Source organism: Anser cygnoides, chromosome Z (assembly GCF_040182565.1).
Source record: "Anser cygnoides isolate HZ-2024a breed goose chromosome Z, Taihu_goose_T2T_genome, whole genome shotgun sequence".
Taxonomy (NCBI): Eukaryota; Metazoa; Chordata; class Aves; order Anseriformes; family Anatidae; genus Anser; species Anser cygnoides.
Genome location: NC_089912.1, coordinates 4,018,797 through 4,090,885, shown reverse-complemented (window position 1 = coordinate 4,090,885; position 72,089 = coordinate 4,018,797). Strand labels below are relative to the sequence as shown.

Here is a 72,089-nt window from a genome sequence, read left to right as displayed (position 1 = left end):
CTTAACAGTGGAGGCAGAAACCCATAATCCAAAACAGACATCTATCACATAGCTAAAAATTTACTGTAATTTTACTATAAATTTAAACTGCAAAATTCCAGTACAAATATCAGAGAAGGGCCCTGTCCAACAAACATTTTAGCTTATGTTTCACTGCATAAGACCAGTTTCACTCAGTTCAGTGGGGATCTTCTCATTCTTGGTTTTTGGGTAAAGCAGTAAGTCTCCAATTAAGGCTCATGCATGTAAACTAAGGTGTTTTAAACACAAGAGAAACACATATCCCTCAGTTATAAACACTTCCAGACACTGATCGCAATCACGATTTTTTTTTTCAAAATTAACATTTAATTAGCTAGCAAATAGTAAGCAATAATCAGCAGTACCACCACCATAGGTGGTTTTTGTTGCAGTGGAGCCATTCTGGCAACTATTACTGCTTATCATCGTTGATCGCTTGAATACATTCCAAGAGGAACTTCAATTTGTATGAGTCACTCTAAATAAGGCCGTATCCAGAGAACAGCAGGTAGACCCGAACAATGGTGTTTGTCAAATATGGGAATACTGTGATGATAGGAAAAAGCATAACACAAAAACTGAACAACAGAAAGATTAACGGGGCACTCTGGTGTGCCCTTCCATTTAAGATCAGTATTTTCAGAGCACTCCAGAGAAGTATGAAGCGTCAAGGACAGGGAAATAAAATGATGGAAAAGTTCTTTCCACTACTATCTCTCACACAGTGGCTCTAAAAGAATGAAATACACTTTAGAGAACATAATAGCAATTTAGGTAGCTATCGTTAAGGCTCTTCCAGCATTTCCAATATTGTTAGGTTTATAATTTCAAGTGAAACATCCCCTTTGGGCTCAACTGGCAAACTAGAGTACATCAGCTTTGGAACCTTCCCTTCTCTGAGAGCTTAAACAGAATAAGCGGAACTGTTCTTATATCATAAAGAAACCCAACTTTTATTTTCAAAATACTTTATTGAGATTTTTTCTCTTGGTATTATTTTATTTTATTATTATGTTCACAACTAGAAAGACTTTGAAATCTTAGAAATCCTAAACTAAAAGAAAGAAGTTTCAGGTGACATCATGGCCAAATAAATACAATAAATTCCATTTTCCCTGACACTATCAAAGAAAAAGAGAACTCAAGAGATTAAAGAAAAGATATCCTTGCCAGTAAGGAATCACAAGGAAAGATCTTATTTGGCACAAGAGTTAGAAACTCTTTCAAGGCATATCGCTGATACAATTGATGATGCAATATTTTCAGAGAAAGGTCCAAGGTATCACAATTGCCTCTTAAATTTCCCCCGGGAGGGAACAGATTTAGTACATCACAACGTTAGAAATGTTGGAGTGTAGTCTATGTCCTGCTACAATAAACACAAAATTCCCATTGGACATATGTAATCTGTGGAGCATTTTCTAAATCCTTGATCTAGGTGTCCAGCCAAGCTGTACCTACAAAGACATTAGGATGATGCTACCTCTCCTTTCCACTTTCTTATTTACTTATTTCCAGTTGGAGTAAACTAAAATGCATGGGCAGGAAAGGGATGTGCTCTTCATTGGTCCCCAAAACTGTGTACACAGAGTGCCCAAGGTTTGTTCCCAGTAAGGTCATCCAGCAAAATTACGGAAAGGCTGAATTTTGCCCTTTCTGAGGGAGAGTTTTGACAAATTTGTTTTTTTTTTTACACACTTCTTACAATGACATTCAGGCTTTCCATCATTTTGCATGTAGAAGTGACAGGTTCCTGAAGTCCTTTACAAATACCACTTTCATATCTGAAAGTTTTCATAAAGTTGCCTAACTGTACAGTGGAGTTCTCTGATGGTAGCTCATAGGCAGAAGCCACCATCCACTGAACCACTTCTAGCAACTTGTCATTGCCCTGTAATCTCATCCACAGCATTGACATGCAAGTAGAACAACCTGAAAATCCGACAATAGCTTTGATAGAACATAATTATTTGGAAAAACCAAAGTAATTTGTTGAACATGGCAAGGTTTATCAGGTTCATCATGGTTCACCAAGTCTATCCCCTCCTGCCATATTAGATTCCATTTAAAGCTTAGCATCAGAATGCTGCAACTTACGAGGAGATTTATTGACCCCCCTCCTTGTAATTGAAAGTCTCTTCCAAATCTCCACTGCTCTGATAGTTAGACACCATCTGCCACCAAAATTAATTAATGATGTACTTATACCTATTTACACATTTAACAAAATTACCTATAACTTCAATCTATCTACTATTCCTCTTGATCTTACTCCACTCTTATCTACGGAGACCAATCATGCCCTCAACTCGGATATCCACAGACTTCCACAGACTTCCACAGAACACAGTTCTGAGGAAGTGGAAGGTGATGACACCTTCTAGTAGAAACGGGGTTTGGAATTAGATGATGTTTAAGGTCCCTTCCAACCCAAACCATTCTAGGATTCTGTGAAGCCCAGCTCCTGAATCCTGAGGACATTCACCAAGTTTCCAGTGCCTCCCAGATCCTAGGTTCTTCAGTTCATTGCCAGCTCAGACTGTGGGATGCCACCAAGCAAAGTGAGCCTAATAAACATATTTTCTTTCAAAAGCATCAAATGTTTTTACTTTTTCCTATCTATCTTTAAAGGGAATACCTTGGAATTTCAATTCTGAAAATAAATAAACAAATAAATAAATAAATAATAGATTTTACTTCAATTTAAGGTGAACATTTTTTTTAATAGTAGATTTTTCTGAAATTGAAAAACAGCATTATCTCAAATATAAAAAGGATACTTATCGATCTTTAGTTTAAACTAAATGGTTTGCTAGACATAAGGACTTAAACCAAATGAGATATTCTGACATGATTAATGGACTACCATTTCTACATAGAGAAACTATTAAATACATAGCTTGCATTGTAGAGAACCAGTCTTTTTCTTCTCATGAAGTAGACAGGGATCTCTCCAATCATTTAAAATTCCTTGAAGGCCTGTACAATTCCTTTTCTTTTTGTCTTGAGCAAAATCATATCCTTTGGTTTGGCACTTTCTTAAAATAATGTTAGAAGGCAGAACAGCCTGATATTTATTGGAAAATATAACTATACATTAAGTTAAGAAGGTGCAAGGTTTGAACATTTATGGATAACTCAGCTCAGCAATTGTTCTGATGTAATTCTTGTTCTTCTGTGATTTCATATAAGAAAAGAAAATAAAAGAGCGACAGCATTTGCATTTATGTCTGGTTACAGAATTGACTGGTTTAGGCTGCATGGACACTGTATTTGGTTCATTGGGAAAAGGAATCAGGAGGGTGTGTCTTTCTGATGCTTTAAAGAGTGCACATGGTCTTCTTGCAGAGAGGGAAGGATGATGGGGAGACTTCTTCAGGAGGCCATTGTTGCCAATGTTTGTTGAGGTGGACCCTTGAATGGGGGTGGGAGGTTATGCCTATGACTCTGAGGAGGAAAAACGGTGAGGAGTATAGAAAATGAATCACCGGGCTTGTCTCTTCCTGTCCCATTAGACGCATGGAATAATTACTTTTTAATTCCATGAGGACCAGGGGTCTCCTCAAAACCCTGTGATTCACAGGTCTGGATAAATGAAGTGAAGCAAAAATAAGCTTCACATTGAAAAGGAAGCTCAAATGTTTAATGCTGAGCATGGAAAACCCAGCTTGGATGGACTATTTTTTTGAGGCAAGGTTTTGGTAGCAGAGGGGTTGCAGGGGCGGCCTTCATGAGCAGAGTCCAGCAGCTGCGCCATGGCAGAGAGGAGCCAGCTCCAGCTGCTCCAAAAGGGATCTGCCACTGGCCAGAGCTGGGCCATGAGTGACGCTGGCTGGGCCTCTGGGAGAGAAAGGGGAAAACAAAAATCTTCTGTGCTACAGCAGCTGGGAGAGACGGGTAAGAAATGAGCAAGAACCAGCCCTGCAGCCCCCCGGGTGAGTGCAGCAGGAGGGCAGGAGGTGCTCCAGGGAGGCAGCAGCAGTTCCCCTGCGGCCTGTGGAGAGGCCCCTGGTGGAGCAGGCTGTCCCCCTGCAGCCCACGGGTCCCACACGGAGCAGATCTCCACGCTGCAGCCCGTGGAGGAGCCCCCGGTGGAGCAGGTGGATGTGGCCTGGAGGAGGCTGCGGCCCATGGAGAGCCCCCGCAGGAGCAGGCCCCGGGCCGGAGCTGCAGCCCGTGGAGAGGAGCCCACGCAGGAGCAGGGGGTCTGGGGGGGAGCTGCCGCCCGTGGGGGACCCGTGCTGGAGCAGTTTGCTCCCGGGGGATGGACTTTGGGCTTTTGGATGAAAGGTAGACTTTGCACTGCAGTGGGTTCTGGGTAACTTCAGAGCTGTTTCTTATGGATATCTCAGCAATTTAGTGGGAATGGTTTTCTCAGCCTTCCTCTAAATTAAAATGACATTGATTCATAGTATGGTTTACTTTGGAAGGGGCCCTTAATTAATGATAATCCAGTCCAAATCCCCTGGCATGGGCAGGGACATCTTTTACTAGATCAGGTTGTGTAGAACCCCATCCAACCTGTATTCGAATCCTTCCAGGGAGCGGGCATCCACAACAGAAATAAACCATCCAATAAGTGGTGAATTCCAAATCAAATCGTATTCATGCATTAGTCCTGGACTGGTAATGTACTGAAAGAAAAATGGACTGGTTTTCAACTCTGCCTAAACAACATCTTTAGAAAAGGAAGAGGGAGTACACATCCTGCCCCTACTAAGGTCTAAACTCCATGCACCATTCTGACCTACTACTGATACGGGATAGATCTCAGCATCCTATTAAAACTATGGGGAAACAAAAATCCAGGGGAGCTAGATTAGCTGGAAAATCCTGAACTAGTTTTCTCAAGGAAAGAAATACCATTGTGACTGTCTGTTTTTCCTTAACCTGATCCAAGAGGAAAAACACGCTGTAGGGCTTATCAGCAGGGGTTCATGTTCATCGCAGGTGGGCCCTTCCACTTTCAGCATGCTTCTGCCTGAGGTTGACACAATGTCCTGGAAATACACTTTCTCTTCAGCCTCCTTCTAATAACACAAAGACAAATGAAAGCATGACTTGGACCATACACGTACGTGCCTGCGTGTATGTGTGTGCACATCTACAGCACACACTCTCAGTCCAAACCGATCTGAAAAGGGTGCACTAAAGACAAGAAACGATGACTGAACGGCAAACACGTGTATAAACCAGAAAGCACATTTCACAAGAAAGCAGAGAAGCTGATGCTGGTGTCTTGACATTTGAAAATGCTTCCCCCCCACCCCATTTCAAACTACTGTTGGTAGGTTTGTACCACCTGTCACTGCTTCCTGAGATATCTCTACTGCTACATAATTTAATCATTCCAGCTGATGTGTCAAGCAGTTAAATGTATTATTAGTTAAAAGCGGATAACAGTTTACTTTGAAATAGGAGATTTAGGTTTGGGTTTTTTAACTGTTGAACATGGAGAAAAAATTAAATGGTTATTCGATTTTAAATAGTCATGTTTCTTTATCTGCTATCCTAGATCTGTTCAGAAAGATGTCTAAGTAACTACCACCTCATTAGCAGTGTGCTAAGACATACAGCTGAAAACTCTGAAAGGTACATTCATGAATAAAGGTAAATAGAAAAATATGTATGATTTTTGGCAACTCAACCTCCCTGTTAAAGTCTTACTTGAAGCCTAGATGATGACTTTAAATAGAAATGGCAAAGCGCAAAACACCTGCACAAGACTTTTCAATTAATTAATCAAGTGCAGCAGTGCAAAGAATACCATTTTAGGAGTGATCTGAGTCAAATATTAGTGCTGTAAAGGCTTTTCAGAGTTGTTCTATGAAACTATTCAATGAGGTTCCTTAAGAAAGTGACTCTAGGGGTTATATTTAAAAGTGGTGTATAGTGATTTAGTGATTTATACTAATGGGAGTCGCGTGGCTAAATCACTATGCACCGCTTTGAAAATGCACCCCTACGACCTTGCTTGTCTGATCTCCTCCAGGGCTGTGTCCGCCCTAATCCAGCTGTTTCCAATACTGTGTAGAAGATTAAAAAGTATTCTAAGCTGCAATGTGATTCCTGTTGTGCTATGAAATCACATCAGCCTATGCTAATATTTAATTCCTAAAAAATAATAAAATCATTACAGGACGCGTTAGAAAGGTCAGCACATTGAGTAAGGCTATGAATTTCTCAGTCAGTGGAATAGCTCCCACATTCTGAGAGTAGAATCAATTCCTGTCAAAACAAAGGGAAATGGTACAGGGACCACTTATTTTGTTTGTTTGCTTGTTTGTTTTGTCAGGCCAAAAATTTGCTTTACCTAGGTGAAGTTTTGCCTGTGCACAATGATTTAAATCCTGCATCCATCTTTGGCGTTGCTGATTGAGTGGAAGAGCTCATTTGATACACCAGCAGAAGATGGATACTTTCCCACAAGGAGACTAAGAGGAAGGAGGTTCATTTCAGCCTCAGAGGTGCTTATACTTGGAAGGTATACCTGTTTAATGTACATTATATAATGTACATATAGTATAGAATATGTAGTACATATAGTATGTAATACATATATAATATATATAGTACATGTAGTATAGAATATATAGTACATATAGTATATAATGTATAATGTACACTATATAATGTTTGAAAGTGCAGTGTTGGGATGCATACATCTCCCTGAGGAACACCCCTGTGCAAAGGACCTTCTTCTGCTTCAGGTTACAAGCCCAAGCCTGATCAAATCACACAGCCTGGGGAAGCACAATTACACAGCTTCACACAAACAGTTTACACCTGTGCACCAATTCCCACCTCTTCTGCAGATTTGGGCTCCATCTGCCCCGATTTATGTTCCTTTGGAAGTAGCTGAAGGTCCTCTTTTTTCAGCATGAGAGCAGGCTTTATACAGAATGATGTGCAGCTAAAAACGTAGTTTTAATTGTGCCATCATGATTTGTTATACAGGGAGGCATATCCCACTGTCTGAATGTGCCGCTGCACCCAGCACTGACACACACCACTGGCTAGTGTAGCCTCAAAAGGTTTCCACTTAGTCCTTCCTTCTCACATCCTCTGGTTTTCTGAAGATAGACGTACAGTGACTTAAATTTCTGTTAACTCTAGTCCTCATCACAGCAGCTTTTAACACTCAAAAAGCATAGACTCTTGCGCACTGTTTTCACAATCATGAAAGTTTCCCAGTCATGTATTCCTGATGTAAATTGCCTCACTTTTGGATCTGAAATGTTGCATGAAGTGACTGCTTGCTGGATTCACCTCTGTATGCTGTTATTGATATCTTTCACCTAGGACACTCTTCAATGTCAAACCAGCAAAGGGCACCAGGCTACACTTTCCATTTAGCTTTGCAATCTTTGGTATCTGGTACCAAGTTTACGTTTGGTAAAAATAACCACCCGGAGGGCCAGACCTGTATGAGATGCTAAGAGCATATCAACATACAGCTCAAAGAGCATAACATCTCTGCAGAAGCTTCTCATGCTTCTGGCAGAGAGGCTGCACTGCTGGAAATAACACATGTCCACTCATTCACTGACAGCAGGCACCAAAAGCAGAGAGGCAGCTGAAGAACTGCAGAAGAAAGTGCTTTGACAACAAAAAACAAAGTGGCAGTGTGATGCAGCATCCACTGAGGTTCAGAAATAACAGTATTGACAGATGTCTGATAAGGCAGAACTGCTCTTCACTCTGAAAAGGAGAGAAGTCATGTATCTTGGTACTGGTCCAAAATGTGATCTGTGTATATGGAAATTGTGAGGCATGATCTTTAATATCTACTGACCTCCATCAAAATATTGAAATGTGATTGTGTTCTGTGCATGCTGGGTGTATTCAATTGGTGGGATACAGTTACAGGACTCTGGTGTGTTTGAAGTTTGCAATGTGTGACATACTGTAGGGAGAAAAGAACAACAACAACAGCCATAACTGTTTGTTTTCCATAGTTTTGTTGCTTATCCTGTCTCTGAGAAAAGTGTAGCAAAGTACAACACTTTGGTCCTTTAAATAATGTTGCTACAAAAGAAGAAAAGAAAATCTCTGAGGAAGCAGAGAAACCAAGTTATAACGTCCAGATGAGATCTGGTTCCTGCTGCTAGGTGTGTAGCCCATCTGTAGGTGACAGGTATGCGTTTACCATTTCACCCCATGCTCTGGTTTCCATTAAAGAAAATCTTCATCTGCATCACTGCTGGTGTGACAACACATCTGATGGGTGCTCAGGACTCATGCTATGAAAGCACCAGAGATTTGGAGAGAGCCAAAGCTCACAAGAAAATGTGCAGCAGATCATCTTAGCATGAGACCAGGCTGGGCTGCTAGATCTTCTCAGCTTTCCAAGGGCTCAGCTACATTACATGTTGACTTCATGTGAAAGGCTGGATAGAAAGTTCCCTTTCATTACCCCTCCGGAAAAGGGGCTATCTTTAACCTTAGCCATTTTAGCAATCCAGTTTACAGTGCAGAGACATAAGTAATTATACTGGCAGAGCTAAACATATGAGCAGGAACAGGGAGTGAGGGCATTGCCGTGTCTTGTCTGCTGCTGCCAGCAGCATGGGCTAGATCAGCCGGCTCTGCTACTGCCTTACAATCAAATACTTGCTTGGCCACATCCTTAGACCCAGACATTCAATAAAGATATTAGGATGACATCCCATCAGATTTCATTTGTGGCATATGCAAAGTAATTCGGCAAAAACAGAAGGTCATTGCATCAGGATTGCCTGCGTTTTCCATGGAGTATAAATAAGGACGAGTTGCTCCTGCACTGAGATATGGAGATCCATTATCTTGCACGGGGCGGGTCCCAAGAACAGGAATAGAATAGAGGTTGAAAAAAGCAAGTCAAGAAAAGTGAGGATATACTATTTCCCCGTGGCAATAACCGTGTCAAGGTGCTGTTGATGCTCAGATGGGAATGACCCAAAAATAAAAGCATTTTCTACCAGTGAAGGAAAAAGCAAGAACCAGTGCAGGTCGTATTATTAACCCTGCAGCAGGGCAAGGAACAAGCATGCTGCAGCTCTGGCTCTTGTCCGCCTGGCACCACGAAGGCTGGTGTCTTGGCAGCGCTCTGGAGGAAGGCGTGTGACCTCCGGCACATGAGCAACCTGCTGCTCGCCCCGGGGGAGCTGGGGCTGGGCTCCCTGGGGGTCCCCCAGTGCCCCAGATGCTGGGCGAGGGGAGGCTGAAGGGGCCAGCCCCATAGGGACCCCGCTGGCCTGGGAGGCGGAGATAAGTGCTGATTGAATAAGGCACAGTTCATAAGACTTTTGTCTTCGCTCCTCATTGTGGGATGGTTGGTTTTGTTATAAAACTAATTAGCATACATGTGGAAGTACTTTGTGGAAGCGGCTTAATCCTAAACAAATGTGAAAATAAGCCTGCATTGTTTCTGAGGGCTGATTTACATTAATTATCTTCTACTTTAAAAAAGCTCACAGACTTTTTTTTTTTTTTTTTTTTTAATCATTGTTTCTTTGTGGAAAAATTAAGAACAGAGCATTTCTGTAAAATGCTGTACATACGAATTTCTTGCATTTCCAGCAAAGATGTGTTCTCCAAAGGCAGAAAGCCTTGGTTTTAAGCCAAAAATGTTACTGCCCCACTGGCTAAACTCAGGCACCTCAGTTTACATCTAGCTACCTAAATTGCTAGCTTCGTTCTCAAAAAATTATGACCTTCTGAGAACCAGAAGTATTTTTGGGAAGCTATATACGGATTTAGGTGCCTAAACTTAGCCGCGCTGTGTTAAAAAAATAAATTTTACTTTGTTATCCATGGTGTTGCTCATTTGCCCACATAAAAGACCTCAGGACAGTTTGTGATCTCAGGAAAAGACTAATTTGCTCAAATTTAACCAGCAACAATGCAAGAAATTCAGCCGGGAAAGATCTGTAATGAGCGTGTTTGGGTTTTCAGGGTGTAGGTCTGCTGCGAGCACGGCCCGTTGCCAGACCCCAGAGCACTGGTCATCCTGCACATGCTAGCGCACACGCCAGCTCTGCACCAGGGCATGCACAGGGGTGTTTTGCAGAGAGACGTGAGCTCATGGAGGGGACGAGATGGGCCTCAGCTGGGTGCGGACATTTGGGGTCAGACCCAGCCACAGAGCGCTGCTTGCAGACCAGCGTGACCCTTGTCCTTCCAAAGAAAGTCTCCCTTTCCTCCAAAAACAAAATAGAGAAAAATGTTAAAGATGCACATAACCAATACCTTGTCTGCCATGGCATATCCTACACAAGTACCCCTCCATTACGCACCCAAGTCAATATTATCTCATGGCGTAATTTCCCACAAAATCCTCGCTGAGTGAACACCCCGGATTGCCCCGTCTGGGGGCACTTTCCTTGCTGGGTGCCACCCGGGACTCCCAGGAGCCCCCTGCAGCCACTGGCAGAGGGGAGGCAGGGGATCTCTGCTCCGTCTCATCCAGCTGGTGAGAAAGGACAGGGAGCCAAGGCTCCTTCCCCTCGGGCAGCCCTGACCGGAGTGCCTGCCTGTCTCCTTCAAGCTGGGGGGGGAAAAAAGCGCCTTTTGTTTCAGGACTGCTGCCAGTCTCTTTTTGAGTTGGAGGTCACGGGTTAAGGAAGAAGGTGTACGTCGGCAGCCTTGCCTTGCAGGAAGAGAAATGAAAGTAGCTGATGCTGAAGCCAGGAGGCGGGTTGGGAGGAGAAGGTGGGCTCAGCTCAGCCCCCCGCCTGGATGCAGCCCACACCAGGACCTCTGGGGACCACGAGCTCCCCTCTGGCCACCCCTGCCCCGCCGTGCCTGGGCGCTTCGTTAGGAAGCCAATTCTGCATGAACAGGCAAATAGGCGGGGGGGGGGGGATAAATAAACCATGCCATGCCCATCCTTCCCCTTTGTATCAGCGAGCTCCTAGGCAGAGCTGGGCTCTGCCTGAGCCTGGTGAGAAAAATCAAGCTCCCAGAGCTCCGCAGAGCAAACCAAGCCCGGAACGAGTCGCGTTTGCCTCTCTTCCGATCCTGCAGGAAGCCCTGGTAGCGCAGGTATTTTGTAAGGCACGGCGGTGGCGGGAGCCCAATGGCTTTCTCTGTGACACGCATTGTAGGGAAAGGCAGCGACGGGCTCGGCTGCTCCAGATCTGTGTTCTCGCCGTGCTGGGGAATTTGCCTTCCTCGCATCGCTGCTGCTACCTCTGTCAGAAAAACAGGCACACGACACCAGCAAGGCTTTCCTCTTGGAAAGGGAATATTCTGTACAATCATTTCTTCCCCTCCCCTGGGCTGCTTTTGCTAAAATACGAAATCCAGCTCTCCCTTTTACTTTCCCTAAGCCCTATTATCTCAAATCCTTTATTTGAAAACAAAGCATGGCAGCTATGCTTATAGTTTTCACTACAGAGGGCTTTGCACTTTCCTCATTTGTATTTTACCAGCCATGAGTACAGAACTGGCATTCTTACCCATTTCTAACAAAACCCCATTTGTTAATGGATTTCCTTGTTCATTTCTTTTAAAGCACCACTGTGTTTAAACACTTCAAGTACCGAATGTAAAAATAGCTGGCAATTTCAGAAGTGAACGTTTTATTTGTAATACAGGTGATTTTATCATGCGCCACAACATTTTTTTCCTCATCATTTATTAATGTTTTATATAGCTCATCAAAAATGAAGTTGAGGTCAGTAATTGCTGACACGTAAGAGAAGAATAAGGACAAGGAAGGACGAAATCCAGAGGCCTGTGCACTAGCAAAAAAAAAAAAACCAACAAAAAAAACAGATTTTGTTCGCTCACTCTGAAAAATAACACTGGCCAAAAAGGTCTGGGAGTGGGGGAAAAAAGAAAAACAAAAAACTTTATTTTTTAATAATCACCGTGCTTTCAAGCTCAATGTATATCACGTGTGCTGCAGAAAGCATCTGGCTTTTTATTAGTATCCCTTCCCACTTATCAGCTTCGCTCCGCAGCCCTTGCCTTGCCCGGGTGCTCGGGAGCCCTACGTTCCCGTCGGCGCAGATCGCTGAGCACAAGAGCTATTTTCCACTTGGCTCACAGATCCACGCTACACGTTATTGACATGACTGCGTTTAATAATAGTTCCTGCTGATTCTGTTGTGGAAAAACTTACTCTTCATAAACTGTCTAGCATGTGGTGCCAATGCATGTGTGTATAATTCTTTTTTTTTTTTTTTTAAGCGACTCAGGTCCGGGTTTAGAAAAAAAAATGCCTGAGCATGTGCTAAAAGCTAAACACACTAGTTCCCACCTTTATTCAGCAAAGCACTTAAGTACGTGTTGAGTCTGGTTGGCTTCAAAGGGGCTTACACACATGCTGAAGTGCTTGTTGATTCAGCCCCTTACAACCTGACCCTCTCAGGAATGAATGCGCCTCTCGGATGCTCTCCCCAGCCTACCTGCACCTCCATCCCCAGCAGCAGGATTTGTGCCTTACGCTACAACAGACTTATGAATTTACAATCGGTCACGTTTCCACTGGGCAAATATATTGCATATTTCAGAAAACTGCGCTAAAGGTAGGATCAAAAGTACATCTCCAGAGCAGTCGGTGATCCACTTAATCTCATTTCTGTATCACTTCATCCTGCAGTAAAGCACAAAAAGGAAAACCTTTCTGGTCTCAGGCTTGCTATTACACAAGTCCGTAATTGCTACTCGAAGAAAGCCGATGCCCACACTTCAATTGCATGTTTCCCTCTGACACATCGGCCCACCCAAAATACCAAAGGTGTTTGTACCTTTAATAAAAACAAAAGCACAGGAGCCGTATTTGTACCTGCTGTCACGCTCAACACATTTTTTAGAACCTGCATACCGATGCAATGTGTAATTAAGCTCCCCATCACACCTTTTTCAAGGGTTCCTGTTTGTAAAGATGATAAATATAAAACTTGATGCGGCCTGGGGGGGTTGGGGGAAGTGCTGGGGGGGGAGAGCAGGAGGTAGAAATGGGGATAGTTTGATGACAAGGAGGGTTTAGGATAATAGCCAAACTTAAAACGAAACAAATGTTTTCCATGGCTTGATTCCTCTCTCCAGAATAAGGAGTTATTTCAAATAACCAACAAAAGCCTCCTGCACTGCTTTTGCCTGGTTTGTAAGCTCTTAGCATCATTTTCTGGTGTCAACCTATTAGAAAGAATTTTTAAAAACTGTTCTCATTAGAGCTGGAGCTGTCGGGGCATTCAGTGAAAGTGTGCAGTTTTTTTTTACACTAGGAAATATGATTCTGTAACAAGCAATAAGCAGTACAGCAGCAAACCTATCTAATAGTTCCTTTTAAAACTGTGCTGATTTATGTGTGCATGCCTTACCAAATGATCTCTCTTTTATTTTTAAATCTATTTATTCAAAGGCTATAGCAAACACCAGATCCTTATCTTTATGGTTGGAATACCTGCGCAAATAACACTGCTGTCTCCAGATATCCGCCAGATACTACGTGGGCATCAAATATGGATTTAAATGCACAAAAGGGCACCAGGTAACCTGCAATCATGGTGGAATCTATAGGTCCATAAAGATTTCTGGGTCCTCTGTAAAACATATGAGAATAAAAGGGCATGTTGCAATTTCAGTAAGCCAGCAAGAAAGGTATCTCTCTCAATAAATAAATAAATAAATTAATAATAATAATAATAATAATAATAATAATAATAATAATAATAAATAATACATCTAACTATTCCCATGCACTAAGTAACAAGTTCAGAAACCAAATGCTGGTTTTGGCCATTGAGCTGCCCAACCATCAGGAACTTCAGCACCCAGTTGACTCCAGCTCAGGATCTTCAGGGATGGCTTGGTACCAGCACCCACCTCAAGCTGCCTCCCTGCTCTCTGGGTTAGCAAAGCCTGACCCACTGCTTTATTTTAGCAACTCCCTAGAAAATTCCTACGCTTGCTAGCAGGGAAGGTCAACAGGAAAACCTGACTGGTACAGAGCTAGCAGAATAAAAAGAAGCACGTCGGTGATGTCTCTGTGTGTACGTGTACTTGTGTGTGTACCGTTCGTAATAAGATGGTCCTGACACTAAACATTTACACATACTAAATTGATTAATTATTCATTTACTTCCAAACTACTTGCTTGAAAGGACTATTTACTTCCCACCGCCATTAATAGAAGTGACCTAATTGAAAGCTAAGCTTGTGGCCTCGTGCTTTCTAGGTTTAGAAACAAACCTCCCTTCCCCCAGTTAGATCGAGCATCACAATGTCAAATGCTCTGCAGACGTTTCCCTTGGGAATCTGAAAGGCTAATTAGGGTGAGCTTCACCATAAAGAATACAGTTGTTAAAACAGCTTTTGTACACACTAGAGTAATGATCATTCTCTTACACACGCAGTGATTTGTTGCTGCAATTTGCTGCCATATATCTCTTAGGAGCTAATTCGCGTGTTGTTATTTATTGCACGTATGATTATTAATGATATCTTAGCAACTGCTGGAAGTAACTTATTTCACCTCAGGAAGTCAAGCACTTTAGCTCAATGTTTACAGATCTAAAGAGACATCAATTTCTGTGGAAAATAAGTTCTCTATTTGGCCTCCCCCACCTCCACCCTAAAATAAGGGAGTAAGGTCTGAACTATTATCTTTAGCAGATATTGTTTCATATTGTAAAGATATTTAGTGTCATGGAATAAGAAAAATATATTGGTTCTTTCCTATTGAAAACAGCTCTTTCACAAGGGGAGATTAAAAAAAAAAAAAAAGAAAAAGAGGAAAAAAAGAAAAAAAAAAGAAAAGGAGATAGAAAGAGAGAGAGAGAAAACATTGCACTCAATACTGAGACAACTTACCTGCGTAGAATATAGGATCAACTTCTCAAATCGTTTTCAATATTTGATAGGGAAAGAACAAGGTGAGAGTACAGCTTTTCGTTTTAAACATGCTGTTGATATGTAAAAGCATACAGAAAAAAAATAAATCTTGCAAGATCACTTACTTATTTCACAATGCCCTTCCTCCCCTTTCACAATTGTTCGTGTTTTTGTGGCTTTTTGTTTCTAAGCTCCCAAAATAATCAGTTTTCAGTTTCATGATATTCTATGGAATTGTTGCTGAATCTGCACTAAAACTGAAATCTTCTCTCTTGGTGTTTGGGGAAAAAAATGGATTGTAATCAAGAAAGACAGATGAACTCATTCTGCCTAATTTTGATCCCATTTCAACCCTGCTTTTCAAAGTGTGACTATAACAGGCTATATTGGAGATGTACTCTGTTTAGAAGAAGCTGTAAAAAATCCATGCAAATGGCTCCTAATAAACAGAAGACCAGTGGGCCATCCTCTTCAGGGCTTGTCTGAAGTTGCCCTGCTTGTAGTCCAGTCTGATCCAGGGATTCTTTCTGGGTAGGTGGTGGAAAGTCCTCTAGAAAGCACAGTAAAGATAACTCTAAAGATAAAATGCTCTTCAATTTAATGAAAGTAAACTGATGTTATAAGAAAAGGGGTGACGATTATGGATTTTTCAAATAAGAGAAAAAGCCAATGAATTTTGCTGACTATACAAGATCCACCCCTTCCTAAACTCAGGTGTTAAAAGTCGAGTTGAAATATTATGTTCTACAGTTACACATTAACTTTACAATATGTAACAAATAGCTAGGTATCAGAATATCTAAAACATACGGTATTATTTCCTTTAATTGAAAACGACTCCTGATTGTTTTAGCAAAACTTTCATGACCAATATCAAATAGCAATGATAGAACAAAATAAAAATAGATATTCAGTGTCCAGAAGTGGATTATAACTTGCAGGGATATATTAATCTCATTTGTGTATTAATATGGTAATACAAAGTACAGTGATCTCTTTTTGACATATTATATAACTTCCTCAGAATAGTTAATATCAGCTTACGTTCTTCTTTTCTTCAAGGCTGAGAGCATATGAATAATTTGACATCTGCTCCCAAATGCTTTATGGCCATTTGGTGTAGCAAAATAACTACAAATATAGTATTATTGATTGTTTTTCATTTGCTCTATAAATATTATTAGCCTATGCTAACCTGAGTTATATTTCTCTAAATTGATAGTAATGTGACCTGACACCAATCTAACTGAAAAGAGAATTTGGTTTAGGTTATAAGATGGTATAAATCTGTGAGTATTTGAATTATTTTTTAAATAAAAAACAGGAGATTGATTGGATATTGTTCCAGGCCTTATCTAGTTTGTGAGCTTACGGGCTTGCAAGGATTTGCATGAACGATGGCAGCTAACTCACAAATATATATTTGCATAAATGTGCATGCTGGCAGCATCACAGAAACTCACATACATTTATGCTTGTATCATACATATGTTGATAAAAATTACTTAGCCAACCCATCCTCCTGTTCTGCAAAAAGGTACACAGGCAGGAGTAATGCCATTTGGTCAATTGTGGTGTGAGCAATGAATGAGAAAACCGTAAGCATTAGCAGTTTTAGCAAATAAGTATGTTACGGATTCATGGGGTGACACTTTTCTTCTACACACATCATGGCTGAACAGTTTTCGGTAACAAATGACAAAAAATGCAAAGTCTTTTCACGGATATGTCTCAAACAGAAAAGGCAACAGATTTGTCAAAACATTTGTTGTGAATTGTTTATCTGAATGTGATGCTTAATGCTTTACTTCTTCAGTGTAAGTTGAGAATCACTTGAGAAGAATTACCCAAAATCTCAAAGGTTTTTCTCGTTAACATTCTAATATTTGCATGCACAAATACCGTGGTTAGACATACAGCTAAAGAGAGCATCTGTGACTTGCCCAAGGTGCACAAACCTGTGTGATGTGGAAGAATCTAAAAACCCCACCTACTGTATAGTGAGAGGAAGGGGAAGAAAACATGACACTGGCTGGAATTTTCCATTGTTTGAAAGAGTCATTTTTGTTAAAATTGGTGCTGCAAGATGCACAAGCCCACCTGGTCCCAAGCACTTACATTGCAAAGGGATCATCTACAATTCCTTCTACTTTTACAATATGCCACGACATTGTCAGCTTTATGTAGCAAAACATCTTGTGTCCATACAGCTCTCAGAGGATGAGGGCAATGTATAATTTCCAGTTGGATTATAGTTTGTGTTTTTATTGGGTTTTGTTGATTTTTATTTTTTTTGGGGGGGGGGGGGGGGGGGCGGGGGAGGGAAGAAGGGGGGTAGGTTTTGTGGTTGTGAGGTTTTTTTGTTTCTTTTAAGGAAAAGTAATGTAATATTAAAATACCAATGAAGGGCATTGTTCCTAAAAGGCCCAGTAAAGATTCCAGGGCTGATGAGTAGCAACAACAAAAAACCTTGAGGACTGACTGTCCGGGTATGACTGAGCAGACAAGACTTGAAGGAAAGCAATGAATCTGCATATCTAAAGATTATGAAAACAACATCAGATGAAACAAGTGAATATCAGGACTGAAAAGGCTGCAGGAGTTTGCAAGCAGATGTCAAAAAGCATATAAAAAAATGTCAAGAAAAGTATAACAAGCACTGGTTGCAGAGATTAGGGTGCTAAATATATGCATGACGAGCACACCATGCTAGGGCTTGCTGTCCTACAAGTTGCTTTGCAAGCAACATTGAAAAAAAAATTAAAAAAAAATTCCATGCCACCACCAAAATAAAATAAAATAAAATAAAAATCAATGAACAATATCTGCAGATAATCTTGGAGTCAGAATATAAAGAGAGCTACTAGGCAAACAAAACCATGGCTGCAGCACGCCTCTGGAAAATCTCAGCTGTTGCTATATTATCAAAGCCTGGGCCAGTTGCTCTGCTCTGTAAGGAAGGAAAACAAATAGGCAGCAATTTTCAAAAGAGAAACCTGCAGAAATTATTTATGGTGAACACTGACTTTTGGAAATGGATTTCCATAAGTGAGAACATGAAAAAGGTTTTTGGTGTCGCTGAGTGGTCTTGCACAGCCAGCAGTGGCCAGTTCAAGTGTCAGGGCATTGACAGGAGAGCAAGGGAGAGCACTCGGTGTAAGGGGATGGATGCGCACACCCTGTCCCTCCTGGGACATTCTTGCTGGGGCTGGCCAGTATCTCACCCTTAGAAAATCAGCTTGATGCAGAGAGCTTTCAGTTTCAGATTTTCCGCTTAATTTGCAGTGACTCATCTTTGTTTGTTTATGGCCACTGATGTGTGCTTGCCTAACAGAAAACCAATGCCTCGTCTCATGAGCAGAGAGCTCATGCTTCATTTCAAAACTGCCGTATAATGGTCAGTCTCAGCATGCAATTTTTGTTTAACTAGTGTACTTGGCACTGTGTCCATTGCATGGAAACATTGATTCCCAGTCATCCACATAATGTAGTGCACCGCTATACAGGCTATCCATAAAATAACTGCAGACTTCCTGTTCAGCACTGTACAATCCTAATTAAGCATCTGATTATGTATGCCACTGATTTGTAAAACACAGGTATGAGATGTAAATAAATATGTACAGTCGCTGCTCAAGGAAACTACTTCCACTGAGGGAGGATATACATCAAGGCAGCACTGTATCTAGTGTTAAACGGCGAGGTTTTCTACTACAAGCAACAACTGTAGATGTGATCCAGCGAATTTCTGTAGTCACCAGGCAGTTCACACTCCTCTAGTTAGTCCTGCTGAATTCGGGGATGGCTTTGGGCAAGCTCAAATGAATTCAAAGTAGGGCCCGTTACAGCGAGCAAGCAAAACTGATTCGTGTTAAATGGCCATGGGTTACAGCACACGGATTGCTGCCACAGCTCAGCTGGTAAGTTGTCAGATGACAGCTGGGTTTTTGCCTTCAAACCTGAAATGGTGGCTATTGGAGGAAATGCCAGTTACACCCATTCAACCCCTTCAGTCTTTGGGTGAGTTTGTCATTCAAATATTTATATCTTTCCAGATGCCTACAGTAGAAAAACTCCTTGGAAACCTCAGGTCCGGGAGACACATGCAATAAGCTGGTGCTGCTGCTGCTGCATCCGCAGGCAGAGGACATCGTGCTGGAGGAGCAGCAATGGCAGAGACCTGGCTCTGAGCAACGCATCAAACCTGCCAGAGCAGTTGTGCAAGCATGAGGGCTGCTGTTAATTTCTGCTGGTATGCACAAAATGCAGTTGATTCCTCCATCCGCAGCAGTAGGAGAAATACAGTAATAGGGCTTTAGGTGAATGATGCAGCTCAGCCACCACCTCATTTGCATCAATCACGTACTAAAATGTAGTTTCCTCTCCTCCAGTTGTTTACCATAGTTAATGAAGCAGGTCTGATTTCACAATCCAGAGACCCAGCAGAAAGAAACATGATTTAAAAAATCCCTGAAATATACAACTTGGAGATAGCAACAAATAAAAAGTTGAAGAAGGCTCTGCATTACTTCCAGGAATAAGTCCTTTCATCTCTCTGGTGTGCGAGTTATACAAACCGCGATCCCCAAGAGACTGGCAAATAGCCTAAAAGAACACTAGAACTGTTTAGGGAGCCTTTGTTTGATCTCCTTGCACACTGTTTCTGATTTGGCCTCAGTGACTTCACGTGGACTTACTTCCACAACTGGGTCCTGCCTATGGCAGGGTTTGTCTCGTTCTGACAGTTTATTTTCCACGGCCTATTAAATTTCATAGTGGGAGCATTGACGGGAGCTGCCAAGCAATCCTATGGTTATAAGAGTTGGTCCATACTTCCCTTCCCTCTATGCACATTTTAAAAAATGATGCCAGAAAAATATAATATACCATAATTCATCAAAAGCAATGCAACCAAATAATTAAAATTTGAGAAAATTTTTTCCCATAAAGACAGAAAGAACAAAAGCAATAAAATTGAAACTGTCTTTTATTAAGAAATGACACTATTTCTAGAGGAATAGTACATGCTGGCAAAAGGAAAAACAAGGCTAGTTAATGATGCAATGCTTAGAATCAAAGAACATTAAGTCTAACACCAAATTAAACATACAAAAAATCGCTACGAGAAACGAGAAGCTCTGAAACAAATTGAACAGTCTGAAAACCCATCTTCCTGGCCAGGGAATGGTTAGAGGTCTCAGAAGATCTAAAATAAATTCCAAAAAGCTATAAAAACAAGAGAATGGAAACCACATGCAACATAATGGAGTCTCAAAGCACCAAAGAACTTCAGTCCAATATAGACAGATTACACGGACATATATAGGTTACATTCAGCTTGGATGAGTTTTGAACATTTCTATACAGAAAGCGTTTTTTTTTTTTTTAAGTGAACAATACAGAATGAGTGTGTTTGGGACACATCTGGCAAGCAATCACTCTTACTGACCACTTTATTTGACCTCGCTTCTCAAAACTGAAACTATCATGAAGCAGAAGATACTTCTTTTCCATTTTTTTCTTTTTTTTTTTTCTTTGTTCTTCCCACTTCATACATTATGTGCACTGCTACAGAAATGAACAGAGCCTGAGCAATCACATGCTGGTACCTGACATGGGAAGGCATTCTGTACTTTATTATTCCAGTGGCTTAGCGAGTGTGACAGAGGATGAGGATTGGTTCTAATTTTGTCATTTCATAACTCACGGTTAACAAAAACACTGTCACTGCAGTAATTAAGGTGAATACCAGTAAGGCACAGCATTAAGTATCTTTTGAGTTGGAACTAGCAACACTCCTCGAGTGTTATGAAAGGTGGCAAAATTCAAGAGTTGTTCAAGAGATAATGGATGAGATTCCACTGTGACTGTTCCGTTACCTAAGTTATTATTAAAAATATACATATATATATATATATAACTTACAATAGGAACTAAATTGACAGCCTTCCAGATGGACATTGCACAGATAACCACTTTCATGAGCAGCCACCAGCAGTGCACCTTTCCTCTCCTGGACACTCTGAGGATGCTTCAGCCCCGGATCAGGAGGAAAACTGAGGGCTGGAGAGCAGCTCACATTTTATCCTACCTTTCCTGCTGAGATGTCACATTTTATGAGGACCACAGCGCAATGCCTGTACTTGTCCACTGAGGAGTGGACTGACCCCGCTGGCCTGTCTCACATGTATTAAGCCACCAAATGGTAACACATTTCGCTCCATAACAGCATGAGCCAGATGTCAAAAGAAAGACAGCTTCGACAATCTGTTGTCTGTCTCAGATTTTGCTCACCCTAACCATGCTCTTCAACATCGCTGAAAGGCTGCATTTTATCACGCAGGTGGAGATTGTTTATTGTTATATTAGCTTCTCTCCAACTTCTTGTAGACAGTCTCTGATACAGCTCAAGCCTCAGATTTTGGATTTCCAAAGCTTCCTCCCCGTCATGTGCATAGAGGAGTGTTATTCATAAGAGGCTGTGTCTTCATGCCTTAGTCATTAGCAGAAATGGGCCATAGATCATGTCATGTTGTCTGTAACCTAGTTAGATTCTGACAGGAGAGAGCTTCTAAAATCATAGGTTCACATTAGAAACCTTTAAAAACTCATTAGCTTCTGATAATTATCCTAATATCCAAAGCACTAAAAATCACAGAGCTCATTTCTGCCTGAGAACCGACTGTGAATATGCTCAGAGAAAAAAAAGAAAAAAAAAAAGCTCAGCCTCTTCACAGAAACAAAAGAAATAGCTGTTCTGAGTGTGAGCGTTTGGGGCTGGTGCAGAAACAGCCCGCTTCCCTTCCTGAGCGTGAAGAGTGGAGTCAGTTCATTCAGCAGCAGAGGAGGAAAAAAAAATGCAGCAAAATCTTAATTCATCGCTCTGCCTTGGGACACCCTCTTTTCCGGGCCATCTCCCCCTGAACGTTTGACGTCTCTCTGCCAAGCTCATAAAACAGTGCGTTCCTCCAACCTGCATTTGTGCAGAAACTTCAGCCAGTTTTACTGCGGTCGTGCTAGACGAGGTTTCTGTGAGGCCACTGGTCCTTGAAAACATAACGCCCCGTAGGTGCACCCTCGCAATTCAAATGTTGGTGGCCAGGGACACTGTCTGTGTCCCCTGAAAACTGTGGGTGTCCAAGTGACTGCCTCACCTCGAGCCCTGTGAGGATACAGCCACGTACCTTTGTGTATTTTGAGGTACAAACCAAGTGACCCAAAGGTACCTTCTCTCGCTAGAGACTGCGCAATGGAAGCACCTCTCCTTCAGCTTAATTAGTGACCACTGTGCGTGAAAAGCCCTGGATGGCAGGGCACATTACACGCTTGAGCGCTGTTTTGTAGATCCAGCCACTCACATTTGATCCCATCATGGGTGGGAAATGGAACAAAATTTCTTTAACCTTATCTCTTATGGATTTTAGCTAAGGATGGCCGAGTCTGTTGCTAGACTTGCTTCTAGTGGCAAAATCATTTAATCTCATAATAAAGATGTTATAAAAGTATTTTATTCCATATTTATTGCTATACTAGCTCCTGAAAGTAGCCAGAACTAAATAAAAACCTGCTAGAACAACAGCACAACAGAACAATGAACGACTCTTAAAAACCACAGGCATGAATTTAAAATATACAGAAAGGTGATCGTGATATTAGCATTACCCCTGTACTCCTCTTCTGTCACACCTGATGTGATTGGGAATGCATTTTTCACAATTTTGGGGACGTTGCTCTTCTCTGTTTAGTATGGGCTGGGATTTGCCTTTAACTCCTGCACAGGGCTAGCACAGGAGGGCTGGAGTCCAGGTGAAGTTTTTTACTGATGTCCCTGGTTTAGAACAAATAACAACCACAAAATGAATTCTTGCAACATGGTTTTTACACACCTCACCTAATGGGACTTTTGGAGCTAAAAGGGAGATGATGACCTGAGGAAGCAGGGACAGTAACCATGGCTACGGGGGACATATTCACCTGTGTGGGTTAACTACAGGGGTGGATACACAAAAGACACTTATTGACAGTATCTGCTACACAATAATGAAGGTTTTGTCCCCAGAAGAATCAGTAATTGCCACACTGGCAGCATGTTGAGTACTTTTATTACAGAGATTATTAAAATGCCACTTACATTTAAAGAAACAATCACTAAGGACATTAGCTTCTATAAAATAAAAAACTCTTGAGCCGTCGCACTTGCAAGCACAGTCCTGGCTTTTGAAAAATCAAGCTTTGCTCTTTCAGTAGCTTACGCTATTACTTGAGATAGCTATGGCAGGATCAGGGCCAAGTTCTGATTTTTCCCTGGGAAGAACAGGAATATTTCCGTGCTCTTCATTGAGGTACCAGCTTCGCCAGCACTTCTGGCATCACCCGTGGCCCTGACCTGGGGAGTTACATGGATGTTTCTTCTCTCACGAGGTGAACATCATGAGCCTCAGCCACCTCCACCATCACAGGAGGCTTCTTTGGGGGTGGCCAAGTGGGGATGCTCCTGAAAGGTTCCTGGTTTTCAAAGGCCGAAGAGGTAGCTTTCTGAAGATTGGGCTCCATAACATATCTCCTGCTGCCCACCTGAAATCACAGTGACTTGTAACCCTTGAAAAGATTAGGTTAAGATGGTAGCAGACGACAGCATCAGAGATATTGTCAGTGAATTTAAGCAGAGAAAAATAAGGACAGGAAAATGTGTAACTGTACTAAAAAAGGGGAGGGGTGGGGTGTTGGGTGACAAAATGTAAGTGAAAAGGTCTGAAAAGTCTTTTCTCACCTGCAATAGCTGTGTCATATAAAGGTGTCATTGTGGAGCAGTGCTAGCACTAACAACTGAGTTTCGAGGAGTGAGTTCTGTTTCCCTTCACCTGACTGCATCTGCTTCATTCATTTCGTCCATTAGCCCTATGAAAGCCTCCATTTCAGAGCGTTTGTTGTGCACTGAGGAAAGCTGTACAGGTGGTGCTGCCTCAGCAGGAAACCTGCTCCTTGCTGAGGGACCGTCAATTATTTGCAGCGAAACTAAAACAGAGGAATAAATATTACATGCTGATGGATATTTGTCAGAAAAGATAGGAGTACTTTCAGCGGGGCTTGTCAGGCACAATGCGTTCAGCATATCCACATTTTCCATGGCAAAGGGAACAGAGCGCTCCAGCTGCTCCCCTGGCAAGCCTAAAGTTTTGTCTCGTAAATTTAAATTATAGATGACATAATGGTGGAATGGAAATGGATTGCACCTATAGAGATAAACCCATTGAAAAACCTTGCACTTGCAAGGGAAGGAGGGAAGAAGGAGGTTCCAACGTGCCGCAGATCTTCCATTTGTTGTGATATTCAGCCTCTCCAACTCAACACTTTGTTAAGTAATTTGTTTCCTTTTTTTTTTTTTTTTTCGTTTCCCCCCACCTCCATTGAATGCGATGAACAGTTCTGTGAAGCTCAAAGAGAGTGCTAGGTTGCAAATATAACAAGAAGCTTGCCAATGCCTGGGAGTCCAAACTGGCAATGATTTCTGTTGTGTCAGCATTTAAGTATTATTGTAGTGTTATCATATCGTGGCATAAAAAAATAACATGGAAGCAGCCATGCCAAAAGCTTGATGTTTGACTGAAAGCACACACTGAGTATCCATAGGTACCTTTGGGTTCTTTGCCAAAACATCATTTTAATATGAACCATTCAGTAGACCTTATACTCAGTCATGAGAAACTCTACTTTTTAATTTAAACCAATAAGGCAAAACCTGCACTGGCAGGTTTCCTGCATCTGATATTAATGAGGGGAAAAAAAGAAAATAATAAGGGAAATTATTTGATAAACTGCAGTACCTTGGGGTGACTTGACAGCCTTATAAAGTAGGCAGTCCCAGGCCTGGAGCCTGGAGAAGGCTCTGGTTTGTTGTTGCCTCTTTCCTTTTTTTTTTTTTTTTCTTTTTTTTTTTTCTATACATACTGACCTTGTCATTTAAAAAAAAAATGTGCAGAATTCCACAACAAATTTATCTGCCTGTATCAGTGCTATAGCAAAGACTTATAAGTGGAGACAGAGGACAGAGCAAGTAGAAAGAGGGAGCTTATTGCTCAAGAACAGGCAAAGCACTCTGTTTTTGGACTCAGGGAAAATGATGTCTGTGTGATCAATACAGCGAATCAGGGAAGTCCTGTTGCACACTGTATCATTGAACATCTGAAGCCATGCCGGGCTTGACAAGCAAGTGGAAACGCAACCTGAAGTTTAAAAAATGTAAGGATACACATGCTACAGACTACATTCAGATCCAGATGACTGTCTCACTGTACGAATATACTAGGTGTGCTGAAGAGGAATTTATTTCTACAACTGTTATTAGGTAGAGACTTGTCCTTTGGTTAATCCCATGTAAATTCAGCCAGCTGCACAATGACAAACACCAGCTCTTGGGCAAGAGTAGGAGGAAGGTTTGGTCATTCTTCAGCTTCCTTTGATCTTTTGCATCCTCTGAACTTTATTGCACTGCGCAGTTTGCTAACAACTGGTACGCTGCTCTCGGCAGCAGCACGCAACCGAGCAGCCAAAAGCAGGATGAAGAACCTGGGCCCAATGACTTTAACTGAAGAAGCAACTGCTGAAAGGAAATTCATTGGAAACAGAGCTGAGAGTTCACAGGAAACAAACTTTGATTTTGTCTTGGAGGAAAAACTCATCCAAGGCTACTCAACAGGGCATACGGCACAAGATCTCAAAACAAAAGGCTTGAGTATAAGTGCTACTGACACCATATGTAAAGAGTTACTGCAAAGATGGGAGCAGAAATTTGGCCTGGAAAACCTGTGCTCCATGTTCTGTGCATTTCTCTCCCCAGAATGACCATGAGCTGTTCTCAGTCATTGCTTTAGCCTCCCGGCAGGAAGATGAGGAACAGAAGCCTCTTCTCACTCTTAAGATGGAGCCAAGCCAGCAGAGAAAATGAAAATGAATAATAGGATGTGGAGACAGTGAGCTGAGATAGCCAGAGATCCCCAAAGTCTTTGCTATCTTTGCCCTTTGTTAGGTTGTCTGCAGATAGTTAAATCTTCAAAATTTGAGCAAGTTTAATTAAAGGTTACCTAGCATATTTCTGCTCCCTAAATAGATAGGATCTTCCTTTCAGCAAGGTTTATGATGAATACAAAATCTGCTTTCCACAAATATTTTTCATTCTCACTTAAAATTTTGCTGCTTCTGCAAACATTCCTGCAACCAAACTTATTTGCCAGGAGGTACGTGAAGAGCAGACAAAAAGGGAGTGCAAACACATTAAATGTGAATTCACTTAGAATTTAATAACCAAAAAAAAAAAAAAATGCACAGCAATTTCATGCAGCACTTGCCAGGCAATGGAATCAGATCCAGAAAGTTGAATACAGCTGACAGCAATGTGTCTAACACCTGATCATTCACGATAAACACCGGAAAAAGTAAAGTGAGGACCAAAAGAGACCAGATTTGAAATGCATTATGAGGCCTAATGCTGCAATTAGGTACGTGGAGTTAGGATTTAGGAATAACTTTACACACGTCTATCTGAATGGATTGAGATGGATCCCACCTGCCCCAGGAAAAGCCAGCTCCATTTGGAGAAGCCACACAACTGCAATGGCAGTGATGCCAGGAGCATTACTACGAACTCCCCCGGTGTTAATTTGGTAATCTGTTTTGCAGACCTAATTTGATTTGCATACCCCCACCATAAACTACATTGCTCATGGAAAATATACGTGTGTAGGACTTCAGGTCCCTGCAAGCCAGTGGAGATCTGAAGCTGGATTCCCTGCACCCTGGGTAAACATTGAACAATGAGCTGCCACCACCGCCTTTTGAAAAGACTGACTCCCACTCCATTTTGTGAGGAAAAACACCTCTAACTGCAGAGCTGCGAATCCTGAACAGAAATAGGATCCTCCCTCTGGCCCAAGATTCTGATCTCCGATTTGTGTTAAAACAACAGCGAGTGCTGGATATAACTACAGCAGGACTGATGCTCCCGAGGATATTAGGATTATTAAAAGGGATCAGCACCCCTTCAGCTGGCTCCGCATGCATAGCTCCCCATTGGCACCAGTGGAGTGATGCTGAAATATGATGACTGGCAGGGGAAGGAGGAGCACGCTACCCTACAAAACTGGGGGGTAACAGCTCCAAAAGCAGTTCAGAAAGTTTTCTTATAGCCTCGTTCATCTTCAGGCTTTGTCTCAAAATTCAGAGAACTTGGCACGGTAGCACCAGAAACTGGCTGTGCTTTGCTGAAAGCCCCCAGAGGACATGCCCAGCCAGCATGGTGCTGCTGAAAGAGGAATAAGTTTCTGGGCCCTCCAGAAGGGGAAAACACATTTCAACCCCCCCTAGAAAACCACAGCACATGTCAAAGAGGGAAGTGTGCTGCTGGCCTACATGAACACTCATTTGCACCTGGCAGAGGAGGAAGACCTAAAGAGCCATTAAAGCCTGATGTATGGAAGTGGTTTTTGTCTTGCAAATGGGAGCAGGGCTCACAGTTTCGGTTGTCTTTGTCATAAAGCAGTGAATCCTAGGTTCTTAGGGTGTGCATCTGCGCCTGGGTATGGCTTAGTAGCAATGTATGCACCAGCATATGTTCCTCATCTCCTGGCTGGATTGCTAGAGGAGCTGGATAAAGCTGGTTTTAAGGTCTTTCCTCTTTTTCCCACCTCCCACCATCCTCTTGTCGCTGTGCCTCCTCCCTGAGCTGTAGGGCAGCTAGGTAAAGAGAGAGAAACAAATAATCAACGGGTGGGGTAGGGTGTCTGCTTTGTAGGTTTTTTACACTATTTTCTGACTCTGTCATTTCTCCTTTGACTGTGTTCCAGTCACTGTAGCTATTAAAATCAGGGGAGTTATTACCTGCATGCTGAGCCTAAACGAAGCCTTTGGTGCTTCAGAGAATTTCCTGGCACTTCCAGCATCACAGAAGCACTGTAGTACCCAGCAAAGCTCTGGGAACAGACGTCAGGTCATTTCCAAGCCCATTTTACCTCTGATTCTTGTTATACATCACAACAACTAATTAGTTTATTCATCTACATGGAGGGTCTGTGTTTTGACAATACATGAAAATGTGAAAAGCTCAGGTACATACAGGCTGCTGTCGCCCACCTCTGATGTCCTGTGGCAGTCAGTGCATAGCGTCTCAACAGGCACATTTATAATCTCAGTTGTGCCACACTTGTCATCTATTACAAGTAACATCCCTGGTCTGTGGTCAGCTTTATCTTTGAATGAGAGCAGCAGTCTGGCTGCTGCTCCTCGTATATTGTAACTTCCTGCCTGAAGGTAGTTCTGCGGGCCAGACGAACTATTCAGTGAGAGCACTAACTTGCACGTGTTCCAGCACACCTCTCTATGGCACTGTTTAAAGACTTTATCAGCTAGATAAAGCAACATAGCATTGTGTATACCAGCAGAGATAAGCGAATAATTCTTGCTTTCTTTTATTTTTTTAAGCGAAATGATTTTGAAACCGATTGGAGATTTAAAATGGCTGATTTATTTTGCTAATAAATGGATAGTTAAAAAGCTCAAAATGGGTCACAGCATTGCATCCATTGTACAAAGCATGCCTCCTTCCGCTGGGAAATACAACCTCTTCAGTTTACTGGTGGAAATGTAGATATTTCATAGATTAAAATCATTTCTAGTGATTCTTGACACCAACTTCTTATTTCCAGGAACAATATACAAGCCTCAAGGACGTGAAGTGAAGAATAATACATCCACTTGAATCTGCAGAGATGTTCCAGATGCACATAGCAGAACTTGGACTGAGTCCAGCACTCAGGGGCTAACACCTCTACCCTCAGATAAAGTGCCACAGGATCTTTTCACAAGAGTAAATTGCAGATTGCGAAACAGTTACCTTAACTAGTTCCTGATGTGCTGTATCACACCACATTCAAATCTCCATCTGTGGTGTCTGCAACTACTGTTCGTAAAATGAAGGTTTCAGCACAGAAATAAATATGATGTAGCTCTGTGATAGTTCCATGGAGCGATTTTCATTGTTTCGTTGGCCCAGCCTTTTAATGTGCTAGGTACTTCAAGCCTGTTTAAATAACACATTGCTGAGGAACAGTCTGGAGGTCTCGGGGAGCATGCGGACATCATTTTCAATATTATCAAGTTGCACTCTAAATATATTTCTCAACATATTGTTCTTTTCCTGTCTTGTCACATCGGGTTGTCATTCATTGTTACAAAGCAGCCATGTACCATCCCAGACGTGACAGCATTTTCAAAGAATGAGACGCTTTTAATACAGCAGTATATATAGTACCCAGGCTTGGATAGCCATGTGGTGTATCTATATCATACCACGCAGCATTGTTGACCTATGAAGCAGAGAAGCATGTTTGCTTTCAAACCTCTCTCCTTGGGGCTTCTGTTTTGGTGGGCTCACAACTCATTAAGACCTTCCCCTCATTCTTGGCTGTTTGGCTAAGCTGAAGAAGAGCAGCAGCAGTGCTCCCACAAAGCCATCCCATGGTAAACCTATCATAAGCAGATCTTAACCAATGCTAAGCTACCAGAGTCACTAGCAAGAAAAAAAAAAATGTATATCAAGTTGACTGGTAGTAGTCACAGCATAAGCAGGCTGGTTTCCCAAGCACTGAGAATTGTACTGACTTATTGCCTTAGTCCAGAACAGGAAACAGATTAAGCAGTAGTAAAGCAAGACATTTTGTTCTTGAAGTAGGGAAAAAACAGAGCCCAGGAGTGAGAGATCCAACCAAGAAAGAAGAAACATCCTGACAGAAAAAGAGTAAAACATGGCAAAGAGGCAACAAGTGTTTGAGAAGAGTAAGTTGGGAAAAAAAAAAAAAAAAAAAAAGACTTCGGGGGAAGGGAGGGGAAGAAAAAATCTCTAGGAAAAAAGACAATGTGAGAGTCTTCTTGAGTGAAGCAATAATAAATTGTTCCTGGTAATTCCTCTGATGTTTGAGAAATATGCATGGTTCATTTCATGACCAAATTTCCAGTAATATCTTATTCTTTTGGAGGAATTTGATACTGGCTTCCTGACAGAACCCAGAGAAGTAACTAGAGGAAAGTATGTCTCTTCTAAAAACACAGATAATATAAGAGGAAAATAATTTCACTGGACACAATTGTTTCCTCTTATTTATTTATTTTTATTTACTTTTTAAGTAAATTTTCAAGTATATTTTCAAGTATCAAATATACAAATAACAGACCAAGGAACCACCTAAATATACAATATCAACACCTTTCACAGTGACATAACATATTTCTTCAAATGTACATTTATGTGAAATATGATTTTAAAAGGATCCTGATGATACATGGCTAAAATTATCTCTGGTATAATTCCACTGAATTAAAGAGGTTGCAGGGGGAGGGAGTAAATTTGCCTCCTGGTGTCATTGGTGAAAAAAAAAAAAAAAAAAGAAAAAAAAAAGAGTTTTATATCAAGATGTTTTTTATGAACTTGAATCCAGTTTCTAATCATCCAGATTGCCCTGTACAATAAACTCTTGATTATGACTGCTGGCGTTAACAGTAATAAGACAAGATGATGTGTAGCACAATTTTCTTCATTCAGCTTTTCATTCTCCCGCTGCTCCTAAAAAGTCTCCATATCTTTCTGTTGGTTTTGTTTAAAAGTCATGTAAAATTAGATATTATCAATCAAGTCACACATTCTCAAGTGCAAAAACATTATTTTGATGATTGCCACGTAGCTTTGTGGGACGAAGCGGCGCAGCTCCGCTCCTCGTTCGGGAAAGTTGGCACGGTGGTGCTGGTGCAACTTGCTGCTGAGCTGACAGCACAGGACAAAGCGCTGGCTTTCCCTCGGTCTGCAGCAGATCTGTGGAAACCGATTGAAAACACTTATCTGCATTCTTTCCACTGCATAGCTTCAGCCCTGTGCTGCACACTTCTCCCTACCAATGCTAATTAAACCAAGGAGGGGGAAAAAAAAAAAATTAGATGTTTGCACTCAAACAAAATTATTTGAAGAGAGAACTGCATGCTGGAAAGATAATCAACAAAAGACTTTCATTTCTAAATCATAATCTGGTGTTTCCATGTCTTTCCTGTTCAGACTCCGAGTTCAGGAGCCTTGTTCCCCTGGCTCTGGATAGTTTATCAATGCCAGGACTCAGTCGTAGGCATGAGAGCTGAAACCTTGCAGTTGCTGTGGAAATCCTAACATGAGCAGCAGGATTAATGGGGTTCCCCAGTGTCCTGGAATTACTGCTGAAAATAAGAGAAATATGTATATGTGGGATTTCAGACTTCGGGGAGTTTTTCCTCTCTGTTTCAAGCATCTCTCAAGTGTCATTGCTCTATCAGCTCAATGACATTTTTCTCTAGCTGGCTGAGATATTCATACAGATTTTTTATTTAATCCTATACAAAAAGAAAAAATAAATCAATTTCTGTAATAGCACAGACATTTATGTGGCTGAGGTGGGTGAACAGGACTAGGAGGTACCCATGCACTGTGGCATCTCTCCCAGTCACGAAGACCTGCTGTTGTCAGAGTGCTAACGACAACGTAGGGTGCCCTCAGGATGTATTCTGGAGCTAAAAAGAGGCAGGATCTGTCTGTCCCTCCAGCTGAGGCTGACTTGCAGTGTCTTGCAGCATCAGAGCATGGGTCCGGGCTGAGGAGCAAAGAGCCCTGTTGGGCTCCCCATGGGCTCAGGCAGCTGGAGCCAGCCGAGGAGCACGAGTCGCTTCCCCTGCCTCTGTGTGGCATGAAAACAGCCTGGGTCCACATCCGATGTCAGGCTAATTTCTTCTACTTCAGCCCTGAGAAAGGTATAACCAGCTAGCATTAGAGGGAATTTGTGTGTGTATGTGAAAAAAAGATGTTTATGCTACAAATGGAAAAACCAACCTTCCTTCAGCCAAAAGCACTGGCAAGATAATGAAATATCCTACTCCTGAGCAATTTCTGCCTCACAGCGGAGCCCGGAGAGGTTTAAAACAGCATGAATACCTTTCCACATTTCTGAAGGTTCTGCCCTTGCGTCTGCTGTTTTGTGGCGGAGGCAGAGATTTGATCCCCAGCCGGCCATGAACGGCGGGCTCCCTTGGAAAACCTCATCCTACACAGGGCTGTAGACAGCTCTTGCAGCACTCCCTTTCAGTAAGTGACCTCATGCACATGGCATTTTATCTCCAGAGCTCATGCCTGGTACACAGCTGGTGGCACAAGCAGCTCTCTGACAAAGGCCCACAGAGGCAGGAGCAGGCGCAGGAGCACATGGCGGTTTTGCACGAGCTGCCTTGTCTGAGCCTTCCTTCTCAAGGCTGCAGATAAAGCTCATCACTGTCTTGCCCACAGATTCTGATTGACAGTGATAAGCCCCCTCCATCTGAGAGAGGCTGAGAAGGGAAAGGAAGGTACCCACCAGCCTGTACCTACAGGCTCTGCTCAGTTCCCAAAGCCAGAGTTGGGTGCAATGATGACCCACAGTGTCTCTGGGTACCCCCTCTGACAGCTTTTGTCAGGGTTTTCTCTGCCCTTCTCCCTTAGTAACTGGCCTTTGATAAATCTCTTTTTGCTGCTTGCCACTTTTTTTTTTCTTTTTTTCTTTTTTTTTTTTTTATGGCAAGTTGCCACTTTTTAAAGATCTTACACCAGCCTCACAGAATGGAACTAACACTCACTGATTTCACACGCTTTGGCACAGAAATAAATATTTCATGCATGCAGACAGTCCCAATGAGACTTCCAACCTCACTAGAAGGGATCATTGTCAACTGCAGTCATCGCACCACCTGAATAATAATTATTGCTCCTCATTCGGCATCACCCCACAAGCCAGAGACATGGCAGTGCTTACCTCTTCTGCACAAACCAACAGAAATAGTTGTGAAGCAGAGCATATGCTGCATCTTGTTCCAACTGAGACACTCCAGAAGTTGAGGAGTGTATTTTATCCACCATACGAATAATGCTATCAGGAGTCTCTGCTTATATGATACATCACAGCACCATATCCCAGAGCAGAGCTGTAACTTAGTGTGAGCACAATGTGTGTTTAGGACACGTGCACGCATATGTACATACTTGGGTATGTGCTGGTGTGTGTGCTTATGTATTTATAAACATATATACATAAATAATTTACATATTTTGTATAAGTGCATATATAAAAAATAAATATTTATATTTATGCACATTATAATTTTATTTGGATTTTGGTTAGCCTCCTTAAGGATTTTATTTGCCTGAGTTGAGAGGTAAGATAAAATAGTCATCCAAGGAGATGACATACTTTTAAGGTTATAAAAGAAAGTTTGTTTCAGATCCAGAAATGAAGATTTGCAACCTGTGAAATGTAGGAATGAATTTCAAAGCCAGACCAATCACTTGCACACTACAGTTTGTCGCTTTGCATCCTTCCCCCTAGTCATCAAAATATTACTAATACATATAAATTCTTCAGCAAAGAAGAACGACTATAATCCTGAACTTTCCAGAAATGCCTCGGTGAAGTGACAGCAGAAATACTCAGACGTGCACTTTCAGGCTACCGCTCCTGACCTCCTGCAGACCACGGAGGTCCCCGTAACCCTTGTTGAAATGACAACCTCCAGGAGAAATAACAGATTTCGCTTTTTCCAAGGGAAGCCATAAGGCTGTTCTTTGGAGTACAAAACCAGCAGAGACATCGATAAATTAAGCACCGTAAAGGAGCATGGCGTTCCTGTTACAGCTCTTACTACAGTCTGTGCGCCCAAGGTGGCAGTGACACGCGGTGTCTGAGGGCCCAGCCACAAGTGGAGCCACAAACATGCACCGCGAACACTCAAAACCAGGCACTTCTCTGATAGGAGCGCCTGTCGGGCTGCTCAGCAGAGCAGGATGCCGTAAACCGTATAGCTCAGGAGCAACAGTTGTATTCGGAGATGAACAATACTTCATGAAAAGGCACTGAAATGGGGTTAGTGTCCTGGGCAGGCCGGTCCCGCAGGCTGGTGGGGCTCCAGCTCCTCCTCCAGCTGAGGTCAGAATGGCTGGGCCCTGAGCTGCTTGGGTGAAAAAGGTGTCGCTTCAGCAGCTTCAATGAAGCTTACGTGAAGCCAGGGCCATTTACATTTCTAAGGAAACACCCAGTGTCCCTTTTCTTACAGGATACTGCTCACTCCCTGTGCAGGCCGCGTCACAGCGTTCCACTTTATACTTTTTCTGCTGCATAATTTTAAATGCCTGAATTGACTGATCATCTGACAATTGTTAACATCTTTTTTGCTTCTTGACTTTTTAAGCTGTTTTGTTCAGGGGAAGGACGTGCACCACTTCCCAGCTTCTCAGTGAGCACAAGCATGAAGTTCTGCTGGTGCTGCCAGTGCAGCTTTTCTTCAGAAAGGTACATTTGACCCTTCTGAAAACAGAGCCTAGGCAGACAATCAAGTTCGGGTACATCAGGCTCCTCTGGGGGTGTGTTTCTGTGGTACCCTGACTGCAGCAATGCCCTCCTCTGCGTCTGCTGCTACCACGGGGACACAGCATAGGAGTGAAATGCTGCATCCATCTGCCGTCTGCTCCCCATTTCTCTCTCCTCTCACCTCTGTGACTGAACACTTTGCACATTGCCAGGTCTCGTTAGCATTTAGAGCAGGTCACAGAGCTGGCCTGGTTGGAAGAAGACACATCCGAGGCTCTGCACTGGGAAACCGAGATGGAAAGCCTTCGGCTTGTCATCTTCTGACACAACACAGGCTAATGTGTGGTGGGGAGAGAAATCTGCTGGCAGCCTTTTTAACACTTCCAGGTGGATTACTATTTGACACACACCGCAGAAGATACCCGTGTTTATTGACATTTACTTTTCCTTTGCAGGAACAGTCACACTCTCCCGTCACTGGTTTTCTTGTGGCTTTCCCACTAAGCGTGTAAGAACAGGATGTTCAAGAGCTGTCCCATATGGTGGCATGCTGTCTATTGTTCAGATGATTGGCTTCACGCACTGGCTGGCTTTCACTTTTTGCTTTGAATGGGTTATGGCTGAAACTTGCATCAATTGTTGGGACAGGGTGGAGAAACAAGGTCTCAGCAAAGGGTGAATCTGCAAAGGGGCTTCTTTTCGTTACACAAATTTAACACATCTGCTACAGCTATATTTCTTTGTGTAGTAGTAAGGGCATTATGGTTCAAATTAGAGGGATATTTTAAGATCATAAGAATAGAATTCTTTTTTAATGCAATTGTGTGTATTTTTGGTTTCATTATAATTTTTATTTATTTTAACATGTTTGTGATTTGTCCAGAGCTTAGGATAATATGTCTATTTATGTGTTTATTTTGGATGTTTGTTATAGTTTGGTTAAATGTAGATTTACCAGTAGACTTGATTAAACTGTTTCTCTAGTTTCCTGAACTATTGAGAACATTCATGTATACAACTGAATGGTAAGGCAAAAGCTGTCTAATCTAAGTGCAATAAAACGAAAAAAAAAACAGGAGATCAGATTGACTACTTTTTCTCCTGTCCGTAATTGTTTCTTTCTTTCTCTTCTTGTAACAGTTCTTCCACATTTTTCCTCTGGTTCTTTCCCAATACAGAGAGAAGTTGCAATGCCATAACAGGAATCTATATATAAAAACTACTCTGTATTCTGGGTAAGAGAATAAAGCACCCAGAGTGCATCAAATTATATAATGCTAAGCCCCGATGGTAATGGTTATGAATTACTTTCTGACCCCAGCAGGTGGCCAATCTCTGTCTTAAAGTGTAAAGATTGATGGTCCCTGCAATTTTGTTCTGGTCATTGTAAATCTGTTTTTCAGGACTCTCAGTGGATATTCATTGTCTTGTCTAGGCTGTCTGCTCCTGTAAACTAGCTTTAGCTTACAGCCTTTCTGGTTTGTACAGGAAAAAAAAAAAAAAAAAAAAAAAAGGAAACATGGCCAAAATAGCAACTTTTGTAACAGGAAAAGAAGCCAAATCTTAATATTTAAAATTATTCTTTTCCTACACTACATTTAGCAGAATTTGAGGTATATGGAGGGCTATCTGCAGTATAGGTACCAACAAGTTTGGTATCCTTTAATTTAACATCAAACACTTTCTTCCTAAAAATCTAAATTTTCATTAAGAAAAAAGAAGGAAAAAATAAAAAGACCACGGTTGATAGATACACTGAAATACCAGTTTGTCAAAAAAAGCAGAGCAACCAAGGTATTCCCAATGAGCTATACACAGACTATCCTACCACCTCAAAGCAAACCCCCAAGATCCAGCCCCCCAGGACCATTCCCAGGTTCCTTGCCCGTTCCTATCTGCACGTGACCAGAAATCTCCGGGAACCCATGGACTCAGATGTTATTGGATGTTAGAGATGAACTCCTCTGAAGATTTGGTTCAAGGAGGGTTTGCACCCACGGCTGTAGCCTGTGAATGTGAGTGAATACAAACAGCTTTGCCAGGATTTCTGGAACCTGCGTGGCACTGACTTTGTCACGAAGAAGCGCGTTCGGAGGTGGGAATACAATTTTGCCACTTTACAAGCAAGATTGCATTGTCTTCCGTAATCACGTTGTGCCTTTCCACTCTAATTTATTCTTTTCATGAAGGATTTTGTTGGACTGGGGAGGGGGTGATGGCATCCTTGTGCCACTGAGCTCCGGCTGCTGTGCTCTGACGAGTCCCCAGGGGCAGTGCGCGCAGGTTCAGGGAGCGCCACGCGAGCAGGACTATTAAGTGCACGCTCCATTTGAGCGGGCAGGCACTCCGGATCTCTTTTCTCTCAACTCATTATCAATGGCGTGTGTGTGTTGGGATGGGGGGACTGCCTGAAATTGCAAATGAGCTAATTTCCTTTTGCAACTGTGCATCCAGAACTGAGAAGTTTGTAGCACTTCTTCCTTCCCAAGCAGACTCCACACCCCAAGGAGCACTTTTAAGGGTCCCCCCACACACACCCACACACGTTCTTTTTCTGTCTATCCCAATTCAAAATTTCAACAGCGCTACTGTGGAGGGAAATACTTGCTAAAATAAAATGTGATGCCTGAAAGAGAAAGTATTATCCAAATCTAATTATTAGACACTGCAAGCATTTTGAGAGTCAGAGATCCTACTGAGATGGCAGAATGCCTCATAAGTAATGCAGCAGACAGGTTTTATTTCATTTCTAGGAGAGTATTCATCTGTGGATACAAAGAATCTTTGATAAGCATGCTCATGAAAAAAAGAAAAAAAAAAGAAAAAAAAAAAACACTATAATTTTAGTGACACTATCTGTTATTAGTTAGCAAGTACCACTGATACACCACGCCGCACAACATATGAAGTGTGCCCAACTTGTAACTGGTATAATCAGGGAGTAAACAGCATGCTGATTATTGGCATGTCAGCAAGGGCATGGAGGGAGAGTATGATAGGAAACAGTTTTAACCAGCCATCCTTCGCAGAGGTTTTCTGCAGCTCCGGAGGCAGAGGGGAGCAGCACACTGTGCAGTAAGCCCATAGAGAAGACCCTACTGACATTGGTGGTCTCTGATGAGGTCGTCAGCGACCAGTGCTGCAAAACTGTGGGTGAATTTTCTAACGGTGACAGCCTGACTATGACCCACATCCAGCAAAGATTCCAAGACCTTCATGTAAACGAACTAATTTCACATTTTAAGCTAGGTCATATTAGCCATTATATAATTTTAAATTGAGAATAGCAATGGTAATTGGTTGATAGCAAGACGTGTTCTCATGCATGAAAATGTGTAAAAGTGTGATTGAGTGTGCTACAATTTCCTTAATTGATCTGGAAAGTTTGGTTTTAGACTAAGAGAAGTTTCCTTGTGCAACACGCGCCATTTCAACATTTGAACTCAATTTTCCTAAGCAGGGTGATTTCTCTTTATTCTGATCCAACTATTTATCTGGCTCTGCTTTCCTTCTGTTATACTCCTTTGCCCCAGGTGTTGCATTGTCAGGAGGGACTTGTCAATGGGCTGATATCTGCTCTCATTGCTGTTCTGTGTTTTCATGAAATTTTACATCACCTGTTTTTTTATTTTTCAGAAGACAGTCACAAGGTCTGCTCACACACCTACCATTTCTGGAAGGTACAGAAGTAGGCTAACTATATCCTGCAACTACAAACACTATTTTCTGGTATTGCTGGAGAAAGAAAGGCCTTAATGTCTGATGTGGTCCCGTGAGGAAAAAAGAGCAGCCAAAGTCTAGATGACTGCATTTGTTACCCAGGTCCCAGACATACCAAGTTATACGAGTTTCTTGGAAGTGGAAGAGTAGGGGACAGGACTCCCTTCTCTCTCCTTGCCCATGAGCAGGGACTCAGTCCAAGCTCAATCCTTCAGAGACACTGGAGAATGTGCAGCAAAAACAGCTGTTCTGAATGCTCCTGCTCAGCAATGAGCTTATGATTTTTTTGTACATTGGTGTACCTGACTGTTAGACAGAAATCCACAGGAAACCAGGCTGAGAACTGCTTGTCCTGCTTTCAGCTGTTGCTTTCAAGTTCTGAGACATATTTGGGGTTTCATGTTCCCAGAACACAATTTTCTTGGGGGAGCTTTAGTTTACTGAAAGAGTCTTTAAATGATGCCTGGATTATTGATAGAAGTATCTAACAATATGCTTCTAGCTCACACTGACACTGATAAGTTGCAATATTCAATACAATTTCATGGTAGCACTGTGAGTTAAAGTACTCTCAATAACATAAAAATTACCAAAGTGCACCTCCACAAAACGTGCTGTTCATAATTTTTCAGTCAATTAATATGGAAAATGTAAAGGAGAGTAGATTGTTTTCTATATCAACAGTTCACTGAGAAGATTGTTTTAATTACAAGGCTCTCACGTCTTTTTATATTAGGTGTCTTGTTGAGGTTGAAAAGCCATTAGTGTCTCAATGTCTTGCAAAGCTTTCTCTACAATTGTATAACAGCTACTTAGCAGTTATATGAAGCATACCATTTAAACAAAATTTAAGTCCACAATTACTCTGTTAATAAAATGTAAATTTAAAAATACATGCAACCATCAAGAAGATGGAACATTTAATTCTCACTTAGCTTCCCACAGAATGAAGGGTTAATTTGGTAAAAGAGATAAGAAGACTGCAATAATTGCTCTTATCTGCTGTTTCGTGGGTGAAAATAACTTCTAAGACTTTGAATTCTGAGGCCTAAATCAAGTCTTCGTTTTACCTAGCTATAACTCCCCTGGAACATTAGAAGGAACAATTAGCATAGATCTAACTGTGTGTCTTAAGTTACGGTTAATGCATGGGAATGGTGTGCTTAATTTTACTGCTTTGAAAATATACCCCTGGAGAATAAAAGAAATACTTTGGAGCTCTCAATAACAGTAACAGTAAAAAGGGAAGAGCTTGATTTATTTACTTTCTCTTTTATGATAACCTTTTTCTCTCTGGTCCTAATCCTCTGCAAATAGTATAAAAATGTGGAAAATGACAAAGAGGGCTCCCAAGTGAGGGGCTCAGCATGGGCAAGCGTCATGACAAAATACTGTTCTAGCATGTCTTAGCCAGAAGACAACATAGACACTGCAGATTTCTTCCAACAAAGCTATTGTTTGGTGAATTTATTATGCAATGAGCCTTTCTTTGACTGCTACTATCATGGAGGAAGAGTAAGAGTGACCATCCAGGAGAAGTGGCTGCAGAAGCAAAGTCAAGAGAAAAGTTGAGCAGTGAGGGTATTCAGCATCAACAAACCTCCAGTACTGCTAAGAACCAGAAACAGGGAGCAATATGAAAAAGAGGCAACCTTCACCAATGCTGAAGATCACACAGATGGAAGGGAAGGGAAGGGAAGGGAAGGGAAGGGAAGGGGGAAGGGAAGGGAAGGGAAGGGAAGGGAAGGGAAGGGAAGGGAAGGGAAGGGAAGGGAAGGGAAGGGAAGGGAAGGGAAGGGAAGGGGGAAGGGAAGGGAAGGGAAGGGAAGGGAAGGGAAGGGAAGGGAAGGGAAGGGAAGAAGGGAAGGGAAGGGAAGGGAAGGGAAGGGAAGGGAAGGGAAGGGAAGGGAAGGGAAGGGAAGGGAAGGGAAGGGAAGGGAAGGGAAGGGAAGGGAAGGGAAGGGAAGGGAAGGGAAGGGAAGGGAAGGGAAGGGAAGGGAAGGGAAGGGAAGGGAAGGGAAGGGAAGGGAAGGGAAGGGAAGGGAAGGGAAGGGAAGGGAAGGGAAGGGAAGGGAAGGGAAGGGAAGGGAAGGGAAGGGAAGGGAAGGGAAGGGAAAGTGTCAACATTTAAGCCCAGGGAACATGTTTGCTCCTACAATGTGGAATTAAAAGATGAACCTGAGAGACTTTCACACCCAGTCACTGAATGCCAAGGGTACTTGTCCAAAGCCAAGGGTAAGAGCTCTTTACACATGCCTGAAAATCTCAGCAATACATATCTCTTAACTCACTCCTGAGAGGCTGCTTAGTAACTAGTAATTTGAATATTTACTGTTGCCTTTGAGCTACATACATACCATGAAGTCACATTTCCTTTTGGTGACAGAATCTGTTCCCACTATTCCTTTTCTAATACAACTCCCTGTTGAATTAAGGAACCCTCTTCTTTTACCAGGTGCATAGCGCAGGTCAAAAAATTAAGGAACAGATCCAGGGAGGCATGTAGGCATCTAACTCCTATGCACTTAGGTAGGATTTATGAATCTAAGTCATAATTGATATGGCTCTATATGGCTAGTGTGTGAAATGCTGAAGGTGAGTGAGCTACTCCTGCGACCAGGGAAGCTCCATTTTAACTTTTTAACTCCAGCTCTGCCTTTGTCATTGCCTGACCTTGCCTGTAAAGATCAGGCCATTTATAGCTCCTGAGAAGCTCACATTTCAAATTTTGAGGAAGAATCCTTTTCTTTCTTTTTTTTTTTTTTTTTTAACGTTTCAATGTTTGAAATTTTACAATGAAGAGCATTTCCCATTATGTTCCCCTGCTGATCAGCAAATTATTAAATTCTGTCTCCTAACAAACCACAGTCAGAATGTGAATCAAAACATGAATTTTCATGCATAGTTTCACCCATTCACTCCAATTTTAATTCTCACTATCCACTAGGAATAAGTTTGTCTCTACAGAGGAAAGCTGCCATGTTGTAGCAATGTCTTATGAATTTACCATTAAAGGCTACATCAAAATAATTTAGGATTTTTTTGTTTGTTTGTTTTAAAAAGTGCTAAACCATATTATTTCCTGTGTCGTCTGCATTATGGAAGCTCACCCACAAAAAAATAAAATAAAAAAATTAGCCATTGCTATTTATTACACACCACCATACCCTATATTCCAGATCGGGGTAAACTCAGTGGGAAGACAAGGAGAAACTGAACACTGTACATGGAAAAAAATAGAAACAGTGAAAACAAAAAGTTTACTGCAGTAGCTGGTCTGCAGTAACTTACAAATTACTAACAACTTATGTAAGTTTTACATGCCTATTCCATCTGCTATTCATTAAAAAAACACGTTGCTATGGTAACTGCCACATGCCATGGTATTTATGCTGCTTCTGATGTACAAAGCATAGTTTGTGTAGGAGTGTGTGTATGTATATGATGTGGCAGCTGTCGTCTCTGCCATTTTGTTGCTGCTCTAGAAAAAAAAATAAAGCAAGTAGTGGCTATGAATACTCATTTGAGTAACGATACTCGCGCCCATTTGACTAAGGGCCCACACAAAGCTCCGCATGGTTATCATCTGACCAACCCACACACGGGGTGTTCTCACAAGGGGGCAGAGCCGGGTGGGCTACCTTTAAAAATAACACCAGTATCTGTCACAGAATTAACTGGCTAAAGGAAAAATAAAAAAAAAAAAAAAAACACTTATTTTTAGTGACAAACAGAAAACAAAGGCTTTAAGAATGACCCTCTTCATCCTTGTTTTAAAAATAAAGATTGGAAATAGCACAAATGTCTATACCCTTTAAAAATATGTAAATTTTCTGTGCAATGAAGAAGGAGGCAACTCAAAGCATGTCCTAATATTTCTCTTTCTTTACAGTATTTAAAAAAGAGGGCTCACCAAAGACGGACAAGCCAGTAAGAATAAAATAGACAAAAATATTTGTCCAGTACTCAAATTGTACTGAACCTCTTTTGAGTTTTAATAGTTTTGTGATATTTTTATTGTTTGCCATTTATTTAACATTGACATTTCACAATAAAAATATCATTCAAAAGGTCATTTGCATGCCATTTTAACTTCATATAACATAAATTGGTGTTTACTACAAAATTAAGAGACGGGTCTTACACGATGACTAACTTGATACCTGGTGATGAGTTGTTCAGTTCTGCCAGAAAACTGCCAGAAAACTGTCGTTTTCCAGCATAAGCCATCTACCTTCATTGTTATTGAGCTTGCTTGTCACAAGCTATTAGCAAACAGTTATTTCAGAATTCATGAATATAATCTGACCTCAATAGTGACCTGTTACGGTACCAAAAATAAAATCTCTGAACTCTTGTTGAATCTGCTTTCTTGCTCAATGAAAAACGAAAAAAATGATGAGAGAGAGAGAGAGAGAGAGAAGTAAAGGAAATTGGCTGCTGTACCTTCACTTGCAATCATTTAAATAGTTCAATAGTTAAGAGAAATCTGCTGCTTTGTGGAATGTGCCCACTTGCATACAAGCAGAAAGCTGAAAAACTGCCTATTCTCGGTGGAGAACATGGAGTAGCCTGTTTTCATGAAAACATACCTGCAAGCTGATTAATAAAATGAGATGGAAGGAAAGGGCTATACTGATGACACTGGAGATTAGAAAGGCAGGCTGGCGATATTTATTAGCCTTCTTGCACGGTTCTTGACAATGACAAATCAACAAACCATATCAGAGTCCTGTACTACAGGAAATGAACCAAGGCAGCCAGTGCAGAGCTGTTGACTGCACATCTTCAGCTGACTTTCAGGTGTCCCAGATTCATCCCGTTCAGAAGAACTCTACAGATCAAAAATCATGATATACAGCTGTGCAAAGATTACAAGGATGCAAATAGATGGTTTCCTTCAGCAGAATGTGCTTGCTCCTTACTGAAAATATCTCAAATGTGTATGTTGAGCAGAATAAAAAGCAAGAATCACTTATTCATGTGAAGGAGATTTCAGGCCTCAGTCTGCACGGCTTTGCACATTATGGAATCATTTATAGCCTTAATCATAAGTGCTTATAAAATGCTCTTCCTCATCAGAATTCTCTTTTCATACTGGCATATGAGGCTGAATTCACTTGCACAGGTGTAGGTGACCATAAAAGGACCTGACGGTGCTTTGCCATAAAGTGCCTGATCCTGCAGTTTTTTCTCTCAGGTACGTGCTGAAATGTGCCTCTTTTCTCTAATAAACAAAGTTATTAAAGAGCAAAACCTAGAGCAAAAACTGGCATATTCCACGGGTAGAAAGGGATGGGACTATTATAAAAACTTATATTAATGATACTTGGTGGGAATTACAGCAGCCTCCACTCCTCTTATTTTGCATCTGATACCTTTGACCCCAGCAGGCTGTTCCGGCAGTCAGGGAATTAGCAGAGCCAGCATGTCATACACTGACCCTGAGACAACAGCCAGAGCAGGCTACATTAAGAGATGTTACAGCCTTAAAAATGGCATCCTCAGCTGGCTGGTTAAGCCTGCTTCAAGCTGTCAGGATGATGCAAAGCAGCAGCATCGAGTCACAGAAACTGGCATTTTCAGTTTTTAGAGTAAAAGAGCGAATAGCAACCCTGTGCTAAGGAGTTTTAGGATTCCTCAGGCATAGCCCCTGCTCTGTGTGCTTTTGAATTTTTCCTAGAGAGCTGTTAACATTTGTAACTAAATCCATCACACAAACAGCATCAAAAAAATAAAAATAAAAATAAGAATAAAAATATAAAAATAAAAATTAAATAAAAATAAAAAATAAAAATAAAAATAGAGTCCTGGTCAGCTTGCATTCCCAGCTAGAACTAGCTTTGTGTGCAGCTGTTAGGCAATCTTATCCCAGGCCAAATCATACCACTTTATACAACCCATATTTGCTTTTCAGCTCATGTCCAGTGCAAGATATTTTAAGAATTATGAAATTCAGGGTGGGAGGATTTTGTTCCAAAGAAAATAATTACTTTATTTGTTAAACTAGATTAAAATCAGAGCTCTGAGTACATCTAAATAATGAGGAGCACTGGTAGAAATCACAGGAATTCCAGGAGGTCTGTGCCATCAACCATTGCTATTTGGCCCAGGTTGTTCCACATACTTAAATGGGGATATTTCACCTACCACTGCATTTCTTCCCTCCATATATCCAGCTTTAATTACCCTTTCTTTCAGGATAGTACCTCAGGTAGTTATGACTGTTGTTCAACAGGGAGCTTGGGAAACATCTTCAGCTTTAAACGCTGTTACAGGTTTTAGCAGGTGTGTTGGAGACTAACACAGCACAAATGAAGTCATCCAATGCAAGAGTTAGACAATATGGACCACATGCACGGAGGGGTAATTAGCACAAGCAGGGGAATAATCTATGATAGTGGAAAAATAAACAGAGCTCATTCACATTGAACCTGAAATCCCAATTATATTGCAGAACACAGATGTTAGTCCCATAAAATAAATACAATTGGCACCTTTGGGTTATGATTAAATCCTGCAGGCACTGAACAAAATATATACCTTTTCCCTTTATAACATGTTTTACTTTTATCTCGGAAGCAAACATTTTTGCACCCAATTCCCATCATAGTTATTTATATAAAGGAAATGATATTTAGTATCATTCCTTTTCTGTCTTATAACATACAAGAATCTCCTCTCTCCCTCTCAAGAGAGGGACAGCAAAACTAAGATCAATGATTCTGACAATATAATCATCCAAGCCAGGATTTCCCAGGAGCACAATTAGTCCTCCCTTTCTTATCCTCAAGTATAGACCTCATTCTCTTGCCCCTGGCTAACTCCAGACCATTTTGACGATATATGATTCAACACCATCCCTGGAACAAGACCAATTCTTCAGGATGCCTCTGAAGATGTTAAGTGAGACTCAAAATTCCTTCTTTGAAGGTGGCTCCTTGACGATCCTCCAGAAAGTGACCACAGAAACTATAAAAGCATTTTAGATTGTCATGCACACATATTATGAGGGCGGGTGTCGGGATCACAGTGGTTTACAGCCTTATAATGGAATCATGCTATGTAAAACACTGGTTGTCTGCTTTGCTGTGCATAGAAAATACAGCACAATATACCTCCTGTCGCAGAGTAATGAAGTCTGTCCTTATGGGATATTTCACATATGTATTTCTAAGAAGAAAAGCAGTAAATTGCTATGAATTCCAAGGATAAAGCACAGTGTTTAGCATGTAGCGCTAGCAAGAAATCAGAGCTTTTTTTTTTTTTCTGTCAGCTATACTGCACAAAGACCAAAAAAAAAAAAAAAAAAAAAAGCCACAGTACAGAAAAGGCTTGTTTTCTTTCTTTCTTTGTTGTTTTTTTTTCCTTTGTTTTTTTTTCTTTTTTTTCTTTCCTTTTTTTTTCTTCTTTTTTTTTTTTTTCTTTTTAATCTAAATAACATCAACCCACCCCTTCACTTTGGGGACTTACTGACTTATTTTCACAGCAAGATTCATATTTAGCCCTAATACTCAGGTCTCTGTAAAAATGATGAGTATGACAACCCTTGGATTTAGGGGGAAAAACAGGGTCTCTGGAATTCAGACTTTTAATGCAATGTTTAGACAGCCAGCCACCCAACAGAACTTCAGATCTCGTTTGGAAGGCAAACTATTTATCACTGAATAAGAGACATTCACGTACTCAACAAGGGGAATCTGGACAGGAGACATGGCAGGTTTCTGTGCTTTGTGAGACTTTATCTCTAGTGTTTAAATGAGGTAGCTAGCTCTGTGAATTAATGGTGCTGCCCAAATTCTGCTGGTGTAGCACGCAGAATTAGAAGACTTGAACAGGGAGTCAGTAAGTACATCAGGCAGTGAAGGTCTCCACCACAGAAGGAAAAATGCCCAGAAAAAGGTATTTCGCGAGCCTTGCTCCATGCCCAGGCTGTCTGCAGATGTAGGTTAGGTCTCACTGCAGGTACGTGATGTGTGAAACTACATACCTAGTCATCTTTCCATAGGGATGGAAGGAAAGAAAGTAGAAGAACATTTTCCACTCATCCTACAGAAGCTCTTGAGGTCTCATGGACCCAAATACATAAGCTTTGGAGCTACCTGGACAGGAGGCAAAGGGCAACTTGCCTGCAGGCAGGCAGGAGGATATGATTCTGGTAGAATAATGAATTCTGGAGAATTCAGTTCTCTCTCCACAACCTGTCTATAGCCTTAAGGTTGAATGCACGAACCCTTCGAAAGCCAGCAGCCAGATTTCAACAGAAGGGATAGGTGAGGACTTGGCACAGAGCACCTGACAAACGGTGCACCCTCCTAGCTGATGGGAGCTCTGAGCCACAGCACCCAGGACGTCAGACTTCCCAGGAACCTGAGTCACCTGGGAAGCAGCCAAGCCTGAGCTGCAGTGGGATGCTCTCCCTGCCTTTTTTGATGTGAATGGGTAAAGGATGGACCCTGCTCAGTGACCTCATTATAGCACAGGTGTGACAAGAGGGCTGTAGGAGTGCAAGAAGCAGGAGGTGCTCACAGGGATGGCAGGGGGCAACTAACAGTTCCACCTCTCAGTGTACCCAGTTGTGGTCTCAGTCCAACCGACCAGCCTGGTCCAGTCCCACTGCTGGGAAGGACGCTGATCTGGGATTGGGCACCCACGTTGCTTTTCCCACTAAAAGCATCCTCTTATATCATCTGCTTTCTGCTTGTCTTGGCCTATGTGGCGTCTTGTTTTGGGATGCAGCCCTGTCTTGGATCCTTTGAAGACACATGAGACAGGGGAGATGTTCACTGATGTCAACAGGCCACAGATTTTCTTCTTCACTTAATTAAGACAACTGAAAACAAGAAGATATCTTTCGATTGAAAGAGAAGTAGATGCTAGTCAGAGGTAAGCTCTTGAACCGTTCCCTTTAAAACTAGCTTAGCAGTTGGGGGAAATGAAACAGTGAGTTAAAAATATAACCTCATACACTTACAGCTAGTTTAAATCCTTTCAGTAGCTTATAGACATGACCACTCCTTCCCCAACTTCTAGGAAGCTTTATAATGACCAGGCTACTGCAGGAATGATCTGTACCACTAATCACCATAAGATATGTAGGCTGTGGTCAGGACTAGCCAACAGAGTTCATAAGAGAACCTGGTGTTTGGATGCTTGCTGTCCTGATCACCAAAGGAGACCTGTTTGCTGAACTGAATTTCTGCTGAACAAAGAAACCACTAAGGAAAGCCCAAAATACAATTGAATACTGCCGTGGAGTTTTTTGTCTAAAACCTAGAATTTTAAGGTGTCTCATGCCTAAAACAGATTAGACTTTGTTTTCCTGAACTGTTGTCCCGCAGTAAGTGCCTATGCCGTTAATCAGCTGCTGGCTACAGCATACAGCTGAAATGGAAACTGTGACTAAGCTGTGGAAAATTAGGGCTTAAGACTAACTTTAACCTTAAAATTTATTGTAGTTGCATTAGGATGCAAGGCCCTTAGTCATGAACCAGGGCCCCACAAGTCTAGGAACAATATAAATACGTAACTGTTGAACAAGACCTTGCAGTCTTGTGTTTCTTATTTCCTATTTTATGGTCAATAAAGGGTTCAGGGGAAACTGGGGATTCATGAAATTAGGTCTATCAAAATATAAAGAATTCAGCAATTTGCATTTGTGGGATTTAACCTCTTATTCTTTTCCATTAATTCAAATTCTTTGCAGTCTTCCCTTTTCATTGCCTTGCTGGTGTCTTTATGCTATTCCATGCTTAACTTTAGCCTTGTTTTTCATTGAGGCTATTCAAGTTTGGGAAAAAATCAACTAATTATCAGCAAAGAAGCATGATGCATTGCAAACTGGCAGGTACTCTTTTCCATTTTCAGAATTTAAACCTTCATCTGAGCAGTCTGCCCCTCTGCCAGCAATGATGCAAATGTGCTGTGAAGGTCAGGATTTTCTCTACTCAGAAATGAACTGAGGCGAGGTGCAAGAGGTGCCTGACCCCAGGACCACGGAATGAGCACATCAGCACAAAATTATGAAACACAGGTGCTTCTTTCCAACGTGATGCATTGCTGAAATGTGGAGTTTCAGTAGCCCTCAGACCTTTGCTCCCACCTGTGCAATGGTCTAGATTTTATACTCAAGGGAGGCTTGTAAACATTGCAGGAATAATGGCTTTTTTGAGACCTCCTGGAGCTTTTCCCTTACAGTGGCTTCCTTGCCTGCCTAAGTAGCAAGGAAGGAATGGAGAAACATGACGGGAGTCTGTTTTGTTGTTAGCGCTTTCTTTGCTTTTCTTTTGCAAAACATATTCAGAAGAATGACAGGAGCCTCATAATAAAAGATCATTACTGAAGATATCTTCTCTTATTTGCAGCTCCTGGAATGGAATCAAGAGCTTTGGCAGGCTACACTGGCTTAAAATTGTGCTATTTGACAGGTAAAGATTTTATTGGTGGAGTTTTAATTTTATTTCTGCATCCTTTGCATAAAGGCAGGGGGTGGGTGGGGGAGGAGAGAAGGAGATATAGTGAGGAGGCATTTATGCCCTACGCAAGAAATCACAGTGACTTGGTGGGTTTATGGGGGAATTCCAAGCTCCACATTCATTTAAACTCCTCGGTTAACACAATGGCTATAAAAAATTGAGGGTCTGAGGAATCACGTAGACAAGGAACCAAAGACTAATAAAGGGTAGGAAGAGGAATGGCAGCCATTAAGTTGGAACAACTACAGAAACAATTCCATCACATAAATGAGAGGAATTGCAATGGAAAATGTATAATATGGAACAGCAAAGGAGACAGGATAATGATTTACTGAAACTTCTGTGTCTCATGTTTTGGAGTAACAACGTGAAATTTGGCAAAGAAGAGCATGCCCTTTGCATGAACCCTTTATCCCCACATCCCAGAGAATGCCTTCAGTAAAACAGCTTCCATTCATACATATTCAAGAAAAGGTATGGATTTATTTTGGCCAAACATTAGCAGTAAAACCGGGTAGGTATAGGTAAAATGGAAAAGGGGTTCCATAAACAAGACAGAATCATCCATTCCCAAATCTGAAACATGCCCAGGGACTCCGGTCTCATTCCCCTCTCTTTTTATGCACTCTTTCAAGTCAGACCCCTTATGCCTAGATCTGTCCAATGTCTTTGACCTGTGGGTGATGACCTAAAACTTCTTGCTCTTAGTGCGTTACTTTAAGTGACAGTAGGCAATTGCCTAACCAAAGCTTGTACCAAAACAGCAATGCTCAAACAGAGACCAGAAATCCTCCTTTTGGCAATCCTTGGCTTTTATAGACTTGACATCAAAATTTGTCAGTCTTTCGAACATACTAATTTTCAGACATTTTAAAATATCATGCAGCAATTTCCCTTTCCCTCTCCCTTTCCATTTCCCTTTCCCTTTTCCCTTTTCTCCTTGCCCTTTCTCTAGTTCTTATTCTTGAATATAAGCCCTAATATAAATCTAGCTCATAGTAAACTACAGCTCTTTTTTGCCCTAAGGCTGGAGGAAGCATCTGCCTTTGGCAAATAATTCAGTGCTGAAGGGAAGGATGGTATGTTAAAAAAGGCAGGGAAAATGGAGGTAAGGGATTGGAGGGAGGGGGAAGAAGGGCGGCAGAAGGGGAACAGGAATAATAAGGAGTTGTATGGGAGGAATGATGTTCAGTAAAAATGATGAACAAATGCATTGCTACATTGCCCATTACCCTACGCTTTGATTTTCCCTCTCTTTTTCCTAAGGTTATGTCAATATCTGTGACTAGTCACTTAGAGCCGCTATAAGGATCTTGTGTATGTGACTCTATAGTTCGTCCCATATATTCATCTATTCCGCGGGGACTCGTTCAAATAAGCTGCTATGTTTATTATCATTATTATTATTATTATTTTATTTTACGGCTGCTATGAAGAGCCAGATTCTGTGAAAGAAGTGAAACAAAAAATTGCATGATTAGGAAAAGAAAAAATGAAAAAGAAATATCATGATAATTGTCACTTTTTGGACCAGGTTCAGTAAAAGTATGTTTGTTTTGTTCACTTGTTTACTTTAAAGAAATGCCATCTCTATTTGCTATGATTTGGAAGTCCATACATAAATAACTCTGGGAGCAATTACCAAATGTTGTGATTGTAGAAACATATTTCTATGTATTTATGTGCACAAGCCACTGAACATTTTCAAATATTATATTCCACTGGATTCCTTGTCTTTCTGCTTGCTATTCGGCCACAAATCTCTGTGCCCCGTATCATCCGTGGGACATTAATTTCAGTTTTACAAAAGTAAATGCCACTTATTTGTGAAGGATGAAACCAACCAGCAAGACATGCTTTGAGGGCACATCATCATGAGGCAAATAAAAATTATAGTCAAGAAATTCCCTTCTCCCTCTTCTTGTAAACAGCGCCGTGATGTGAGAACAACTTGAAGGAAGCGTGCCTCCAGCACACTGCTCCCTGCGGTTTGGTTCTGAGTCTCAGTTTAGGTCAAGAATTGCAGCTGCTGTTTGAGGGATTTTCCCAGATCTGGGTGTATCAGGTGTTGGTTGATGCTTCGAGCACCGAGACCTGTCATCACGCTGACACGGTGTGACATAAGGGGAAGTTGCAAGAAGCAGCAAGGCAGAAATGCGAAAGAAAACTCAGGCAGATACTAACCAACATTTCAAGTAGGAATTGTTTAGAAAGAGGTTTAGAGTTCCCTGAATAAGAGGGAAGCTTTTTGGTTCAAAGTTTCTGATGTATTACTATGCCATCTACTATATAAAGCTCAAAAAAAAAAAAAAAAAAAAAAAAAAGAGGCAATAGAAAGGATTTTAGAAGAAGTAAGCCGTCATCCTCTGCTACACTATTAACTCAGGGGTGGCTCTGCCAAGGGGGTGCTAAGCACTGCATGAGTTTTCCAGTCTGAAAAATGAGAGAATTTAATCTCGGAAGAATGCATTAATCTTCACCCCAATTCTGCGTGACACTGTCAGCAGTTAATTTAACAGCAGATCTTCACAAATGAAAGATCAATGCAGGGGAAGTTTCCCAGAAATCTGAGTTTGTGCAGTGAACGGTGTGTAAAACCCACAGCCTGGGCAGAAAGGTGTCTGCAAGTAGCTACCAGGGCAAAGCTGGGAAGCTACAGACATTCATGACCAAATCCCAAATCCCTTATGGACCTCTTACTCCTGAGCATCTACAGACCTTACCTTCTGCAGGAGGAAAATCTGACCAAAACCTCTGGTATTTTCCCCTTGTAACAAGCACCATGCCTCCTCTGCACCGCTGTGTGTCCACTGCAGCTCTCAGTCAGAGCTTGCTCTGAAAGAAATAGTTAAAACAAAACCAGCGGCAGTAACGAAAACTAACATATGAACAGGTAACTTGTTCCCAGGAAAGACAATTCCATCACAAACTTAGTCTCCAGGAATAAATAAGGTGCCAGTGGCATGCAGGTTTTATAAAGACAGATTGAAGACACACAGCACTTGGCCCTAGGTGTGTCAGCACAGCTGCTGTGCCAGGCCTGAAGGGGAAAGGCACTTTGTGGCAGAACATTTGCACACATTTATGTTTTTTGCTGCTGGCACCCTAAAAAGGACGAGAGAAGATCTGCTGCACCAAAGCAAAACAAACAAACAAACAAACAATACAAACAAACATTTCTCCCTTCTCACCTTCATAACGGTGATAAACAACGAAAGACCTCTGAGAGAAAGGTCATTTCCTGCTTATAGAATGACCAATAAAAAGTTAAGCATCCCACTTTCTGAGCATACCATTAACTCTTCTATGTTATAAAATGTAAATTAAAATGAAGTTTTGTCACCAAAATCAACACCTGGTTGTATTCCAGCTGATTTCTACAGACACACAACAGCTTTATTTACGGTGTCCTTTCTGTTAAAGCAGTTGTTTCATCCACTGGAGGTTTCCAAGTCACTCAGTGGGAACTAACGTGGGGAAGCAGGAATATATTTAAAGCTCCCAGTACTGCTACATTGCTGGCAGTAGACCTCAACAGGTTCATTAATTTTGTGCTCTGGAAAACAGCAAGTCTAATACGACGTGTCCTGAGGCTGACAGCTGTCTTGTTGCAGCCCTGGTTCACACCCAATAGATACCATGGCACTGTGCAATACTTTATCGTCCGTATCCCATGCTGTGTGTACAGAAAAAAATAATAAAATAAAATAAAATAAAATAATAAAATAAAATAAAATAAAATAAAATAAAATAAAATAAAATAAAATAAAATAAAATAAAATAAAAATACTTCAGTGATTCTTATATTTAAGTAGAAAAAAAATGAAGCAGAAAGTAGTTCAGGTCAGATTTGGCTACAACAGTAAAGGACAACAAGGAAGGTGGAACCACCTTTCTGCTGCTCTGACACCCAGTGGCAAAAATGCCATGAAGAGGATTTATCGAATGGATTCTGTCACGTGCAGTGTGTCAATCAGCTTACAAACACTGTTGTTCTCTTTAGGGGGTTGTAAAGCCTCCGTATTTCTGGGTTTTAAATTTGCAGGGTTCTGCCTAATCACGAGTACCAGAAAGCATGCGCAGAGCACAAAGTCCATACCCTGCACAGTTTTACCTTTTAATAAGAGTGAGACTACTGCAGAAGCAGTTTTAACACACATATCAGCTGCTCTGTTGAAAGGGTGATAAGCATTTATGTTTGCCTTTCCAGCAGTGCATCAATGCATGTCTGACAATAATTTGAATGTGTTGATTATTTTAATTCTTTTGTTTCCTCTTTTTTTTATGTATATATATATATATATATATATAGTCTATCTGATTAATAGACAATAGTTTCCATGTACTCAGGCTTTCATCTGTTGAGAACAGCACAAAACAGTGTTCAGATATTGCTGAGGATGCAACATGTGGAATTATACAGAATAATCCATGAAGAAAGAGTATGTGACATTGATTGTCATGTCATTTGTATTAAGTAAGGTGGGAAGGATAACTGAGGATTTATTATGATGTTATGACTTGCTATTAGAACACTGTACTTCAAAAGATTTGCAAAAAGAAGAAGAGCATTTTATTCTTAGGTTGCTTCAGCACAGACTATTCAGTAGCCAATAATAGCTATCACCTGGTAATTAGTTGTTGTCCTGAGCCAGATATATCGACAATGTCAGATGAATTTAAATAAATTATTACTCTTGATGCAGCCTTATCAGGGATGGTGATAACTGATAATTGCTGCTTTTTTGCAAAAATGTATCAAAGATATATGTCAGGCTTAGACCTCTTCAGAAAATTAAGAAATGGTGCTATATTTTTTGTGTGTGATCAAAGAGCAGAACTACATTTGCAGCATTTTGGGGATGTTAAAAATTTACGAAAAATTCAGAGAAAATTAAATATATTGAAATTAAACAGTTTTTTTTTGTTTTTCCAATAATCATAATGATGGCAGTGTTATCAACAGGGAAACTACAATTTCTCAACATAACCAAATGGGATTACTTGAAAAAAATGTTCTACCATACATGCTTCATAATTTTAATATGAAAATATGGCTGCTGTATCCATAACTACATTTCAGAGCAGATACAAGGCATTGGTTAAACTATCCTGTGTAACTTTCCTATGGGAAAACAAAATAAACTGGAGAAAAAAAAAAAAAGGAAAAAAAAAGGGGGGGGAAGCCTGAAGCCTGAGAATATCATTTAATAAAGTCCAGACATGAATCATGGTGCTTAAAATCATTACTATCCTTGATCCAAGTAAAACAGAAAGGCTGAGCTAATTCAGGTGCTGTATAAATAAAAACTTTCTAGCTGTGTTTAGGAAAGGAGAGGCTCAGAGAAAGAAAAAGAAATCTCAGCTTAAACCAGCAAGATAACAGCGTGCCACTGTTCATTCTGATAGCAGACAAAAATGAACATGGTACGTCAAAAGACTACCAGGGATATTTAAATACTCCATTTTAATCATTTATTACACATGGACAAAGAATGATTGAATATTTTTTCTTAATGAACTACAAAGGACATATCACACAGCATTCCCTCTGCCTCTTAGGTAAAAAATCTTACAAATTGACTTGATCTATTGTTGGTAATGCAATATTAATAACAAAATGTATTTGCAAAAACAAACCATCAGGAAGACAAGTTGTTGAAAAACAGAGAGATCTCTACAGCAGCTACAAAAACATCTCATCCCCATCTGAAACAGGTGTTTGCATTGTTATTAGAGCATTGAAAAGAGAAACTTGCCCAGTGGGTTGCAGCTCCCAGTTCTGCCAAGTAGGTGCCCAGTGGGGTTGTAGGCACAACAGGCTGCATTTGCAAGCTCTTTGCATGTGGGGAAGGCAAGAGGAAGCTTGTAGCCATCCTCAACTCATGAGTCAAACCTGGTCCTGGAGGCTTCCCATCATCACTGCCATACGAAGAAGTGTTGTGGTAGGCTACAGATCACATCTTCCCTCTATCAAAACAAGGGAAAGCAAATGAGTTTAAGAACAAGCACCTCTTCACACCAATCCTCTTTTTTCTTCGGCTGCATCAGTTCCAATGCTTGTTACACAAGCACAAGACACAAAAGCAGAGAAAATTCAATCTTAAAATTTAAATCAACAGCCAAGTGATACTAAATGCATTATGAATTAGCCTGTAGCAGCTCTCCTCTAAGATGATTAGCTTCCAAAGTCCATCATCTAACTATAGAAAATTCGGTGAAAAGCAAGTCAAGATTAATCAGTCTCATTTAACAGAATTATAAATATTTCCTACAATCATATCAGGATAGCAGTTGGCCATATTGCCAAAAAGAGTCTTGTAAAAGGAAAAGTTATAAATAAATAGATAAGCCTTTTGGTTGGTTTACTTCTTGCTTAGAAAAAGAGTATGATTTTTTCATCAGGTTAAAAAAAGTTCAGTAATGTTTTTAGGCACTGAAGTGAAAGAAAAAATTGAGACTAGGAGTAGGAAAAAAAAAAAGAAAAAAGCCTGATTATCTCCTATTTGACCATGAGAACCAATCTAATGAATGGTAGGGATTGGTATTTTCACTGATTTTCGCCAGAGACCATGCTTCTTTCATACTGATAGAAGGATCCATGAGGCAAGGAATTACAGCTATCTCGATTTTGTAGAAGGGGAGCTGATGCAGAGACCACCTTTAATGAGCTAAATCTCAGCTTGGCATCAATAAGTGTCCAAGTTCAAAATCTTTCCATTATCCTTCAAATTATTCTGGAAAGGAATCACACAGAGGCCAAAGGAGAGTTAGGAGAGTTTCAATGGAGTTTGAGTTCGTGTTTGTGCTGTTGTTTTTTTTTGTTTGTTTGTTTGTTTTAAGAAGTTCCCCTGAATAATATGATACATACTTTTAAAACACCACTTGTTCTGCAGCATAGGCATAGCTGGAGAGACCAGATATCTGCGGTACAGTGCCGGAAAAGGATAGCCAGGCAAGCATGTCTGAGGCTTGGTTACCTCTGCATGACATTGTAGAAATAGACTGTTTCTTTATACCTTCAGTTAACTTTAGTTCAGTTTAGTTTAGTTTAGTTTTGTTCAGTTCGGTTTTGTTATTTCCTTTCATTTTATTTTCCCCCAACAGTGTTTTATCACCGTGTCTGACAGGAATGGAGAACGAAAGAAATGTTAAAGGTTGTTTCTTTTCCATAGGAATGCTAACATCCCCCTCAGTTTGCAAGCACTAAATTACTTTCCTATTTTGCATCTGTGCTTTCATGACTAAAATGCTCAGGTATTCTATTTTACAAATGTGAATATATACTGTATTTTAATTAGAAATTCATCAAGATTTTTTTTTCTCTGTAGTTAAAAAGTTTCAGGCAGTGATTTGATCCATTCTCCTAAAATTTCCACAGTTTTTACAATCAATCAAAAAACAAGCATTGACAGTCCAAACTATGAAGAAATATGGTTGCTTTAGCTGCCAGAAATCATACCAAAATGACAACACAATGAAGAAAATAAAATATTCAATTTTTAAATATTCTTGGAACAAAAAAGCTTACATCTTCAGAACACCAAATTTCCACATATTTCCCACCACCACCACCCAGGAAAAAAATAAAAATAAAAAAGAGTAAAAAAAGGAGGGGTTCATGCCTTCTCTTTATATTTATGTAGAAATGACAGAAGGGGCAAGACCTCATTTCTTACCATCTTGTCAAGTCAAAACCAAACTGCAGATTGGCCCTGATGCTGAGACAAATTATTCCAAATAGGACGTTTCTGAACAGAAATCCAAGGGTTGCAAAAATTGGAACCAGCACCAACCAGTTCCTGCACGAGCTGCACAACAGAAGCAAAAGTTTTCAGAAATTAGTGTCTGAAATCACTCATTTCAATAATTCCAGTTTAGAAATCAAGGAAAATCTGATTTGTGTAGATAAAATTGTGGATACAGAGTGACAGATATCCTCCACATTCCTGCTCTAGACCCTTATTTTTTATTGTAATCCTACACAAAAGGGAACTAGATTGAAGACCAACATAGGAACAAAATAGGAAAAAAAAAAAAGTAAGGAAAAAAAAGGAAAAAAATGACACATGCATTATTCTTACCCTCACAATACAGTATCTTAATATTTTGTCACTAGATATTTTGTGAAGTTGGCTTTTGAGTGCCATGCCAACTAAAAATACATACCGCACGAAGACGAGAAAATCTCAGTTCTCCCTCTACTTTACAACTGATAGTTCTTGTCATCAAGCTTGTACTGTTTGATTATGATGGATTCACACTGAAGGGAGAGGCATCAATATCATGAAAACAAGGGCCACTAAAACATAGGAGCTTACCCAGCTCAGGCATACGTTGACTGTTCAGGCCAATTAGTCAAAGCACCACACCTGGTACTATTTTTCAGCAGCTCCCTGAGGGCATGAATGAGGTTTGATGACTGCTTTGAGTGGCGTTGTTCTCAATATATCTGGGCTCTACTGGGTTCCTTGGTGCACAAAATGGATGGCTGGGGAAAGAGCAGAGGAGGAAGAGTAGTAAGTTTTACGCAGGGGAGGAGAAAAGGTAAGACCCCTGAAACTTCTTCCTTTTTGCTTGGATCTCAGAGGGAAGGAAGGGTGCTTCTACTCACTCATCTTCCATTTAAGTTCTCAAAAATCTGCCCAGAACATCTCCAGAAGCAAAATGAGAAATGAAGTCTGGTTGCAGCCAGTAAATTTTTTTCCCAGGCAAGTGGGGTACTTTCATAGATAGTAGCTTTGAATGTTGCAGGTACAGAGAGTGAGCAATAAAAATGATACAGTTTGCAATTCTGTCCCACTTTGAAAACACTTAATAAATACCAGGAGCTTTGAAAAGGCTTTGCTGGCAGTAGAATGTCTGAATATAAAACTGAAAAAACATTTTGAAAACTGAGAGAGGAAATGTGGTCCAATTGGATCAATAATTTGGAGCACAGGACCCAACCATTGTGACCACACAACAGAAATAATTGCAATCACTGCTAAAAAAAGTAACACATCTCAACACAGCTGAGATCAGGCTAATGATTCACTTTGTTTTAAATGTGAATTATTGAAAGCAGGAATCAGAAAGTTCAAGGATGAAATTAGCCTCAAAACAAATTAATCTATTTTAAAAGTTTTGGGGAAAAAAAAAATCCCAAGTTGTACAGTGCTGTAAAGAAAAAAGGAAAAAAAAAAAAAAAAGAACTGCAGAATAAAACTCCAAGCTTCCAAGCTCAAAGTTAATCTGATGATATATCTGAATGCTGATAACCTAGGCACAGATCCATCTCCAGAGAGAGATATGCCTGCTATGATTATCTCTCTGGTAGCTGTCAAACAAAGAGATGTCATTCTGTCTACAGTTAAACAACAACAGATGGAGCAGACCCTCAGCCAAGGTAAGTAGCATCACTCCAGTGCTTTCACATGGAGCCTTACCGTAGTTTGCACCACTTGAAGATCTGCTCCAGATCTCTATTCCAAAGCTAGGGTTAATCTCATTTCTAATATAAACTGAGATCATCACAGAAGAAGCTAAGGAAGAAACTATGTCTTTAAGGCACACTTATGTTTGTGGTGTCATTATGGCACACGCTCCCATCAGTTAGCTTTCCACTTCCTTTAGAGGACACATAACATGTAAAGCCTCTAAACTTTATAGATTCATGAGCTGTAGTATCGTGAAAATCACAAGGTTTGGGGGATAGAAGGAGTCTAGAATTTTTATAGAGCAATTCATTAGTTGTAATGGGAGATGCCTGAAGTGGGTCAGATGATTCAAGCCCCCTGCAAATGTACATCTACTTCTGTTGAGTATAAAGGCAAATAAACAACTCACACTGATGCTGATATCTACTCTGCAATTGTTGACAAGTAGGTGAGGTAAATTCTAAACACTGCACCCAACCTCTTTGTCCATAACACTGGGAAATAATGGACAGAGCGATCCAGACACAACTTTGTTAAACCAATGTTCTCATGATTTCTGTAATGTTATACATACACTAGACACCCAAAATGATGAGAAATATATTTTCTGCAATTTACATGGTGATCTGAGGCTATTTCATCTCCAAATCAAAATAAATGGTCCACCAAGATTAGATGTAAATTCTGCATCCACATTTTCATCTACAAATACTCCATTGGAAAACAAAAGGGAATGGAAAGAATGCTCCACAATCACCAATCCTCATTCCAAAATTCCCATAAGACTAATAATATTTGGTAGCTTGAACCGAGACCATAGTGTTTTGGCTAGAATGCAATATGTAAGGAACTTATTTTTCTATTCTCTCAAGTGATTTAATCTTGAAATCACCTTAATTCAGTGATATTCATAACGAATATATGCTCAGCTTGGCCATACATCTGCCAAGTGTTTCTGAAATACTCCTGTTTAAGATATGTATATTGGAACTGAGATTCATGGACATCACAAATGGAAAATGTCTTTTAGATCAGCCATTCCTACCAGTACAGACTTATTCTCAAAGAAACACTTCCTGGTCTATTGTCTGGTCTAATTTCAAAGTCTGTCTTTTGAATAGTATAAGTTACGCTATTATGAGCAAGTCTGTTATTAAAATGTGAGATGTATTTTGGATCTATAACTTTTAGCCAAAGAGCTGGTTTTTTTACGTATTGGGGGGGAACAGAAAAAAAAAAAAATAATTTAAAAAGATTACTTCTTTTGCTTACTCTTGGAAGGGACCACCCAATAGCCCACTTAGCAAGGGATCCACATCAAATACTACGTAATACTCTGAAGCAACCACGATGTCCAAGTCTCATGCAGAGACAGCCAAACACACCTTATAAGCTCGTTGTAAAGGCAGCTATAGCAAACTGGAGTTCAAGGCCACCTGCAAAAGGCAGTCAAGAAGTTTTATAAGCACCTAGCTGGTGAAGTTCAGCCTAAGCCCCATACTGCTGCAGGTATTTTACATTAGTTTAATGCTAATGCAAGTATCTGCACATAAGCTGTGATGATGCCCAAGTAAACATATGTAAAGGGATTCACTGCCCAATAGAAGAATGATAAAAAGGAGACAAAAGGCAGAAAGAAGAGCTTTTAAAAAATCTGTTCAGACCAGTTCATACTTCTGAGATCACTTGGAAGCCCTATATTGTAAGCAGGCACTTTCCTGTACATGAGACCTTGACTAACTTCTATTGATCCCATATTAGGCCAATAAATGCACAGAAATAGAAGGAAAGGACTTTTATTTTACAGCGTAAGCTAAGTGCAACTCTCTAAATTTCAGTAGATGATTCTTCCTTCTTACATGGCCCTTATTACTCTGAGAGGTAAACAGCACATGGTGCTTAAATGTTAGGGTACTGCCCCAAAAGACAGTTATGCAGTTATGGTAATTAAATAGTGCAGGTTATCCTGTCCTTTTTACAAATAATAATAACTTGGCACCCAGCCCCAGCATATAATTCCCAAATAGGGACTCTCAATATAGTGAAGAGCAGACCCAGTGTTTAGAACAGCATTCACAACAGTCAACAAAAACAAATCAAATTTGAAGGGTTTCTCAAAGCTTACCTTTGTCCTATATAAAGACATCTGTGATTTTGATATCTCTACAGGGCTACTGCTGAGTGCTGCAAAGCTGGGACAAGTCAACACCTAAAGCAAATGTTCAGACAAAAAAAAAAAAAAAAAGGAATTTTTATGTGAGTAGCAAAGGACACAGCAGGATGACAGAACAGAAGATGAGTATTTAGAGCACACCTGCCTAGAAAGGGAGATGTCTAAACTTCAAGACCTCCTAAATCTGAAGAATACAATCCAATGTCTCAGATATTTTGGAATTCCTTAATCACTATACTAAGAGTGATAGAGAAGAGAGGAAGGCGTGTCTTGTTAAAGAACATAGTGCAAGATAACCCATCATCAGAAAGCAGATAAAATGAGGTTTGGATAGAGAATAGCTAATTAAGCATGTGGGGCTGGGAGGGAAGAGCTGAAATACATAAATGAGCAAAGGACACAGCCCAAATGTGAACTCAGAAAGGGACTCTTCATGAAGCCCACCTCAGAGGGAATGTACAGAAGCACATCCAGATGTAGACCAGACCCAGCAAGAGCAGTGCTTGAAACAGTCTGTATTCACTTCAACCCAGCAGGCCATGCCTAGGGAAGGGCTGTTCACTCAAACGCTGTTCCATCTCCTCATAACATCAGGAAAAGGCCCTGAGACCTTCCCGTTCCCCACCTCACACTTCATTCTCTGACATTTTGCTAGGACCACAAAACATGTCAGCACCTCGCTGCAGGGACAGTTTCCCCACAGAGCCCTATAGCTGTTGGATAAAATGCGTAAATATTTTCTGTGGAAGCAGAAAGCAGAACCAAGACCTCTGCCTTCTAACCGCAAGCTCTGCTGTCATGTGTCTTGTCCTACATGTGTGATTTCTCCTCCTGTGAACATCAATTCTCTTTCCTGCACAGCAAAGCAGCTTCCATGGCAGGGACAAGTCAGCCTCTCCTCTTATTCCAGAGTAAGAGCCTGCAGTCAAAGGCAGTACATTTTAAGTGCCACTTCCTAAAAAGAGCCTACTAGCCATTTCCTTCCATGTCTCAGAGCATTGTATCTACTGGGAGGATGTACAAGAAGTTGATGACAGCCTTTCTCCTTCCAACCTTGCAAAATATATATATATAAGTTGCCAAAACCGCCACGCTTTGTGCTGAACTCAATGCTCTCTGCACATGCCAGGCACTCAGAGGACACCTAACAGACCAGGACCTTCAGGGATATATCTGATTTGTCACTTCTAAATAGGCTTCAAATAAGTCCACTTCTATTCTCAGCCCAGCTGAGGACAGTGGTGCCTTTGAACACATTTTAAATGACTTTGTCTGTTGTCTTTTCTAACCAAAGCCATGGCATCCATGTCCTCTCAGGCACCTAAGCTGAATTTTCATGGAGTGCTCCCCTGAACAAAGACACCTAAATTAAGCTTCAGTTACACTTTAGATTTCTAAGTGCTTTTTTGGATGTCAACCAGACTAAGAAACTTGCCCAAGGTCACACAGGAAGTCTATGGCAGAAAAGGAAACTTATCTGGGGTCTCTGAGGTCTGGGACTAGTCCCCACAGCACCAGGACTTCTCTCTGCTGCTACTATCGAACCTAAAAAAGACCAGAAAAGCTAATGACAGGAATGAACATGTTGTGGAGTTAATTCATTTCATCTACAGGATTCTGAAAGATGATCTATATGTACTTTTATCCATCTATTACTTCTTTACCCTCAGCAGATGATTGCAGAAATGCCAAATCCAGCTATTTATAAAGCAGTGAAACTGCCGAGCGTTCTCTAATGTACCACTTCCAAGTGCAAGCAATATATACTGACCAGCTCGTAGCTATCTTGGCAAGGATTCACACACCTGTTAGGATTTTAATTTATCAAAGACAGACGTATTTATATTTATGTCTCTGGCTGCATGCTCATGAAATAAGAAAGGATGTTAAAACGACGCTGTGCTTTAAGAGCAGCCAGGAAACTCAGAGTTAAGGCTTGTTCCTCTGTCCTCAGCTCACCCATGTTATGCACAGCTCTCGTATATGCATGGAAACAGCTTATGAAGAGCAAATGGCTGATACATGGGGGAAAAATAAATAAATAAATAAAAGACTCTTAGGCAAAGACCAAGAGCAAAATCCAACTGGAAAACCACTACCCAAGCTCAGAGGGCTCTAGAGTGGCTGTGCTGAAGTCAACCATCCTCCAGCAAATGTCAGAAAACAGCCTGAATTGCACCTACCATTGTCTAGACGACGCAGCGTTCAGATTTGGCATGTTTGATTTCTCTTTGATTAATGAAGGCGATTATAGCAGGCTTTCCCATTTGAAGGCTGTTAATATTCCTTCCGTGCTATAATGGCCCCCAAGGATCTCAGGGAGCATACAAGCACTCCTACTGATTCTCTGCCATTTTCCACAGACTCAGTGCAATTTCCATAGACTTGTTTCTTTCAGATCCATTACAGATATGTGATACACCCCCATTATCAGCAGATCACTGAAGTGATAGATAGTAATGACTCCTTCAGAGGCAGACTGTATATCAACCTGCAGCGGAGTGTGTTTTATAGGCCAGGTATAAATTCCATAGGAAATGCTGACAGGCTCTTGACTAAAGCAGTACCTAAGAGCACCACCACTCCTTACTGAAGCCTAAAGGTTAGATACTCTCCTGCCCCCACTCCACAGCAGAACTGAGGTTAATGGGTCTGACACACCTGGAGGAGTGACAGCCTCAGCCCAAAAGCTTATAAATAAACCTGTTAAACTGAGACGCAGGGCAGTGAGGGGTTGTTCCTCAAGCATACTGCTTTCATTGCCAGTGATAAAACTCCAATTATCTGTTCATAAAAGGATTAGGTCTCTTTATGTTCAGTTCTTGCTGTCTGCCTTGTCTGAATTTATAGCATTTTTGGAAGCTAATCCTGGCGTGATGTCAACGTATATTAGTTACTATTCCTAACCTTCCCAATAAGCTTCTTACCATCTCACCAAAGAGAGGTAGTCATCCTCCTGATGACCATCAGGACCATCATTATCATCATTATAACCATCACTTATCATCATTATAACCACAATCACCACCTCTAAAAAGATTCCAAGAAAGAGAGGTTTCATTAAAGAATATTCATGGTCTGTCCTGGTTAATAATTTTGTGCATGCTCACTGCAGAGACCTCCCAGCCACCTACCGGGCACACAGCCCACCCCTCAAAGGCACCGCCCCAAGATGCAGAGGTTTTATGTGCCTCCATCCATCTGAATGTGAGCAAGTTCAAATTTGTGAAATGAAGATAACAGCACTTCTTGAATTATCAGGGACTCAGGAAAGGGAAAGGAGCAGAATAAATAAGTAACAAGGTACTAGAGCTGAAAAGTATTTCACATGTACCAGACAATACCATAAAATGCAGAGATACTTCTCACTTATTTTAGGAAAAATATATATATATTAATCACTTTTTTATGACTTATTCAATTTCTTCTTTCTTTTTTTTTTAAGTTTAACATTTGTTGTTGTGCTATCTAATAATTTTCTGAACCACGCAATTATTTGTTTCCAATATATTGTTCTAATATTAATTACTTGTATTTTATAACTGAAACTACAAGAGAAAATAGCATCATTTATGACAAGTAAACAGATAGCACTCATTGTAATAGCATCTTCACAGTTTTTAAATTAGAATGCTTATTAAAAATACAATTATGAACTGACAAAACTTTAATTTTATAGGCATAACACAGTGTGAACAAGAGAGACTCCCACTCTGATACTTCTTCATTTCCATGCAAGTCTTCTATTTTCAGTTACTTATAACTTAAAAAATTACTTCTTAAGTGAAAAAGGCAATTTTCTTCCTGAAAAGCCTGTACAAACCCAGTACAGTAATTCTTGACCAGGACAGTGGAAACACTTCTCTTCTAATAAACATAATTCAGTAATATTTGGCTGGCTGACAACCTGAACTCTGAAAATATGACAGGAAAAGAATCTTTACTGATCTGACAGTTGATTTTAAGTTCACCAAGCTACAACTTTGAAGGTCATTTTTTGCTTATGCACTGAAACACTGTGAATCAGACTCTAATTCTAAATAAAATGTATGTGCATATATAGTGGGTTTACGTGGCAAGGTTTTGGTAGCAGGGGGCCACAGGGGTAGCTTCTGTGAGAAGGATCTAGAAGCTGCCCCATGTTTGGTAAGGGCCCCACTGCTGACCAGAGCTGAGCCAACAAGCGATGTTGTTTTGCGCCTCTGTGAAAGCATATTTAAGACAGGGGAAAAAAAACACTGCGCCACACAGCAGCTGGGAGAGTGAGAGTAGTGAGGAACAGCCTTGCAGGCGCCAAGGTCAGTGAAGAAGGAGGGGGAGAGGTGCTCCAGGCACCGGAGCAGAAGTCCCCTGCGGCCTGTGGAGAGGCCCCTGGTGGAGCAGGCTGTCCCCCTGCACCCACGGGTCCCACACGGAGCAGATCTCCACGCTGCAGCCCGTGGAGGAGCCCCCGGTGGAGCAGGTGGATGTGGCCTGGAGGAGGCTGCGGCCCATGGAGAGCCCCCGCAGGAGCAGGCCCCGGGCCGGAGCTGCAGCCCGTGGAGAGGAGCCCACGCAGGAGCAGGGGGTCTGGGGGGAGCTGCCGCCCGTGGGGGACCCGTGCTGGAGCAGTTTGCTCCTGGGGGATGGATGGACCCCGTGGTACGGAGCCGTGTGGGAGCAGTTCCTGAAGAGCTGCTGCCTGTGGGCAGCCCACGCCGGATCAGTTCAGCAAGGACTGCATCCCGTGGGAGGGACCCCACAGCACAGGGGACGAGAGTGACCGAGAAGGAGCAGCAGAGAAGAAGCACTATAGACTGACCAGAACCCCCATTCCCCCATTCCCCTGCGCCACTCGGGGGGAGGAGGTGGAAGAGGGTGGTTGGGGGGGGAAGGTGCCTTTGGTTTCTTTCCTTTGTTTCTCGTTTCTCTAGCTTGTTAGTAGTAGGCAATAAATCTTACTATCTCCCTATGCTGAGTCTGTTTTGCCTGTCACAATAATTACTGCGCAATCTCCTCATCCTTATCTCAACCCTTGAGCCCTTTTCATTGTATTTTCTCCCCGTTCCTCTTTGAGGAGGGGGAGTGAGAGAGCGGTTGTGGTGGAGCTCAGCCGCCCACCCGAGTAAAACCACCACAGCATAACTAAACTCCAAAGCAAAGGTTGACAAAGCCTGTTCATCTCTAAGGGATACATTTCTTTAGATAACATTTTCTCTGTACAGTTAAGCATACTGAAGTGAAAAAATGTACTTGTAAGCTTCACTTTTCCTGTTCCAGGTTCAGTTAGGTATAATATACCTAAGTGTGTTTGATTTTTTACAAACAGACATAAAACCTACATTAACTTGCATGCAGTGAGTGTAACCACATGCAGTTAGTAAGACTAACACACTAAAGAAAACTAATGAGCTGATAACATCCTCAAAATACAAAGTACAATATACTGCATGAGTCTTATTTCTAATTAGTTTCTTAACAGCTACTGGTTGTACTTCAGTTATTAAGTAGACAGATCAGAAATAAATAAAATTGATTTGTATGCACTTTCTCAGCCATATTCCTTGTGTTACTATTACAATTATGTTACTTTTCTCCTCTTCCAGCAACCTGGTTTCTAATGCTGTGAAGAAAAGCAAATGCAGACATTATACTGATTTCTTTTTTTTAACTTCCTGGAGTTCAGCATTAATATTGGTCTAGATCCCATGGCATAATCTCAACTGTAAAGCAAGTCTTAGTGGTCTCTGAATTTCAGGAACACTCTGAGAAGTACATGCTGGAAGAAAAAATGAATTATAAATTGTAAATATCCCTGCTATCATACAGACTTTGCTCAATTTTTGCCTCAGTCCCTTTACTCTCATGATACGTCTCATCCTGGTTTAGCTCATTGCCAGAGGACAAGTTTATGGCAACATTAAAATGGTTTATATTGGCTTGAGGGAGTGTTGCCCAGTCAGGGTTTAGACAGACATGGTTTATGTTGACATGACTCAGGTCTGGGCACTCACTTGCCTTCATTTTCTTTCTCATGTACAACACTTTTCAAACTTGATGACATATATCCTTGCCTGGAGGCAAGCTTGTTTTTTTTTCCATAGACACTTGAAACTTTTAACCATAATTCTGCTTTTAATATGGTTATAAACTCCAGCTTTTTCTTGGTAGTAGGGGCTGGTACCAAAAAAGTATGTTACAGAATGTGCTTAAAGCCTAACACCTTATAGAAACCATCTGCATACATTCCACTGTAATGCATATAAAATAAATAACCTTTTGTACTGAACATTTTGGAATCTAACTATCTTGGGTTAACAAGCTATGGGGTAGTTGTAGAAGGGTGGGGGAAGAGAGAGATTTTTAAAAGTATATCTATTTCAGAGATTTCAGATAATCAAAATTCTTCATTCAATTAACAACAAAAAATATGTATACTAGAAAACAAGATAACCCCTTTTTTAATCTTTGAAACTGGGAATCAAAAATGAATCTCTTCAAACAGATACCTTGATTTGGAGGTATATAATCACTGTAACACCAATGAGAAGCTTATGTGGGATAAGATGAAGAAAGTAGGAATTGAAAGATCAAGAGTACCAGAACCTATAAGCATCTCTGTCTGGGTAAAGTTTTACCCACATGGATAAAATAGAACCATAGAACCACAGAATCATTAATGTTAGAAAAGACATCTAAAATCATCTAGTCCGACAGACCCCTACCACCCATATTGCACACAAAGGAATGAAAGCAGCAGGAGCTGGAGCATGACCCAGAGCCACACCTGAGGTCAATGCACTGTTTAATATCTCACTCATTCAGACAGCAGATTGCATTCCCTCTTTTTTTCTCTCTTTTTTTTTTTTCCTCTCCTCCTCCTCCCAGCTATCCCTAATCAGAAATCCATCCATTTCTCAACTGAACATGATACAACCAGCAAGCCTGAAGTATCAGCCTGAATAAAGTGTTCTTTAATAGTGGCAGGAAAACCCTTCACTGCAATCTAGATATACTCCATGGAGGTTCTGTAATTGTCTCGTCTCAACACTAGTGAGGTGCTCAGCCCCAAACTGGTCATAAAACTACTTGTCTACACAAGGCTAAAGTATATTTACTATTTATTCACAGTATGTATAGTTCTGATATAATGCTTTATTTTGGAAATTGACATTAGGACAAAATTGAAATGCTTAGATTTTAGCATGTTTTCTATATAAATATCTTAAAGATTAAATACTTATTTTTTTGCCATTTATTTTTGTGTCTGTTATTTCATGTATGTCTTTGCTACCCCATTGTCTCTCCTTACTACCTGCAGTCTCTCTTGCCACTTCCACAAGCCCATGCAGCTCATGCAGAGGAAGAGGGAAATGATAGACGTGCAAACATTTGTGAATTATCCCTCCAGTTCCAACCTCTTCTCTGGTCATTGCTCGTTTCTGTTACAGAATATACGTAGTTTTTCATAAATAGCTCTATGCAACTGTTCCCACATGGCTCTTGAAAGCTGAACAATTTCAGACAGTTCTAGACTCAGAAAGCAACCAAAGTGGTTTAGCGTCATTTTTACTCACTTCCCACTTTTAAATGGAACTAAGAAATGCTGGTAGGCTTAATTTTCATACCTGATCCAAAGTGACTTTGTAACATAGAAGTATCTGAAAACTCACAAGAAGATGATGAGAGAACAGGAGCTTTTCTAAACGCTCATTTTGTTCTGGAAAGATGTTTTCCATACCTCAGGAAAAAAGTAACTTTTGATTACCTTTATTCCATTTCTGGTGAAAGCTCAATTTCAGACAGACTCAGCTGGTCAGTAATGCAGTGACAGTTTTTGCTTCCATCCAACCCATTAATTTTGATAGTAAAGAAAAACAAGTACATCTGGCTGTTATGGGCACTGGAAAATGACTGAGTGTAGCCAAGGGTGGCTTTGGAATAAGCACTTAGAAGATTGCAGCCTTCCCATTAGTGCTGCCTGGTGAAAGGCACACTCCAGGTTTCATGCCACCAGGAGTCCCAGAGCAGCCTTGACTTTCAGCCCTGGGAGTAAAAGCCTCATTGGTTATCTACTCCCATTTGCAGAACCTAAGACAACTCTTGGAAAAAGTACGATCTGCATCTCGGAGAGGTCTCACTCAATTGCCAGCAGTAATATTTGAAAATTCAAGTCTGGTAACCCATTATTCACTAAAGTACTCAACAAGAGAGGGCTTGTTGGAAGATCTGTGCAATCATTTTTGAGCAGTGTCTTGTCTTTTTGCCACAACATTTGTTGTCTATCTCTTGACTTTTCTGCCATGTCAACTAATGTCAGAGAGTACATAGTGATATGCCTGAGACAGAACATCTTGCTCAAGTGTTCGGTACAACATTGGTTTCTTATATGACGTTTCTTAAATACATCTGTAGCCTCTACCAATGCATTTAGTCTAAAAACAATTGTTTTCTCCATATTCTGTTCTCAAAGGGATTCACCTCCTACTTTTCCTTATACCTTGATAAATTTAGTTCTACATTTCTATAGAAAATAAACACTAGTTTTCTACATGTGAAGAAGCATAATACAAATTTTGTTTAATAGCATTTGCTTAAAAGTAAAACAGAATTCACCTTTAAACAATAATATATAACGACCCATTCAACTTTTAATTGCAGAAATTCCTTCCTAAACATACTCAAAAATATGTGATATTTTCACCAAAGTCAAAAGTACTGCCAGCTTTCAGAATGCATTTCCTTGACATTTCCCATTGGCAGCTATAGCCATACCAGGAACACTAACCTTATTCCATGGGGTCACGGGTGAAGATTATGCATATAGATCTTCATGGATAATTACGCTAGGTCAAAAATGAAGACGATTTGAATGAATTAAATGATTTATATTGGCCAAAATGTCTTTGGATTCAAGTTTCACATTTCGATATTTATCCTTTACAGTATTTCAGGGAGGACTACAAGGTAAGGCGCTACCAACCATGATAAAAAACACTGCTACCATATACAAAAATTTTCTCATCATACTGTAAGGTTTGTTAAGTCATTCTGCAGAAGGCTAAATATTGTCTGGATTTCACATGTAAATGCGTGCTGGCAGTAAAACACCATGGGTTACTAAAACAATGGTAACCTCTCCATTTAGATCATGGAAAATTAGGAGGGAAAAGAAAGATTAAAACTCAAATATTTTACTGAACAGAAAGTTGGTCATTTTGTAATCCCAAAAAGTGATATCCTATTTATAGCAGCAGTGAAATCAAATAGTGTGCGATCACTCTGAGGTTTGCAACATTTGACAAATTGTAATTTTGTTCTTCACAAACTCCTAAACACTTCCTGCTAAGTGACAACAAGCATCAGCAAGTTTCCACAAACCTTCTGCAGCTTCTTTATCTCACTATAAAGAACAGATGCCGTTTTGGGGCTGCTGTGAGCTCTTCTGTTCTTTGTGTAATATGCACATGTATATGAGAGTGCACATCACATGAAAATGTGATAGCCAAGGCCCTTCTCAAATGTTTTTTCCATAGTGCACAGTAAGCAAACAGCTGGCTCCAGGCAAGAATCCTCTGTCAATCATGGCAAAAACATGAGCCACATGAAATTTCATGGCAAAAGTGGCAGAATTTTCAGCATTAATAACAAAATCTTTTGGGCTGTTAAAATATACAAAGATGCTCCCACAGTGTTTTCTAGTATGTCTGTGAAATATCTATTTCTGCCCTTTAACAGTAGCAAGAGAAAAGTACCAAAAGTACATGTTAAATAGAGCTAATGCTAAATAATCACTTTCGGGCTATCACAGTGCTTTTGAATTTTTCAGCAAAGATCTTCATGTGAAACAAGGAGCCTCATGAACTGCCATTTCAGGATGGTAGAAATGTCATGTCATCAAGTCAGAAGAAATGCCATCTACACACTAGAACAGTTTTAAGTAAACCTTTGAATGTCAAATCCTTTGACATTAGGCACTTTCCTGTGATCCTCATTCCTCCTTTCTTGGCCCCTTTATCATTAGGAGGAAAACCACAAATTTTAAAAGTCTCACTAGCTGCATAGACAAACGACTGCAAAGATTCCTCACAAAGAGAAGAAGCTCATGTCTCAAAGGCAGCAACTTTCCTGATGCACACAGAAAGCAAAAAGACATGCATCTTGAAAGGGACATAACATCACAGGCAAAGCAGGAAGCAAAAATGAGAAGTAAAAATGGATCACTTTTCAGTGAGGGAAGAGAAAATTGGCAAAGTCAGAGATAAACAACTTAGAGCAAGTACAAAAGAGAGTCATAAAAAATGTAGTACATTTTAACAGAAATCTCTGAGAGAAGCAATGTCAATTTACATTACTGTTAACATGTGGACAGCTGCATCATTACACTTGCGTAGAGAAGGAGGAAATCACAGGCATTAGAAGTATATGGCATCTCTCCTGCAGTTGCCTTGTGGTGCCGTATTCTCCATCCTGCATAGTCATCCAGTTTAATACACCCAAGTTTTCCACCAATAAAATTTCATTTGAAAAAATGTTAACTCATTGATGCCAAAATATTGTATAGGAGAGAATACATCTGTTGCAGCAAATAAAGACTTTTTATTCAATAAGACTATAATATGCATATCAGAATAACCAGCCTAGTGACAAGAGCGTCTTCTTGGAGGTGGGAGACCCAGGTTTGAGCTCTGTTCCCCTGAAGTAAGAGCAAAGACTTCAGCTTCAGCCTTTCTCCAGTAAGCCCTCAAGGCTATCCATTACTCTTGATGGAACATTTTCAATCTCAACTATTACAGCAGCTCTATTTTGTACAAATTGTATTAAGTATTCATTGAATTTTGGGCTTCAACACCAGGGGTTAGTGCCCTAATAACCTGGTTATTCTGGGAAGTCATGAGGCATGGCAGATCATGGAAGTATTCATACAGTAAGAACCAACATCTTTTAAAAACCTCCTCCACCAGGCTCCACAATCCATCACTGCTGCCCTCACTTCTGGGAGTCTTGACACATTTGCAAACCTCCACTGTGTCACCAGTAGAGCTGGTTGAGGTAACTCTTTGATAATTTTGACAACTCCTCCTTTTATTTATTTATTTATTTTCTCAGAGACTGCTAAGAGTCTCAGATTTTCAGATTTAACAAGATATGGCATAGGACAGTTTAGAAGTAACATAACATTTTGCAGTGAGAAAATAATTTCCTGACCAAGTCTAAACATGAAAACATATTAAAATAACCCATTTGTGTTTTCATACTATACAAAATTAAATTTAAAATAAAACAAAGCTGGAGAATAACAGAAAGAAATTTTTGAGTGCACAAGTTGGCTGGATGTTTATCTTTGTATGTAGTTTCTTTTTTAAAGCGGAGATATAATTCCCAAGTATCTGTAAAGTAAAATGAATAAAATTAAGCTTCGGGGCCCTTCTTTAGACAAAGCATAATTTAAGATACAAAATAATAATATCTGAAGTTTAAAATTACATGAGAAAGTTCCAATTTTTGCTTCAGTTTTTTGCTGTTGTTGAAAACTCCATTTTAAAATGTCTTTTGCTATCATCACAATAAAGTATAGCTTTACATATGCCCATACGGTAAGTTAAATAGTTCATTTATCAAGAATGGAAACAGACAAATGAGAAATATCAGAGCTCAATACTGTAAAACACAGCCGTGCATGCATATTGATTTCCCTGGGCTTGTTCCACTTTGCTTGTTTCCACACAGTTATATGTATTAGCCAGCCTCTTCATACATCATTAGTTCACCCAACCTCCATATGTAGCACTCACTGCACAGACACCAGGTCAAACTCTTAAGCGTGGTACTAGACATGACTAGATGAAGGCTGCAGGAGAGTATATACAACCTTCACTCTGCACACTAGTTTTAATATGCAGGTCAAGCAGAGAAATGCAAAAGGGTACAAGAGGAAAAGATTCACCAAGTAAGTGGAGCAGGGGATGGTAAAGCTAAAAATATATATATAATAAATTTAAATAAATAAATAAATGAAATAAAACAAATCCCAGGTCAATACACAAGCCTCCAGGTATGCTGGTGCACAGATGTTTTTTCC

The 72,089-nt window shown here is 40.7% G+C and overlaps 2 long non-coding RNA genes across 6 annotated transcripts; both read right to left on the bottom strand.

Annotated features, from left to right (window-relative positions):
• Positions 1-30,263: 30,263 nt before the first annotated feature.
• On the bottom strand, positions 30,264-53,211 carry LOC136789005 (uncharacterized). Its single transcript, XR_010827685.1, has 2 exons — positions 51,160-53,211; positions 30,264-30,703 (listed from the first exon to the last, which is right to left on the bottom strand). It is a non-coding gene; the product is annotated as an uncharacterized lncRNA (long non-coding RNA).
• Positions 53,212-54,013: 802 nt separating this feature from the next.
• LOC106047568 (uncharacterized) lies at positions 54,014-61,179 on the bottom strand. 5 transcript variants are annotated; one of them, XR_010827683.1, is made up of 6 exons: positions 60,473-61,179; positions 59,981-60,064; positions 59,128-59,291; positions 56,758-56,927; positions 56,116-56,247; positions 54,014-54,406 (listed from the first exon to the last, which is right to left on the bottom strand). It is a non-coding gene; the product is annotated as an uncharacterized lncRNA (long non-coding RNA). The 5 variants fall into 5 exon arrangements; XR_010827684.1 differs by lacking the exon at positions 59,128-59,291; XR_001213852.3 differs by lacking the exon at positions 60,473-61,179 and having other exon boundaries at positions 59,981-60,216.
• Between the last annotated feature and the right edge of the window lie 10,910 nt (positions 61,180-72,089).